The sequence below is a fragment of the Dendrobates tinctorius genome, unplaced genomic scaffold (genome assembly GCF_039654945.1).
Source record: "Dendrobates tinctorius isolate UK_male_01 unplaced genomic scaffold, ASM3965494v1 ptg000073l, whole genome shotgun sequence".
NCBI classification, from domain to species: Eukaryota; Metazoa; Chordata; class Amphibia; order Anura; family Dendrobatidae; genus Dendrobates; species Dendrobates tinctorius.
In genome coordinates, this window is record NW_027361741.1 from 4,750,934 (window position 1) to 4,812,358 (window position 61,425).

The following is a 61,425-nucleotide window of genomic DNA, read 5'->3' on the forward strand; positions in this document are numbered from 1 at the left end:
GTCAGATCCTCCTCTATTGTATAGCCTGCTGTGCGGTCAGATCCTCCTCCCCTCCATTGTATAGCCTACTGTGCTGTCAGATCCTCCCCCATTGTATAGCCTGCTGTGCTGTCAGATCCCCCTCCCCCATTGTATAGCCTGCTGTGCTGTCAGATCCTCCCCATTGTATAGCCTGCTGTGCTGTCAGATCCTCCTCCCCTCCATTGTATAGCCTACTGTGCTGTCAGATCCTCCCCCATTGTATAGCCTGCTGTGCTGTCAGATCCTCCCCTATTGTATAGCCTGCTGTGCTGTCAGATCCTCCCCATTGTATAGCCTGCTGTGCTGTCAGATCCTCCTCCCCTCCATTGTATAGCCTACTGTGCTGTCAGATCCTCCCCCATTGTATAGCCTGCTGTGCTGTCAGATCCTCCCCCATTGTATAGCCTGCTGTGCTGTCAGATCCTCCCCCATTGTATAGCCTGCTGTGCTGTCAGATCCTCCTCCCCTCCATTGTATAGCCTGCTGTGCTGTCAGATCCCCCTCCCCCATTGTATAGCCTGCTGTGCTGTCAGATCCTCCCCATGGTATAGCCTGCTGTGCTGTCAGATCCTCCCCATGGTATAGCCTGCTGTGCTGTCAGATCCTCCCCCATTGTATAGCCTGCTGTGCTGTCAGATCCCCCTCCCCCATTGTATAGCCTGCTGTGCTGTCAGATCCTCCCCTATTGTATAGCCTGCTGTGCTGTCAGATCCTCCCCTATTGTATAGCCTACTGTGCTGTCAGATCCTCCCCCATTGTATAGCCTGCTGTGCTGTCAGATCCTCCCCCATTGTATAGCCTGCTGTGCTGTCAGATCCTCCTCCCCTCCATTGTATAGCCTGCTGTGCTGTCAGATCCCCCTCCCCCATTGTATAGCCTGCTGTGCTGTCAGATCCTCCCCATGGTATAGCCTGCTGTGCTGTCAGATCCTCCCCCATTGTAAAGCCTGCTGTGCTGTCAGATCCTCCCCTATTGTATAGCCTGCTGTGCTGTCAGATCCTCCCCCATTGTATAGCCTGCTGTGCTGTCAGATCCTCCTCCCCTCCATTGTATAGCCTACTGTGCTGTCAGATCCTCCCCCATTGTATAGCCTGCTGTGCTGTCAGCTCCTCCCCTATTGTATAGCCTGCTGTGCTGTCAGATCCTCCTCCCCTCTATTGTATAGCCTGCTGTGCTGTCAGATCCTCCCCCATTGTATAGCCTGCTGTCAGATCCCCCTCCCCCATTGTATAGCCTGCTGTGCAGTCAGATCCTCCTCCCCTCCATTGTATAGCCTGCTGTCAGATCCCCCTCCCAAATTGTATAGCCTACTGTGCTGTCAGATCCCCCTCCCCCATTGTATAGCCTGCTGTGCAGTCAGATCCTCCCCCATTGTATAGCCTGCTGTGCTGTCAGATCCTCCTCCCCTCCATTGTATAGCCTGCTGTGATGTCAGATCCTGCCCCATTGTATAGCCTGCTGTGCTGTCAGATCCTCCTCCCCTCCATTGTATAGCCTGCTGTGATGTCAGATCCTCCTCCCCTCCATTGTATAGCCTGCTGTGCTGTCAGATCCTCCTCCCCTCCATTGTATAGCCTGCTGTGCAGTCAGATCCTCCCCCATTGTATAGCCTGCTGTGCTGTCAGATCCTCCTCCCCTCCATTGTATAGCCTGCTGTGATGTCAGATCCTCCCCCATTGTATAGCCTGCTGTGCAGTCAGATCCTCCTCCCCTCCATTGTATAGCCTGCTGTGCAGTCAGATCCTCCTCCCCTCCATTGTATAGCCTGCTGTGATGTCAGATCCTGCCCCATTGTATAGCCTGCTGTGCTGTCAGATCCCCCTCCCCCATTGTATAGCCTGCTGTGCTGTCAGATCCCCCTCTCCCATTGTATAGCCTGCTGTGCTGTCAGATCCTCCTCCCCTCCATTGTATAGCCTGCTGTGCAGTCAGATCCTCCCCCATTGTATAGCCTGCTGTGCTGTCAGATCCCCCTCCCCCATTGTATAGCCTGCTGTGCTGTCAGATCCTCCTCCCCTCCATTGTATAGCCTGCTGTGCTGTCAGAGTCCCCTCCCCCATTGTATAGCCTGCTGTGCTGTCAGATCCTCCCCCATTGTATAGCCTGCTGTGCTGTCAGATCCCCCTCCCCCATTGTATAGCCTGCTGTGCTGTTATATCCTCCCCCATTGTATAGCCTGCTGTGCTGTCAGATCCTCCTCCCCTCCATTGTATAGCCTGCTGTGCTGTCAGATCCTCCCCCATTGTATAGCCTGCTGTGCTGTCAGATTCTCCTCCCCTTCTGCATAGCCTACGGTGTGCTGACAGCCCAGAGCGCGCTGACTACAGACATCCGTAGCCTACTGTGCTGTCAGATCCCCCTCCCCCATTGTATAGCCTGCTGTCAGATCCTCCCCCATTGTATAGCCTGCTTTGCTGTCAGATCCTCCTCCCCTCCATTGTATAGCCTGCTGTGCTGTCAGATTCTCCCCCATTGTATAGCCTGCTGTGCTGTCAGATCCTCCCCCATTGTATAGCCTGCTGTGCTGTCAGATCCCCCTCCCCCATTGTATAGCCTGCTGTGCTGTCAGATCCTCCTCTATTGTATAGCCTGCTGTGCGGTCAGATCCTCCTCCCCTCCATTGTATAGCCTACTGTGCTGTCAGATCCTCCCCCATTGTATAGCCTGCTGTGCTGTCAGATCCCCCTCCCCCATTGTATAGCCTGCTGTGCTGTCAGATCCTCCCCATTGTATAGCCTGCTGTGCTGTCAGATCCTCCTCCCCTCCATTGTATAGCCTACTGTGCTGTCAGATCCTCCCCCATTGTATAGCCCGCTGTGATGTCAGATCCCCCTCCCCCATTGTATAGCCTGCTGTGCTGTCAGATCCTCCCCCATTGTATAGCCTGCTGTGCTGTCAGATCCTCCTCCCCTCCATTGTATAGCCTGCTGTGCTGTCAGATCCTCCCCCATTGTATAGCCTGCTGTGCTGTCAGATTCTCCTCCCCTTCTGCATAGCCTACGGTGTGCTGACAGCCCAGAGCGCGCTGACTACAGACATCCGTAGCCTACTGTGCTGTCAGATCCCCCTCCCCCATTGTATAGCCTGCTGTCAGATCCTCCCCCATTGTATAGCCTGCTTTGCTGTCAGATCCTCCTCCCCTCCATTGTATAGCCTGCTGTGCTGTCTGATTCTCCCCCATTGTATAGCCTGCTGTGCGGTCAGATCCTCCTCCCCTCCATTGTATAGCCTACTGTGCTGTCAGATCCTCCCCCATTGTATAGCCTGCTGTGCTGTCAGATCCCCCTCCCCCATTGTATAGCCTGCTGTGCTGTCAGATCCTCCCCATTGTATAGCCTGCTGTGCTGTCAGATCCTCCTCCCCTCCATTGTATAGCCTACTGTGCTGTCAGATCCTCCCCCATTGTATAGCCTGCTGTGCTGTCAGATCCTCCCCCATTGTATAGCCTGCTGTGCTGTCAGATCCTCCCCCATTGTATAGCCTGCTGTGCTGTCAGATCCTCCTCCCCTCCATTGTATAGCCTGCTGTGCTGTCAGATCCCCCTCCCCCATTGTATAGCCTGCTGTGCTGTCAGATCCCCCTCCCCCATTGTATAGCCTGCTGTGCTGTCAGATCCTCCCCCATTGTAAAGCCTGCTGTGCTGTCAGATCCTCCTCCCCCATTGTATAGCCTGCTGTGCTGTCAGATCCTCCCCCATTGTAAAGCCTGCTGTGCTGTCAGATCCTCCTCCCCCATTGTAAAGCCTGCTGTGCTGTCAGATCCTCCTCCCCCATTGTAAAGCCTGCTGTGCTGTCAGATCCTCCTCCCCCATTGTATAGCCTGCTGTGCTGTCAGATCCTCCCCATGGTATAGCCTGCTGTGCTGTCAGATCCTCCCCCATTGTATAGCCTGCTGTGCTGTCAGATCCCCCTCCCCCATTGTATAGCCTGCTGTGCTGTCAGATCCCCCTCCCCCATTGTATAGCCTGCTGTGCTGTCAGATCCTCCCCATGGTATAGCCTGCTGTGCTGTCAGATCCTCCCCCATTGTATAGCCTGCTGTGCTGTCAGATCCTCCCCCATTGTATAGCCTGCTGTGCTGTCAGATCCTCCTCCCCTCCATTGTATAGCCTACTGTGCTGTCAGATCCTCCCCCATTGTATAGCCTGCTGTGCTGTCAGATCCTCCCCTATTGTATAGCCTGCTGTGCTGTCAGATCCTCCCCTATTGTATAGCCTGCTGTGCTGTCAGATCCTCCTCCCCTCCATTGTATAGCCTGCTGTCAGATCCCCCTCCCCCATTGTATAGCCTGCTGTGATGTCAGATCCTCCTCCCCCATTGTATAGCCTGCTGTGATGTCAGATCCTGCCCCATTGTATAGCCTGCTGTGCTGTCAGATCCCCCTCCCCCATTGTATAGCCTGCTGTGCTGTCAGATCCTCCTCCCCCATTGTATAGCCTGCTGTGCTGTCAGATCCTCCCCCATTGTATAGCCTGCTGTGCTGTCAGATCCCCCTCTCCCATTGTATAGCCTGCTGTGCTGTCAGATCCCCCTCTCCCATTGTATAGCCTGCTGTGCTGTCAGATCCTCCTCCCCTCCATTGTATAGCCTACTGTGCTGTCAGATCCTCCCCCATTGTATAGCCTGCTGTGCTGTCAGATCCTCCCCTATTGTATAGCCTGCTGTGCTGTCAGATCCTCCCCTATTGTATAGCCTGCTGTGCTGTCAGATCCTCCTCCCCTCCATTGTATAGCCTGCTGTGCAGTCAGATCCTCCTCCCCTCCATTGTATAGCCTGCTGTCAGATCCCCCTCCCCCATTGTATAGCCTACTGTGCTGTCAGATCCCCCTCCCCCATTGTATAGCCTGCTGTGATGTCAGATCCTCCTCCCCCATTGTATAGCCTGCTGTGATGTCAGATCCTGCCCCATTGTATAGCCTGCTGTGCTGTCAGATCCCCCTCCCCCATTGTATAGCCTGCTGTGCTGTCAGATCCTCCTCCCCCATTGTATAGCCTGCTGTGCTGTCAGATCCTCCCCCATTGTATAGCCTGCTGTGCTGTCAGATCCCCCTCTCCCATTGTATAGCCTGCTGTGCTGTCAGATCCCCCTCTCCCATTGTATAGCCTGCTGTGCTGTCAGATCCCCCTCCCCACTGCATAGCCTACGGTGTGCTGACAGCCCAGAGTGCGCGGACTACAGACATCCGTCCTCACAGCCACACTGTCACGTGGCCTTACATAACATAAGAGACGCCCCATCACGTGACGCAGGACGGCAGGCTCTGGCAGAGGCCACTCTTCAGGCTGTAGTGAGCAGACCACGTGACTTCCGTACACAGCAGCGTCACTGCGCCGCCATCTCTGCCGTCTTGACTGCTGAACAGACGCAATGGCAGGAGTGGGACGGCTGTTTTGCTCCGTGTGGAGTAGGTGTGCGGCGCCAGAGTTCCGAGTCCCGTGTGCCGCCTATCACAAGAAGGTAGCGTACAATACACGGCTGTGTTACGTGTGTGAGGGGACGTCACCGCGGAGTGGCCGGGAGAGGGCAGGAGCTGCGTCCTGTCATTGTACCGTGCTGCTGGCGCTGCCTATGGAAGGGGGCTGTCAGGGGCGGATGCTGTTGTCCCTCCTGGGTTCTCGGTGCAGGACACCTGTGGGCAGGGCCGGTTTTAGACAATGTGCGGCTCTGGGCAAAAGTATAAAATGGCCCCCGAAATGCTCACATATTGCACATCACACAGAAGCATTTCCGTTGTATTTACATGCGCTGAGTTCAGGCCGCTAAATGAGTGAGATCGACATTATTGAGGTCATTCGACACTTGTTTCCCGGCCTCTTTCCACCGTCTGAGAAAGAATGATCCATTAGTGATTGTTCTGTCTCCATCAATCCGTCCCCTTACAGTATCATGTCATCAGCAGCATAAGATTTCAGAACAATGATTTATGTTCAGGCATAAACAATCCAATCTGCTTGTTTAGTATAATACACCCCATAGTTCTCCATGTATTAAATGTGCCCCATAGTCCTCCATATTGTAAAATGCACACCTCATAGTCCTCCATATAATATAATGTGCCCCATAGTCCTCCATATAGTATGACACACTCCCTATAGTCCTCCATTTATTAAAATACACTCCTCACTCTATATAGTATTATACACTTCCAGTAGTCCTCCATATAGTATAATACACTCCTCATAATCCTCCATATATTAAAATACACTGCTCAGTCCTTATATATATATATATTACACTGCTCAGTCCTCCATATAGTATAATACACTCCTCAAAGTCCTCCGTATATTAAAATACACTGCTCAGCCCTGTATATATAGTGCTCCATTTAATATAATGCCACCATAGTCATGTATGTAGTACAATTCACTTCCCATAGTATAATGCACCCCATAGTTCTTCATGTAGTATAATGTATTCCCCATAGTCCTCAATACAGTATAATGCAGCCCGCCATACGATATAATGCAGCCCCTCCATAGAATATATGGTAGCCCCCTCATAGCAGCCCCCTTGTATAATGAAGCCCCCCATACAATATAATGTAGCCCCTTCATAGAGTATGATGCAATCACGCCTCATAGAATATAATATAATACAGCCCCCATACCCCCATAGAATATAATGTAGCCCCCACAGAGTATAATACAGCCCATCTCCCCTTGAAAATATAATGTAAACCCTCATAGAATATAATGTAGCCTCTTCATAGAGTATGACGCAATCAGCCCCCCAAGAATATAATGTAGCCCCCCCCCCATAGAATATAATACAGCCTACCTCTCCATAGAATATAATGTAGCCCCATCAAAGAGTATGATTCAATCCTCCCGAGAATGGTTCAACAGTCTAGTACTCACTGATATATTAAAAAAAAAAAACCCACAATCCTCACCTCTCCTCGTGCCCCGTGCTGCTCCAGGCTTTGCTTCGGTCTCAGCGGCAGCATACAGTGGGTGCGCAATGAAGTGACGTCATCGCGCACCTGCAGTGTCAGAGGTGAATGATGGGAAAGGGAGCGCCGTCTGAAGCTCTCTCCTCCATCATTGCTTTGAAGGCTGCGGCGCCCGGGGGAGTCGGCGCTGCCAGCTGGCGGGCCCCATTGTGGCTGCGTGATGTGCCGCTACTAGTGGCATGCCACTGGCTGAGGGAGCGGGGGCCCTAGGCACCTAGGCAGCTGCCTGGTTTGTCTGCCGCTGACGTCGACCGGCCCTGCCTGTGGTGACTGTGCCAGAAAGTCATATTGTGTACAGTGTGTCCTCTCCCTGCCTGCTCCTGAGGTTAGAGGATTTCTCTGCCTAGGCTGCATTTGGTGGGACCAGAGAGTTGCTGTTTGGCTACGGTCACTCTACTGTTTCTTCTCTGAGAAAACCAGTCTGATGATGCTAATCAGACTCTGATCAGAATATGATCCATTTTTTTCAGAGCTAGAGGAAAAAAAATAGGTTCCCCAACTTCTCCATTTGGTCAGCTCGATCCGTATGTAAAATGTGCATATAATTCAGTTAATTTGTGCTATAAATAAATTCATTAAAAAAAGCCTCCTCTAAGATGGCACCACCTGCACAGTAGAAGCTATTGGCGATCGCCAATAGATGCTACTGTGCAGACGCCGGCGGTGCCATCTTGCTAGAGAAAAAAAACTGTCTCTTCAAAGATGGTGCCATCTTTGAGGAGACTTTTTTTTTTTATTTTGTTTACTGACTTTATTTTACATGCGGCTCATGCTGCAGCGCAAGCTCCTGCCTGCTGGAGGTGTTTTTAATTTTTTTTCAATATATAGAATGTTCATTATGTAAAATAGAGGCAGGTAAAAAGTCCCCTGCCTAAGTATTATTACAAACAATTGGAAAAGGCCCATATTCATATCAATCTATTAAAATTCTTGAAAGTACCAAAGGCATATATTCAACTATTACCACCAAGTAGAATAATATATCATATAGAGCCAGATCCATCAAATTCATTTATTTTTTTTTTTACACAAAGTATAAAGCACAAATATAACAACCTTTAAAGGGAATCTGTCATCCCATTTTTCAAGTATCAGCTGCCTGCACAGCCATCAGGGGCTTATCTACAGCATTCTGTAATGCTGTAGATAAGCCCTCGCTGTATCCTGAAAGATAAGAAAAATGAGTTAGATTATACTCACCCGGGGGTGGTCCGGGTCCGGTTTTGGAAGTATGGGAGGCGCCGGACTGCAACACATTTTTCTTATTTTTCAGGTTACATCGGGGGCTTATCTACAGCATTACAGAATGCTGTAGATAAGCCCCTGATGGCGGTGGCCGCAGCTGATACTCGAAAAATGGGGTGACAGATTCCCTTTAAAAAAAAAACAAACATAAAAACCATTGAAAGGACAGCGTGGATCCGTATTTACTAAGGCACATTAGTATTCCATAAATCATGGACGGCAAGGCATGTCCAATCATAAATGTAAGTCACTACATGAAAATTCAGTATAACAGGATATATACGGTATATTCAAATTCAGTATATCCAATAGATGTAGCTGACTACAACAAACTTCAATACGTTTATAAGGCTAAATATATAATAAGCCAGCCATGCTTAAATTGCCCCTAATAACAGCAATAAACCCTAGTCAATAGTAAACCATATGCCATAATATGTCAGACCACACTGTCCAGTACCTCAACGCATGTTTCGCGTGCAGCTTCATCAGTACTCCTGACTTGGAGTGCTTGTACCTAGAATATTGAGTCAGGCTTTGTGTGAATGCTGACACTTAATATGATGCCATGATGTAAGTTGTAGTCTTTATATATAGTTTGGCATGACCAGAAATCATATAAAGCCACGTGCTAACGTTCAGTATTTGGTCAGTATCTGTAAGCCAAAACCAGAAGTGGGTGATAAATACAGAAGTAGTGACGTGCTTCTATTATACTTTCCTCTGATTATTCCACCCCTGGTTTTGTCTTACAAATACTGACCCAAATACTGCAGGTGGGAACATGGCCTTACAGCTGTGTACACACATTTTGTTTGAAAAGTCACCCGAAAGAGCAAGTACTTTTTAGTTGGCTAATGATGACTGACGGGTGCATTATTTGCATTAAAAACACATCTGTGATTGCTCAGCCGCTGTGCCACTAAAAACTCAGCCTCTTGAAATGTTAGTACGGATGTAGCTGTTTTATCATAGGCCGTCCATTCAGTGTCTACAATAAAGCACTTTGTTACTTGGTAGCGTAACATTATGGAGTCGTGTATGATGTTAGTGCAGCAGAAGGCGCTAAATTGCATTTAATTTTGCTGTATTTGCAGGAATAGACCCAGCAACTATTGTAAATCTAAGTAGGTCCTGAAACCTTTCCTAGAACTGCGTAGTGGACCTCTGGGTGTCTTTAGTGTTAATATCCTGACAATTCTGTAACCCCTCCCCCCCCTATAATTGTGAACCTTTTTTTTTTGTATTTGAATTATAATTGTTCGTGTTTTGTTTTTTTTCTTGTGTACTTCAAGGCTGGCGTTCTAACATTTACTGCGCAACAAGTTGGCAAAGCTACTATGGTTCCAGTCAAGGGCAGTGAAAACTCCTTTGACCTTCATCCAATAACACGTTCTCTATTTGTGTGTTACAGGTTGTTGACCACTATGAGAACCCACGGAATGTTGGCTCTCTTGACAAGAACTCCAAGAATGTTGGAACGGGCCTCGTGGGTGCGCCAGCATGTGGAGATGTTATGAAACTGCAGGTTTGTATCTCGTGTGTACGTCATGTTACATAATACAGGCTAGGAAGCACTGCCAGCCGTAATTCAGCATTAAACGTTTCCTGCTGGCACCAGATTGTACTAGTTGTCCCTAAAGTGGGATTATATAATATGCCTAGGGTCACTTATGATTCTACTTATATATATTGTATAGTTTTTAGGCTGCACCTGTCTGCAATATTTGGGTTACTTTTCATTTTGTTGATCAGTACAATTTTGATGATGCCAAATGTATAACGTTAGTGTTTTCTACAATTTTACTTTTAAAACCTTTCTAATTTCGCCAATGGATCTGTGTGAGGGTTTGTTTTTAGCTGAATTAGTTGGGTTTAATTGGTGCATATTACTTTTCAACGTTGTTACTTGTCAGAAAAGAAATAACTTGTGTTCGTCATCTTGCAGATTGAAGTGGATGCACATGGGAAAATTGTTGATGCCAGATTCAAAACATTTGGCTGTGGTTCTGCAATTGCTTCCAGCTCTCTGGCAACAGAATGGGTGAAGGGCAAAACGGTAATTATTATTGGCTTATTTTATATTTTCCTTTTCTGTGTATCATTTTTAGGGGTGTCTACTTCCCTCCGTGCTTGGATAGTCACATTTATTTAGTGAACTTAATGAAGAAAAACAAATTTGCTAATGCAGAATGCTCTCGTCAGTAATATTGTATCATTTCATAGGTTGATGAGGCAATGACCATCAAAAATACCGATATTGCCAAAGAGCTCTGCCTTCCACCAGTGAAGCTACATTGTTCTAGTAAGTATTCAGTCACCTTTCCGGTGTGTGTGTGTGGGGGGGGGGTTACTGGGTGGCAGACAATGTACTGGCTTTTTTTTATCCAATATGCATTCTACTACTCTGTACTAACTGGCTGACTGGACTAAAATGGCAAGGCTTATTTCAGTTTTATCAAATGCTGTTTTTTCCATTCTCTCATTCCTCTCGATTTCAAGATTCCTTACTCATGCAATCAGGACTTACTGTTCACACACAGCATTTTTTGCTGCGTTTTTGTTCCCTGCAGCCAAAACCTGCTCTGTTGGCAGTAAAAATGCTATATTCAAAACGCCTTTTTTGCTTTACGCCATTGCCATTTTTATGGGGTTTTTTTTTTTTTTTTTACCCCCCCCCCTTTTTACAAGAGCCATTACTTATTATATTTCCATCAATATAGCTTTATGAGGGCTTTCGGGTCGAGTTGTACTTTTGAATGACACCAATGGTTGTACCATATAATATACCGTTAATAACAGCGATTGCAACACCAGGGTCGGTAAAAACCGACCCAAATCATGTTCTCTGGTGTCTCAGCTACCCCCGGTAGTTGGCGACGCGATGCCTGGACAACCACAGGTCTCATAGAGACCTCTATGTTTGTTCCAGGCAGATGGCTTTGAGCACCGCCAGGTGGCCAGTGCTCAAAGCACAGCAGTAAATCTGCTACATAAGGGCGATCTGCTCATCGCCCATATGTAGCAGAGCCGATCAGGTTGTGCATTCTTTTGAAGCATGCCAAAAGTAAAAAAAAAAAAAAAAAAAAATTTAAAAAACTTAAGTTCACATCACCCCCCTTTCGCCCCAATCAAAATAAAACAATAAAAAAATCCCACATACACATTAGGTATTGCCGCGTTCAGAATCGCCCGATCTATCAATAAAAAAAGCATTAACCCAATTGCTAAACGGCGTAGCGAGAAAAAAATTAAACGCCAGAATTACGTTTGTTTGGTCGCCTTGACATTGCATTAAAATGCAATAACGGGCGATCAAAAGAACGTATTTGCACAAAAGTGATATCATTAAAAACGTCAGCCCGGCATGCCAAAAATAAGCCCTCACCCGACTCCAGATGACGAAAAATGGAGACACTACAGGTCTCAGAAAATTGCGCATTTTTTTTTTTTTTTAAGCAACCTTTGGCGTGTTTTTTACCACTTAGATAAAAGAGAACCTCAACATGTTTGGTGTCTATGAACTCGTAATGACCTGGAGAATCATAATGGCAGGTTAGATTTAGTATCTAGTGAACCTAGCAAAAAAGCCAAGCAAAAAACAAGTGTGGGATTACACTTTTTTTTGCAATTTCACCGCGCTTGGAATTTTTTTCCCGTTTTCGAGTACCCGACATGGTAAAACCAATGGTGTCGTTTAAAAGTACAACTCGTCCCGCAAAAAATAAGCCCTAACAAGGCCAAAAATAAAAAAGTTATGGCTCTGGAAAGAAGGGAGCGGAAATCGAAAAAAGCTCCGGGAGTGAAGGGGTTAAACCTCAGCACCATTAAAAAGCGGTGCTGTGGTTTAAGTACCCATAACTACCGCCGTTAAGTCATATTGATGGTCATTAAGGGGTTAAGTGGTGAAAAAAATTGAAATTTGTATGAAAAACATTTTTTTGCATTTGTCGCCATTTTCCGAGACCTGTAGTCTGTTCCCTGAGCTGATGTTTTTATTAACATTTTAGGCTGGATGCAATGTTGTGATTGCCTTTCATTGAATTGTTACAGTGGCCAAAAAAACGTTATTCTGGCTTGGATTTTTTTTTCGCTTTACGCTGCTCACCAGTTGGATTAATTTATATAGTGATCTGACCATTTCTGAATGCAATAATACAAACATTTTATTTTAAATGGGGCAAAAAGGGGGTAGTTTGAACTTTTTGGTTTTTTTTTTTTTTACCTTATTTAACCTTTTTCTGACATCAGACGGAATAATCCGTCCATGTGACTTGGGCCTATTTGACCACTGACTATTACGTCTGCGCGATCACCCGCGCACACGGGTGGTGTGTGGGTGATCGCCGCCGGTTGTCAGCTGATTCTGACAGCTGACACTCGGCACTAATGATCGCAGAATTTCAGGAGTTAAACATGATGACACCATTCCGAGTGCCGGAAGAGGGCTGACAGGCCCTTCTGCCTTTGGATCGGAGACTCTGTAGCATGACGCGGGATCCCAATCGTTGCCATGGTGACTGGATGTCGTCTTGGCGACATCCGGGTCACCTGAACCGGGAAACATGCTGATCATGTGCAGTGCATGATCAGAGTTGCCAGTTTCTACAGCATGGGGATGCTGCTACATCTCCATGCTGTAGAAGCAATCAGCCTGCAAAAAATGATTGTCCCATAGTGGGACAAGTAAAAAAAGAAAAAAAAAAAGTAAAATAATTGTAAAAATATTTAATAAAAAGTTATAATAAAATCAAGATATTGTATCTACAAATATTTGAATGAAAAAAAAGCAATAAATGTACACATATTTGGTATTGCTGTGTCCGCAACGACCCGACCTATAAAACTGTCCCATTAGTTAACACCTTTAGTGAACACCGTAAAAAGAAAAAGGCAAAAAACAATGCTTCATCATACTTCTGAAGAAAAAGTGGAATAAAACGTGATCGAAAAGATAGATATAAATAAACATGGTACCGCTGAAAACTTCATCTTATCCCACTAAAAACAAGCTGCCGTACAGCTCCATCAGCGAAAAAATAGTTATAGCTCTCACAATAAAGGGCTGCAAAAATGTCTCCTTCCCCCATGACGGCACCAAGGAGAGAGGGGATCCGCCCATCAGGGACCGGAAACCTGCAGATAAAAAGGTGGTACCTCTCTCCCACATCAGTTGGTTTCCTGTTCTTGATGGGGAACCTACAGTCGACATGGGACATACCTGAAAATTGTTGTGGGATGCTGGGCCCGACCAGTCCGATCCAGGCAGTGGGGGTTCCCTGCCTCGGCTGGGGCGGTTGAATGAGGCGCCACCGCTGGGGTCAGCGGACCTTCAGGGTGCTCGGGGAGAGGCGGCGGAAGAAAGTGAAGGAGGCCGCCTCTCCATGGCCTCGCCGGCACTCCAGAGCAGCTAGAGCGCACGCGTGGGGCGGCGCACCCTTATGACGCACGCGGACGCCTCAAGACATTACTGGGAAACAGAGTGCATGCACAGAGCGCCGTAATGCATTGCATGACTGGGTAATCTGGGCGCAGGGCGTTCCTTTATGGGATGAAAGATGTGGGAGGTCCCTGACCCAGATTTAAGCCGGGAGACAGACCGTAAACAGTGCCTCCAAGGAGCTCTGCAGTCTTACTGGCATGAGTGACCAGGAGCTTTCAGAGGGACATCCTTTGCAGGGCCATTCTCCTCATCATGAGCAGCAAACGCAGCAGCAGAAAAAACGGATGGAAGGGGACCCTTCTCATCATAAACGCAGCAGCAGCGGCCACTCGGGCTCCCAGCACAGCATGGATTCCAGCATGGCCTCCAGTGCAAGAGAGAATCCTTCTTTGGAAATGGTTTCTCCTCCGAATCCGGTACCCTTCCTTCTTACAGGATGGTAAGGGAACTTTGTGAAAGTCCACTTTATAATTAGGGCCCTGTTTTCTTCTTTTTTAAGGGAAGAAATGTACAACCAAATCTAAACATAGGATATGTGCGCTCTGTACAGAAGAGTTACCCACTACGTGGGAAGAGAGACTGTGGCTCCTGTACAGAGCAGAAAATTTGAGGAGACAGAGGTTCGCCTTAGACCTTAGATCTCCGTTTAAAAGAGTCAGGTAGAAGACACCTTTAGATCCCTTCAGGAATCCGGAAAGAAATGGCGGAAAACCAGACACAGGTCCACTGAGCCGGGGTCTAGTAGTATGGAAAGCGAAGGAAATGACTCAGATTCATCCAGATCATCATCATGATCATCATCAACGTCCTTTGAGGGTAGAAATGGTTGCAGCTGTTTTCCGGTAGAGGAAATAGTCTCATTAAAGCGGTCAGATCTACTATGGGTCTGGTGGACCCCCAAGAAAACAATGCAGGACATTATGTTCGGTGGTTAGAGTAAAAAAAAAAGAGGAGGTCCTTCCCACTGAATGAGAAAATCCAAGCCTTAATTAAAGGAAATGGAAAACGCCAGAAAGGAAGGCCACCTTACCCCAAAAAGAAAATACCCGTTTGAGGACCCTGTTTGCTCGGTTTGGGAAAAGGCGCCAAAGCTAGATGTGGCTATTGCCAAAGCCTATAAAAATTTCTCTTCCTTTGAGGATATGGGATTGTTAAGAGCCCATGGATATAAAAGCAGATTCATTCCTGAAGGGTTCATGGAAGGCTGCTGGGGGTGGGCTAAAACCAGCAGTAGCCGCCACCTGTACTGCGGGGTCGCTAATGGTCTGGTTGGATCTGCTGGAATCACATTTAAGAGACAAACCCCTAGAGACACAATACTAAATTCCTTTCCCGTAATGAGGGGGGCTGCTGTTTTCCTTGCGGACACATCAGCGGACTTGGTCAGGCTAGCCGCCAGATCGGCATCCTCCAACGCAGCCAGGCGAGCTCACTGGCTTAAAGGGAAGGTGCCATCCAAAAAAATTTTTTTCAGCAATTGCAAAAATGTAAAGAATTAATGTTTACATTTTCTTAAATATTATCATTTGTTTTTAATTTTGCAAAATATGAAAAGTAACTTTAAAAAGTTTGGCATTTCCACTTGTTAACACTAGGGGGAGCAGCTACTGAAATCTGGCACAAAAACCTATGACATCTAGGAACACAGTAAGCAGCCATTTTGATGGGGCCTGCAAAGTTACTGACTGTCTTTGCATGTAAAGTCTGGATCAGAACGGCCATCAATCAGCCTGATCCAGACTTTGCAGGCAAAGACCCCATTCCCCTCCTCAGATCCTGTCCTGGCGATGTGTGAAAGCGAGGCGACAGGCGCAGTCCAGGGTGACGCTGGGAAGCAGGATGGGGGAAATGTAGCCATACAGTAACGATAAAAATGAGACCCCTCTCTTCAGCTGCCTCACCAGCCCTCCCCTGACTGCACCTATTACCCCTGAACCGTGTGCAGGTGCTCAGCTAGAGCCACCCTAGAATGGGTCCCCTTTTAGCAGATAATACTGCCATAGTGTTCTCACATAATACCGCCATATACTTCACACATAATGCCGCCATATAGTTCATACCACCATGTAGATCACACATAAAACCAGCAGGGTGACAGCAGCACAGAGTATTTCAGGAGAGCAGTATCACACGGGATAGGATTAGATACACGGCTCAGCAGGCAGCATCACACAGGAGAGGATTAGATACACGGCTCAGCAGTCAGTATCACACAGGATAGGATTAGATACACGGCTCAGCAGTCAGCATCACACAGGATAGGATTAGATACACGGCTCAGCAGTCAGCATCACACAGGATAGGATTAGATACACGGCTCAGCAGTCAGTATCACACAGGATAGGATTAGATACACGGCTCAGCAGTCAGCATCACACAGGATAGGATTAGATACACGGCTCAGCAGACAGTATCACAGGAGAGGATTAGATACACGGCTCAGCAGTCAGTATGACACGGGAGGATTAGATACACGGCTCAGCAGTCAGTATCACACAGGATAGGATTAGATACACGGCTCAGCAGACAGTATCACACAGGAGAGGATTAGATACACGGCTCAGCAGTCAGTATCACACAGGAGAGGATTAGATACACGGCTCAGCAGTCAGTATCACACAGGAGAGGATTAGATACACGGCTCAGCAGTCAGTATGACACAGGAGAGGATTAGATACACGGCTCAGCAGTCAGTATGACACAGGGGAGGATTAGATACACGGCTCAGCAGTCAGTATGACACGGGAGGATTAGATACACGGCTCAGCAGTCAGTATGACACGGGGAGGATTAGATACACGGCTCAGCAGACAGTATCACACAGGAGAGGATTAGATGCACGGCTCAGCAGTCAGTATGACACGGGAGGATTAGATACACGGCTCAGCAGACAGTATGACACAGGAGAGGATTAGATACACGGCTCAGCAGACAGTATCACACAGGAGAGGATTAGATACATGGCTCAGCAGTCAGTATCACACAGGATAGGATTAGATACACGGCTCAGCAGACAGTATCACACAGGAGAGGATTAGATACACGGCTCAGCAGTCAGTATCACACAGGATAGGATTAGATTCACTGCTCAGCAGGCAGTATCACACAAGACAGTATTACAGACTGGTGAAACTTCCAGCCCCCATACACTAGACTATGGGCTGTATAAGTCACTGTCCTCCTCAGACAGCCATAAAAGCTGTCATAAAAAGGAAGGTGTCAGATTACCGGAGATCACTGGGGCTGTGAGTGAGGAGGCGGAGACAGAGCAGAAGAACACAGTAGAGCAGGAAGCACAGGGCTGAGCCTGGAGTAGCAGGACAGAGGAGCATAGAGGAAAGTCACCCGCACTCACCACTCTCCATCCTCCGGCTCCAGTGAGCGCTTCTCTCCTCTGCTGACCACCTTCTCCATATCTTCAGCCTCTCCTCACAACACAGGACCTGTTATGCCACAAGTGGTCTTGTGTTAGAGGGTAAGTGGAGCTCAGCAGATAGCACTGGGCTACAGTAAAATGGCGCCCAGCCACACCTACAGCAGTGAATGACAGCCCACAGGGGTGTGCCCAGTTCTCTGCTAATGAGGCTGCATGGTGGGGTCGGGAGCCGACCGCAGTCTCCTATGTGCAGGGACGGCCATATTTGCAGACTGTATGAGTCCTCCACAGATCTGCAAATCAAGATGGCAGCGCCCAGTGGCTACATTAAAACATTATTACAAACAAACCATAAATCCTGGTTAGTACAACATTTGCTGAAACATGTTTTGTTACTTACTATTTTTTTGCAAATTATATAAAATTGCGGCACCTTCCCTTTAAAAGTTGGCCTTGGGATCTCCAGACAAAGTCGAAATTGTGTTCCATTCCCTGTGAGCGCGAGTTTTATTTCTCTTTCCCCCATGACGGCACCACGGAGAGAGAGGGATCCGCCCTCAGGGAAAGCAAACCTACAGGTGAAAAAGGCGGTACCTCTCTCCCATATCAGTTGGTTTCCTGTCCCTGATGGGGAGACCTACAGCACGTACCTGCAGAATCGACGTGGGATGCCGGGGACCGAACCAGTGCGGTAACAGGCAGTGTGGCTCCCTTCCTCGGCTGGGTCGGCGTTTTTTTTTTTTTTTTTGTTTTGTTTTTTTTTGCCGCCCCGAAGCATCACCATCGGGGCCGGCGGGCCTTGAGGGTGAGTGGGGAGAGGCAGTGAAGACGGGAAGGACCAAGCCTGCCGATCCCCAAAAAAAGAAGGGTTGCGAGCCTTCTCCAGGTATAGTGGCAGCAGTCACTACTGAGGAGCCCCCCCAAGCGAGGGGCTCAGAGCGGTCGGTGGAGGGTGGCGGCGGCCATCGGGAGCCGCGGGATACAGGGCCTCTGCAGGCGCCGGAGGGGGAGGAGGGTGCAGGATGCCGGGGCGCGAGCACAGCTCCTTTTGAGGAAGGCGCAGTGTGCATGTGCGGGCGGTCACTTCCGGCGGGGGCGCAGGCCACCACTCGGAAGGGAACAACGCGGCGCCGCGCTCCAGAGAAAGAAGAATAAGAAAAAAAAAAAAGGAAGCCCATATTTAAACTCCACTAAAGTGGCAGAGGGAATCACCATGGATGACAAGCTAGAGGAGACGCGGCGGCAGTCCCCGAAGCAGGGGCAGCGGCAATCGCAAGAGCAGTGCCAGCACTCAAAGCGCCAGCGCACCTTGTCCCAACCTCGTCCCAGCAGCGCAGCGGTCATTCAGGATCGCGGCGCAGCCAAAGCTCCACCATGGCGGCACAGCCAGAAGTGGATTCAGCGGTGGAAATAATCCCTACGCCCGAGACGGTATCTCTCGTTCCACAAGGAGGGTGAGTGATCTCCGTGAAAGTCCGTTCGCTAATATGCGGTTATTAATTTCTTGCAGGGGCGTAAATGCACAGCCAAATCTAAACACACGGTATGTGCTATATGCACGGAGGAGCTACCCTCTACGTGGGAGAAAAAGCGCTGCACGGAGTGCATAGAACAGACAATCCAGGAGGAATCCCCGAGGTTTGCTTCAGACCTCAAAACACTGATAAGGGCCCAGGTCGAAAACGCCCTTAAGGGTGTTACAACCTCAAAGAAAAAATGTAGATCCAGGCATAGGTCTCCAGAGTCCAGTGTTAGTGAGTCAGGAAGTGAACTATCTGACTCAAGTAATTCGTCATCCTCCCAGTCCTCCTCATCATCCTCAGAAGGGGGACGCAGCTGCTTCTCTATTGAGGAAACGGACGCCCTGGTAAAAGCCGTGAGGACAACTATGGGGCTGGTAGATGAACGCCCTAAGAAAACGGCCCAAGAGCTAATGCTCAGTGGGCTAGAACAAAAAAAAAACGGAGGGCTTTTCCGATAAATGAGAAAATCCATTCCCTAATTAAACGAGAATGGAAAAAGCCAGACAAGAAAGCCCTCCTAACACCCAAGAGGAAATACCCCTTTGACGACCCGGCCTGCTCCCTATGGAGTAAAGCACCTAAACTAGATGTTGCTGTTGCAAAAGCTTCTAAAAAATTTGCCCTGCCCTTTGAAGACATGGGCACCCTGAAGGAGCAAATGGATAAAAAAAGCAGAAGCTTTTTAAAAAAAAATTCTTGGGAAGCGGCAGGAGGGGGACTAAAGCCAGCCATAGCAGCCACATGCACGGCATGCGCCCTAATGGTCTGGTTGGATCACTTAGATTCCCAAATAAAAGAAAAAGTCTCAAGAGAAACAATGCAAAGATCAGTTTTGGTAATGAGAGGAGCAGCAGCTTTCCTGGCAGATGCGTCAGTAGACTCCACTAGGTTGGCAGCCAGAGCAGCCTCCTTCTCAAATGCCGCAAGACGCTCCTTATGGCTAAAATGCTGGCCGGGAGACTTGCAGACTAAAACTAAATTGTGCGCAATCCCGTGTGAGGGGGAATTTTTATTTGGCCCAGCACTAGATGACATTTTGGACAAGGCAGGGGACAAGAAAAAGTCCTTTCCCAGGTTCCCTAGTCAGTCATACAAACGGCCTTTTCGGAACAGAAGATTTATATGACGAAGACCTCCAAAAGGGAACAAGGAAGGATGGGAGGATAAAAGAAATAAAAACAAAGGATTCATGTTTTAAAAAGCCACAATGAAGGTGCTCCCCGGGTCGGGGGAAGATTGTCCTACTTTCTCCAGACCTGGGAAAAAATATCCGCAAGTGCGTGGATATTGAGCATAATAAAAGGTCTAAGATTAAAATTCAATTCCCTTCCAAACAATTCTTTTGTGATAACGCCTCAAAAGACACCACACGAACAGCTGGCTCTTCATCAAGAAATCACAAATGTAAGGGAGAAGGAGGTATTACAAGAAGTCCCTTAGGCCTCTTTCACACTTCAGTTTTTTGCATCAGTCAAAATCCGCCAAAAGGACGGATGGCGGATCCGTTTTAGTACTGATGACAACGGATGCCACCTGTCCGTTTTTTTGACGCACCCAGAAAATCAGTGTCTGGAGGATCCGCCAGAGAAAAAACACGTTGCAAGCTCCGTTTTGAAATGACGGACAGCAACTTTTGGCGGATCCTCAAAAAAAAAACGGATGCAACGGACGGCAATCCGTCACAATCCGCCATTAATGCAAGTCAATGGGGAAAAAAAACGGATCCTCAAAAGAAAATTGAGGATCCGTTTTTTTCAAAACCTGGCGGATTGTGACTGATTGTAAAAAAACTGAAGTGTGAAAGAGGCCTTACCAGCAAAGAGGGAAAGGCTTCTGCTTCCCTCTCTTCCTCCGCAGAAAACCAGACGGAACATACAGGGTAATCATAAATCTAAAAAGACTGAACAAGTTCCTGGAAATTCAGCATTTCGAAATGGAGACAATAAAATCTTGTGTAAAAATGCTTCCCCCATTGTGCTTCATTCCTGTACTAGACTTGAGAGACGCATATTACCATGTACCCATTCACAGAGACCACAGGAAATACCTCAGGGTGGCGGTGACGATCCAGGGGGAGAAAACATTATCAGTTCAGAGCTCTCCCTTTTGGGCTGGCTATTGCTCAGAGACTATTTACAAAGATAATGGCAGAAGTAATGGCCCACATAAGAGAACAAAACATTCTGATAGTCCCATACCTGGACGATCTCTTAGTAGAGTCTAGGATGGATGCTGAATTTTCCCAAGGACTTCCAGACTTGTACCAAGTCAGGTACAGGAGTACTTGGGCATAACACTAGACTCAACCAAACAGAAATGTTACCTTCCTCAGACAAAGATTTAAAAGATGACCGATGGTGTCACAAATGATTGCTTTTCTCAGGGTAGTGACTGGGAAAGCTATGTCTCTATTGGGATCAATGACAGCCTGCATGCCAGCGGTACAGTGGGCGCAAAGCCATTCTCGAAACCTACAGTGAGAAATATTAGACGCAGACGTTTCCCTACACGGGAATTTAGACAGGCAATTAAACATCTCGCCAAACACAGTACACTCCTTAACATGGTGGGCAGATCCAGTCAATCTGACCAAGGGGGTTCCTTGGGCATTACCAGCGACAAAGATCCTAACCACAGATGCAAGGCCCTGGGGGTGGGGTGCACATCTAGGCAGTCAGGTGGCGCAAGGGGCCTGGACTCAGGAAGAGAGTCAGCTTCCTCAAACATGACGGAGTTGCTGGCAGTAAAGCTAGCTCTCATTCATTTTCTGGATTCACTTCGCTCCCAACACATAAGGGTCTTCTCAGACAACCAGGTAGTGGTAGCATATCTAAACCACCAGGGGGGCACCAGTTCCCGAGCACTAATGGAGGTAACAAAATCCATCTTCCACCTAGCGGAACACAATCTAGAATCTCTGACAGCCCTCCACATAAAAGATTCGGAAAAGCGGACTTCCTAAGCAGAACACGCCTAAAACAAGGGGAGTGGGAACTAAACCAGTTTAGTCTTCAACCAGATTGTGAAACTCTGGGGCCGGCCAGTAATAGACTTATTTACGAACAGTCAGAACCAGAAGTTGGAAACCTTCTGCTCGATCGATCCCCGAGGGGGCCCAGTAGCTCTAGACGCCTTCACGATACCCTGGGATTATCATCTGGCGTACGCTTTCCTGCCAAGATCTCTCATTCCCTTAGTACTGAGGAAAATACGGGGGGAACAAAGCGATGGTAATTGTAATAGTGCCCTTCTGGCCTCGGAGAATATGGTTTTCCTGTCACAGACCCCTGGGTTCTACCAGAAACTCCAGACCTCCTATCCCAGGGACCAGTGTATCACCCCCATATAAAAAACTTACACATGACAGCTTGGCTTTTGAGAGGGAACTCCTAAGCAGTAGTGGCTTCTTGTCAAACTTGGTATCCACGCTACTACAAAGCAGAAAGCCAGTAACCACAAAAGCATATGGGAAAGTATGGAAAAAATTCATGTCAGTATCAGGCTCTGACCCAACGGGTAAAATCCCAATAGACAAAATTCTAGAATTCCTACAGAAGGGGTTGGAAAAGGGGCTAGGGGGCCTTAAAAGTACAAGTAGCGGCCTTGGGAGCTTTGTATAACCATGACTTAGCCAAAAATCGGTGGGTTATGATATTTATTAGAGCCTGAAGTAGATCCAGGCCGTACCCTCCCCGGATCTAAACCTAGGGCTAAACGCACTAATCAAATCTCCCTTCGAACCCTTAGTGGAGGCTCCCTTAAAAACATTGTCCCTCAAGACCTCCCTCCTCGTAGCCTTAACCTCTGCCCGCCGCATTAGTGATGTGCAAGCTTTATCTGCCGACTTACCCTTCACTCAACTACTGGATGATAGGCCAGGTCGGTTCTGAGAATTACCCTATCACCCCAAGGTTTCGTCACAGTTTCATAGGACCCAGGAGATCTCCTTACCCTCCTTCTGTCCCAATCCCAAAAACAAAGCCGAAGAGGTACTACACACTATAGATGTAAAAAGGTGCCTGGTCCAATACTTGACAACCACAAGAGAGTTTAGGAAGGATAGGGCTCTGTTTGTTTTCAGGGTCCACGGAAGGGGCAAAAAGCATCGAAAGCCACACTAGCGAGATGGATAAGAGAGGCCATTACCCTATCCTACTCCTCTTGCGGGGCGGCCATCCCAGAGGACGGAAGGACCCATTCAACCAGGGCAGTGGCGTCATCCTGGGCGGAGAAAGCCGGCGCTTCAATAGACCAGATATGTAGAGCTACCACTTGGTCTTCCCCCTCTACATTTTTCAGACATTACCGTCTAGACTTGACCTCCTCCTCAGATCTCACCTTTGGGAAAAGGGTTCTGAAGGCGGTGGTCCCTCCCTAGATGTACAATCTTTGTAATTCTCTCCGTTGTGCCGTCATGGGGGAAAGAGAAAATCTTAGTTACTTACTGATAACGGTATTTCTCTGATCCCATGACGGCACCCGTACATCCCCTCCCTTTCACACACCGGTGTGCACATTAGAGTGAGTTAGTTAGCTTTAGTAACTTAGCCACGCGGTGCCTATTAAGCTAAATTTGATTAATTTTGGATTTTTATATAACCAATTGAGTTGCAGCTGAAAGTTCTGAGTAATGCTCTGTAAACCAACTGATTTGGGAGAGAGGTACCGCCTTTTTCACCTGTAGGTTTCCTGTCCCTGAGGGCGGATCCCTCTCTTCGTGGTGCCGTCATGGAATCGGAGAAATACCGTTATCGGTAAGTAACTACGATTTTTGGACCCACGTTGGACGATATCCTGGATAAAGCAGGGTATAAAAAGATTCTTTCCTGTCCTCTCCAGGCAATCCTATAAACGGCCCTTTCCGAGTAGGAGATTTATTCAGAGGAAACCCCCAGGATAAAGTGGGAAAGATAGAAGGGGTAGAGGCAAGGGGTTCATGTTCAACAGGGGGCCCATCGACAATAAATAGCAATCCCAATGAGGATTTTCCCCAGGTGGGGGGAGGTTATCTTTCTTTCTCCCGACCTAAGAAAAAATAACCAACAGTGCATGGATTTTGAACTTGATAAATCGGGCCTAAAACTGGGTTTCCATTCTTCGTCAGGGAAAGCTACATGAGGTAGCAATACGTGTAGGGATGGTCTATGTAGCCCTACATTAAGCACCTGGTAAGTATGTTATTCCTTGACTCATACAGCATGTTAATCAAATATTTTTGGAGTGATACAAGGTGCTTACATAGGACAGCATGGCAAGCTGTGACTTTCTATACTCTTGGGCGATATCCTTTCTACCTTTCTATCTATTATGTTGACATGTTTGTATTTATATGCAAGATGTTTGTAGCTTTTTTTCTTCACATCTCAATGGTATAAAATTCTGTGACACACCCGTGGTGTCAATATGATCACTGCATCTCTAGATGAATTCATTGAGAGGTGTAATTTGTAAAATGGGGTCACTTATAGGGAGTTTTGTTGTTCTGGCACTCATGGCCTCTCCCAGTGAGTCATGGCACCTGCAAACCATAACAGCAAAATCTGGCGCTCCTTGCCTTCTGAGCTTTGCACTGTGCCTGAAAAATATTCCCGATTTACATATAGGGTGTTTGCGCCCTCAGGAAAAAATGAACTTCAGTTTGTTTAAAAAATGCTCTATTTGCCCTCAGAAAAATTAAAAACAGCATTTTTGTGAGGAAAATGTGATTTTTATTATTTTCATGGCTCAACGTTATAAACTTCTGTGAAGCACCTGGGGGTTTAAGGTGCTTACCATGCATCTAAACACATTCCTTGAGGGGTCTATTTTCCAAATTGGGGTCACTTGTGGGCATATCAAGGGCTCTTCTCCAAATGGGACATGACGTCTGCTAATGATTCTAGGAAATCTTACGTTCAAAAAGTCAAATGACGCGCCTTCCCTTTTGGGCTTTGCAGTGTGCTCAAACAGTGGTTTTATCCTTCTTATAGCGTGTCAGCGTACTCCAGAAGAAATTGCACAACAAATTGGTGCAATTTTTCCTGTTACCCTTATGAAAATGCAATATTTCGTGCTGAAAATATATTTGTGGGGAATTTTTTTTCTCCTTCGCCTCATTGGGGGACAAAGAGACTGTGGGTGTATGCTTCTGCCGCTAGGAGGCTGACACTAAGTGAAAAAAAGTTAGCTCCTCCTCCACAGTATACACCCTCACCCCTATTGCGGGCAGAAATCAGTTTTTTTTGCTTAGTGTCCATGGAGGCACACGTCTGATTTTTCTCCAGACTTTTTTCCTCTTTTTCCTATGAAGATGTGACAGGGGCAACGGATCCTATTGAAAAGGTTCGATTTCCCCAAACCAACAACGGGCGAGCACGTGAGAGTGTTGCCTCCACGTATCCTCTCCCGCGTTGTGGGACACAATGCCGGACTTAGCCCTGACCACCCCTAGGTATTGAAACCATGGGCTGTACAGAGGCACAAGACTAGTCCGTGCGGCCCCCACTGCTCCACCAATGCTTAGACTGCGGTGTTGCAAGGTGGCGGACGGTCCCTTTCCTCACCCCCTGAAGGGGCTAGATGGAGCTAGGGTGCCTGCACCGTCCTATTATATATATATATATTATTTTTTATTATTTTTTTTTTTATCAAAAAGTTTTTGTTCCAAAATTATGCTGATGTAAAGACATGTGGGAAATGTTATTTATTAACTATTTTGTGACATATCTCTGATTTTAAGGGCATGATAATTCAAAGTTTGAAAATTGCAACATTTTCCAAATTTTCTCCAAATTTCCGTTTTTTTCACAAACGCAAGTCATACCGAAGAAATTTTGCCACTATCTTGAAGTACGATATGTCATGAAAAAACAATCTCAGAATCACCGGGATCCCTTGAAGCATTCGAGAGTTATAACCTCATAAAGTGACAGTGGTCAGAATTTCAAAAATTGTCCCGGTCATTAACGTGCAAACCACCTTCGGGGGGTAAAGGCGTTAATAGTCCCCTTAGGCCTCTTTCACACTTCAGTCTTTTGATGTCAGTTGAAATCCGCCCTTTTAAAAAAAAAAAAAAAAACAGGTCCGTTCTTTTTTTTTTTTCCCCTCATAGACTTGCATTAGCGACTGATTGCAACGGATGGCTGTCCGTTTCATCCGTCATTTGACGGATCCATCGGAATTTCAGCGTCCATCATCTGGAGTAGACGTACTTTGTAACGTTTTGGTTTTTTTTTGGTCTGCGTTGAAAAGACAGATCGCGACGGATCCTGCGCCGTTCGTCTTTGGCTATAATGGAAGCCTGTGAGCACAGGATCTGTCGCTGTCCGTCAAAAAACAGAATCCAGTGACGGATTCCGTCTTTTGAAAATGAGCATGCCCGGAAGATTTTCTCTTGTCTTTATTTTATCTCCTACGGCTGCATTTTCCATTCTGGAATAAAAAACTTTTTTTCTTTCTTTTTCTTTCTCTCTTTTTCTTTCTCTCTTTTTCTTTCTCTCTTTTTCTTTCTCTTTTTCTTTCTCTCTTTTTCTTTCTCTTTTTCTTTCTCTTTCTTTCTTTTTCTTTCTCTCTTTTTCTTTCTTTCTCTCTTTTTCTTTCTCTCTCTTTCTTTCTCTCTCTTTCTTTCTCTCTTTCTTTCTCTCTCTTTCTTTCTTTCTCTCTTTCTTTCTCTCTTTTTCTTTCTCTCTTTTTCTTTCTCTCTTTTTCTTTCTCTCTTTTTCTTTCTCTCTTTTTCTTTCTCTCTTTTTCTTTCTCTCTTTTTCTTTCTCTCTTTTTCTTTCTCTCTTTTTCTTTCTCTCTTTTTCTTTCTCTCTTTTTCTTTCTCTCTTTTTCTTTCTCTCTTTTTCTTTCTCTCTTTTTCTTTCTCTCTTTTTCTTTCTCTCTTTTTCTTTCTCTCTTTTTCTTTCTCTCTTTTTCTTTCTCTCTTTTTCTTTCTCTTTCTTTCTCTTTCTTTTTCTTTCTTTCTCTTTCTTTCTCTTTCTTTCTCTTTCTTTCTCTTTCTTTCTCTTTCTTTCTCTTTCTTTCTCTTTCTTTCTCTTTCTTTCTCTTTCTTTCTCTTTCTTTCTCTTTCTTTCTCTTTCTTTCTCTTTCTTTCTCTTTCTTTCTCTTTCTTTCTTTCTCTTTCTTTCTTTCTCTTTCTTTCTTTCTCTTTCTTTCTTTCTTTCTCTTTCTTTCTTTCTCTTTCTTTCTTTCTCTTTCTTTCTCTTTCTTTCTCTTTCTTTCTCTTTCTTTCTCTTTCTTTCTCTTTCTTTCTCTTTCTTTCTTTCTCTTTCTTTCTCTTTCTTTCTCTTTCTTTCTCTCTTTTTCTTTCTTTCTCTTTCTTTCTCTTTCTTTCTCTTTCTTTCTCTTTCTTTCTCTTTCTTTCTCTTTCTTTCTCTTTCTTTCTCTTTCTTTCTCTTTCTTTCTCTTTCTTTCTCTTTCTTTCTCTTTCTTTCTCTTTCTTTCTCTTTCTTTCTTTCTCTTTCTTTCTTTCTCTTTCTTTCTTTCTCTTTCTTTCTTTCTTTCTCTTTCTTTCTTTCTCTTTCTTTCTCTTTCTTTCTCTTTCTTTCTCTTTCTTTCTCTTTCTTTCTCTTTCTTTCTCTTTCTTTCTTTCTCTTTCTTTCTCTTTCTTTCTCTTTCTTTCTCTTTCTTTCCTCTTTCTTTCTCTTTCTTTCTTTCTCTTTCTTTCTCTTTCTTTCTCTTTCTTTCTTTCTCTTTCTTTCTTTCTCTTTCTTTCTCTTTCTTTCTCTTTCTTTCTCTTTCTTTCTCTTTCTTTCTCTTTCTTTCTCTCTCTTTCTTTCTCTTTCTTTCTCTTTCTTTCTCTTTCTTTCTCTTTCTTTCTCTTTCTTTCTCTTTCTTTCTCTTTCTTTCTCTTTCTTTCTCTTTCTTTCTCTTTCTTTCTCTTTCTTTCTCTTTCTTTCTCTTTCTTTCTCTTTCTTTCTCTTTCTTTCTCTTTCTTTCTCTTTCTTTCTCTTTCTTTCTCTTTCTTTCTTTCTCTTTCTTTCTCTCTTTTCTGTGAAAGAGGCCTTAGGAGACTTGAAGCTGCGATTGTCCATTCACCTGTGCTATACATAACGGTAATAGCAGAAATCGTGTTCTTGGAACGCCGGCCAAGAGTGTTTACAGGAGTACCGTAATGACAGGCACAGGAGTTTTCTGCAGACCCTTGGCTGTCAAGATAACCCATCAGCCCCCAACGATCATGTGACAGAGGCGCCAATGGGTGGTATTAATGATGTGCTTCGGGACGGCATGTATTAAATCCTGCTGTCAGAGATTTTCAGATTGTGGCTGATAAAGGCACATGACAGCTGATTAAATCCGCTATCATGTGCTGTGAAAGATGTGGGCTCAGCATGTGAGCCCGCATCAAAGGCAGGGAAGTCATATGATGTAAATATAGGTCATATGTCATTAATGGGTTAATAAAGAGTTTTATTGACCAAAACATTGCTAAAAAATTCAGTTTTTCTTATTGCTTTCTATGGGTGGTATAAAAATGCTGCAAACAGTTTACAAAACAAGGGCGTGCATGAGATTTCTGAAATTTCTTAGCTTTGCTGGTACTGCAAAATACTGCATGTGAGCATAGCCTTAGTTTACTTTCAGTGGCTGAAAATTAAGGAAAATATATTAATGCATGCCAGAGAGTTAGTAGATTTACCTCAATGGACCCAAAATGTCTGTTATAAGACCCTATGTCGGCGAGACCGCTACGTCATCAGAGGTCATTCGCACACTGTGCTTGACAAGTGTGATCAACCTGTCAATCACTCTTCCAAGCGATGCTTCAAATTGCTTGGAAAAATGCAAGCATTCTGCAAGCTAAAAACTCTTGTTTTGCGGAAACACGCATGCGAATTCCGCATGCGTTTTACCCGCGGTGGGGAGTTGCGGAAATGCGGACAATTCCGGAGCATTCCTGCAATGTGGGCACATAGCCATAATGTAGAATAGGACAATTCTCCTCCTTTAAAGTGAATCTGTCAGCAGGACTTTGCTAAGGAAACTGCAGACATTGACAGTGTTAAACTGATTAAAAATGATATTTGGGGTGAAGAAATCCTTCTTGTGGTTCTTTTCAGTTAATGATATGCCCGTGCTCCAGGGCAGGACTGTATGCAGAGACTTATCTTCCTGCTGTAAGCCTGAGAAACCAAGGAAAGACCTGCCCACAGGGCGCCCTAAAGCAGTCTGTGTTCCTTTAACAGAAATTATAAAAAAAATAATTTTATGTACCTCCTATAGGATGTCATTCCTAATAATGACCTGTAGGTGGTACTCTATACTTCTTAACAAGCTCCTCACCCATTGCTCATAAGCACTGACCATGCTCGTTTTGCCAACTCTTCCCATTCACCTTCTGAAGGTTTGTAACCAACAAGTATTTTCTATGTGAGAGCTGCCATGTCAGCCTACCTTTCTCTCTCATATGATGCAATGTCCTTCTGATACCCTAACTAAGCTGTAACATATTTGTATCGTTCATAAACTTGCTCTCCCATTTATAATAAGTGAGCAGACAAGTGTATTAAGCCCCCCCGTCACACACAGCGATCTCACCAGTGAGATCGCTGTGTGCGACACTTATCAGCGATTGGCCTCCCTGCCGGGTATCGCTGATCGTGTTCGAATGGCCTGGACATTTTTTTGATCGTTGTTCTCCCGCTGGCCAGCACGCATCACTGCGTGTGGCAGGTGGGAGACCAGAGATCGAGCTGGAGCTGGTAACCAAGGTAAACATCGGGTTTCTAAGCGGCGCTTAGAATTCTGATGTGTACATTAGATACCAGCGCACTGGTGCAGCGAGCTGGTAACCAAGGTAAACATCGGGTTTCTAAGCGCCGCGCAGCGCTTAGAAACCCGATGTTTTCCTTGGTTACCAGCTCCCTGCACCAGCGCGCTGGTATCTTAACGTACACTGCTGGTAACTAAGCGGCGTGCGTCGCTTGTTATCCGCGTGTCGATGTCCTGATCTCTGCTGAGATCTGCTTGTTTGGCAGCTCACCAGCGATCATGTAGCGACACACCAGCGATCCTGACAAGCTCATATCATTGTCGGGATCGCTGGTGAGTCTCTGTGTGATGGGGCCCATAGAAGCAGGAAAAAAACAGATGGTGAGAGAGATGTCTGTCTCAATGTCACACCGATGCTGATTATTGCAGCAGATTTTGCTCCATCAAAAGCATGTTTCCTGGCAGGAAAAAATGCTGCTTAAAAATGTGCATTTTTGACGAGTTTTTTTTTTTCTTCTCACTTGAATGGTTGGAAGACGTTGCTAAACTGCATGGAAACAAAATAAGCATTTTCATGAGATTTCAGAAATCCCATTGATTTCACTAGTGCAATAAAACGCATTTTTTTCACGACAGAGACTCGCAGAAGAAACACGCTGTGGGGAAACAAAAAACCCAAACGTGTGAATAATCTATAAGTATGAAGTATCAATTACTAGATTGCAAATGAAAACTACCAACCTTACGTAATTTTGAGTCTAAAGGGGGGTTTTACACATGGCGATATCGCTATAACGTCACCGATTTTGTGACGTTATAGCGATATCGCTATGTGTGATACCTACGACCGGCTCCCCCGCTGTCTGTTGCTCATCGCGCGGCTCCATTTCTCGTCGTCCGCTTCCTTCTGGGCTTCCTGCTGGCGCCGACGAGTGACGCGTGGAGGCGGGCGGGAGGACGTCAGGATCGCTGTGTGTGAAAGGTGAGTATCGTCGCTGCTGCATCGCTGTGAGATCTGCCTGTGTGAAAGCTCACTAGCGATCATTTAGCGATGCACCAGCGATCCTGACCGGGTCGGATCGCTGGTGCATCGCTAAATGTAAAAGGGCCTTAAGGCCTGTTTCACACATCCGTTTTTTAGCTCAGTTGAAATGCGTCAAAATGGCGGAAAACTGATCTGTTGGCAGATTGAAACAAACGGGTGTCAGCGGACCGTTATTTTGGCGGATCCGGAAAAGGCAGAAATTTTGAGAGAGAGAGATTTTTTCAGCCGCCAGAACTGAGTTTAGGGTTAAATTTCCGGCTGAGTCAATTCCTCCAGGCATGCGCACTGTGAAATGCGGATCCGGCCGGCCAAAAACCGTTTCATTGTCCGGGCAAGTCGGCGGACGCCAAAGTTTTGGCGGATCCGTATAAAAACGGATCCAACGGATGACAATCCGTCAAGATCCGCCGGTAATGCAACTCAATGGGGAAAAAAAACGGATCCGCCAAAAGAAATGGCGGATCCATTTTTTTTTAGCAAAACGGCGGATTTTGACTACTGGTGACAGACGGATGTGTGAAAGAGTCCTTATATGGCTTAGTAATCGGGTAGTATGGTAGCTCACATTAAGTACACAAATGTCAGGGCCCACTCTTGCATTTGAGTATTACACACTGATTCAGGGCTTCTTCACACTGTTTTAAATGGAAAATAAGGCACAAAGTCACATGTATTTCACGGTGTTTTTTGCAAATCTCTTTGGACATTTCTCCTAGAGTCCTTCACCCCAGACGATTTTCCGTGTTTTTGTTTTCCTCCCTTTCTTGTAAGAGCCATAACTTGTTTTATTTTTCCGTCCACACAGCCGTATGAGGCCTTGTATTTTGCAGAACAAATTGTACTTTTGAATTACATACAGTGGGTACGGAAAGTATTCAGACCCCTTTAAATTTTTCACTCTTTGTTTCATGGCAGCCATTTGGTCAATTCAAAAAAGTTCATTTTTTTTTCTCACTAATGTACACTCTGCACCCCATCTTGACTGAAGAAAAAAACAAATATAGATATTTTTGTATTTTTGCAAGTTTATTAAAAAAGAAAAATTGAAATATCACATGGTCATAAGTATTCAGACTCTTTGCTCAGTATTGAGTAGAAGCACACTTTTGAGCTAGTATAGCCATGAGTGTTCTTGGGAATGATGCAACAAGTTTTTCACACCTGGGCTTGGGGATCTTCTGCCATTCTTCCTTGCAGATCCTCTCCAGTTCCGTCAGGTTGGATGGTGATTTTTGGTGGACAGCCATTTTCAGGTCTCTCCAGAGATGCTCAATTGGGTTTAGGTCAGGGCTCTGGCTGGGCCAGTCAAGAATGGTCACAGAGTTGTTGTGAAGCCACTCCTTTGTTGTTTTAGCTGTGTGCTTAGGGTCACTGTCTTGTTGGAAGGTGAACCTTCGGCCAAGTCTGAGGTCCAGAGCACTCTGGAAGAGGTTTTCATCCAGGATATCTCTGTACTTGGCTGCATTCATGTTTCCTTTAATTGCAACCAGTCGTCCTGTCCCTGCAGCTGAAAAACACCCCTATAGCATGATGCTGCCACCACCTTGTTTCACTGTTGGGATTGTATTGGGCTGGTGATGAGCAGTGTGTACCGCTTAGCATTATCACCAAAAGTTCTATCTTTCTCTTATCAGACCAGAGAATCTTATTTCTCATAGTCTGAGTCTATCATGTGTTTTTGTTAGCAAACTCTATGCAGGCTTTCATATTCCTGGCACTGAGGAGAGGCTTCTGCCGAGCCACTATGCCATAAAGGCCCAACTGGTGGAGGGCTGCAGAAATGGTTGTCTTTTTGAGGAACTTTCTCCCATTTCCCTACTGCATCTGTGGAGCTCAGCCACAGTGATCTGGGGGTTCTTCTTTACCTCTCTCACCAAGGCTCTTCTCCCACGATTGCTCAGTTTGGCTGGATGGCCAGGTCTAGGAAGACTTCTGGTGGTCCCAAACTTCTTCCATTTAAGGATTATGGAGGCCACTGTGCTCTTAAGAACCTTGAGTGCAACATAAATTCTTTTGTAACCTTGGCCACATCTGTGTCTTGCCACAATTCTGTCTCTGAGCTCCTCGGCCATTTCCTTTGACCTCATGATTCTCATTTGGTCTGACATGCACTGTGAGCTGTAAGGTCTTATATAGACAGGTGTGCCTTTCCAAATCAAGTCCTATCAGTTTAATTAAACACAGCTCGACTCCAAAAAAGGAGTACAACCATCTCAAGGAGGATCACAAGGAAATGGGACAGCATGTGACTTAAATATGAGTGTCTGAGCAAAGGGTCTGAATATTTATGATCATGTGATATTTCAGTTTTTCTTTTTTAATAAATTTGCAAAAAATTTCTGCTTTTTTTTTTTTTCAGTCAAGGTGGGGTGCAGAGTGTACATTAATAATAAAAAATGAACTTTTTTGAATTTACCAAATGGCTGCGATGAAACAGTGAAAAATTTAAAGGGGTCTGAATACTTTCCGTACCCACTGTAATTTTATCAAATGATGCACTGGAAAGCCGGGGAAAAAATTGCAAGTGTGTGGAAATTGAACAATTGTCATTTGGGTTTTTTATTTACCATGTTCACAGTATGGTAAAACAGACCAGACAATGTTTCTCCTGGTAAGTACAAGTATGCAGACACCAAATATGATTAGGGTTTTTTTATTATTGTTAATAATAATAATAATTAATAATATTATTTGAATGGTGGTGAAAAAAATAATTTGTGTGTGTATATGTATGTATGTATGTGTGTGTATATATATATATATATATATATATATATATATATATATATATATATATATATATATATATATATATATAGTACCGTATATACTCACGTATAAGCTGAGATTTTCAGCCCATTTTTTGGGGCTGAAAGTCGCCCTCTTGGCTTATACGCGAGTCGAGTCATATACGCCAGGGGGTGTCGGATCATACTTGGCCCCCCCGGCGCATATCTGCAGCCCCCCCGCTTCTCCCACGGTCTCCCTTCAGCCGTCACGTGGTACCGCTCATTAAAGTCATGAATATGTGCATATTCATGACTATAATGAGCGGTACCACGTGACCGCTGAAGGAAGGAAGAGTTGCCGGAGACCGCGCCAGGAGGAGGTAAGTATATGCAGTATTCACCTGTCCCCATTCCAGCGCTGCTTGCCGCTGTCTGCCACATCCTTGGTCAGTGATGTTCAGGCAGCAGAGGGCGTGATGACGTGGTTAGTGCGCGCCGCGCCCTCTGCCTGAAGAGTCACTGACAGAGGACCCGGCAGACAGCGGCGAGTAGTGATGGATCGGGGACAGGTGAATATCTCAGGTGCTGGGGGTGAGTGTCCATTTTTTTTTTTTTTTGTATTTGCAGCAGCAGCATATTGGGCATAATCTATGGAGCATCTTATGGGGCATTATCTATGGAACATCTTATGGGGGCATTATCTATGGAGCATTTTATGGGGGCATAATCTGTGTACAGTTCTGGTCTCCGGTGTATAAGAAAGACATAGCTGAACTGGAGCGGGTGCAGAGAAGAGCGACCAAGGTTATTAGGGAACTAGGGGGGGTCTGCAATACCAAGACAGGTTATTACACTTGGGGTTATTTAGTTTGGAGAATCGAAGGCTTAGGGGTGATCTTATTACAATGTATAAATATATGCGGGGACAATACCAAGACCTTTCTAATGATCTTTTTACTCTTAGACCTGTGACAGGGACAAGGGGGCATCCTCTACGTCTGGAGGAAAGAAGGTTTAAGCATACTCACAGACGCGGATTCTTTACTGTAAGAGCAGTGAGACTATGGAACTCTCTGCCATATGATGTTGTAATGAGTGATTCCCTACTAAAATTTAAGATGGGACTGGATGCCTTTCTTGAAAAGTATAATATTACAGGGTATATACACTAGTTTCCTTAATATTGCGTTGATCCAGGGAGCTAGTCTGATTGCCGTATGTGGAGTCGGGAAGGAATTTTTTTCCCCAATGTGAAGCTTACTGTTTGCCACATGGTTTTTTTTGCCTTCCTCTGGATCAACATGTTAGGGCAAGTTAGGATAGGATATGGGTTGAACTTGATGGACTTAAAGTCTCCCTTCAACCTTAATAACTATGTTACTATGTTATGGAGCATTTTATGGGGGCATAATCTATGGAGCATCTTATGGGGCATATTCGATGGAGCATGTTACGGGGGCATAATCTATGGAGCATTTTATGGAGCATCATATGGGGCATATATATCTATGGAGCATCTTATGGGCCCATTATTAACCTTTGTGCAGCATTATATGGGGCATATTTTGTATGGAGCATCTTATAAGGCCATCATGAACTGTACGGAGCATTATATGGGGCTCCTGATTCAATATGGATATTCAAAAACATTTAACCTACTGATATCTCAATTAATTTTACTTTTATTGGTATCTATTTTATTTTTGAAATGTACCTGTAGCTGCTGCATTTTCCATCCTATATGTAAACCGAATCAAAGAAAAACCCAAATTTTGGTCAAAAAATGTATATAAAAATTAAATAAGATATATGAATAATAAAAAAGTCATAAAACAGATATACGATTAAAATACCTTTATTGAGTAATAGTAAAACGAATACATATAAAAAAAAAAAAAAAAATGTGTGCTCAAAAGAATTTTATATACACCTATATAGGTTAATAAAGCACGGCGTTCCCCATTAATAAATAACTAGATTTTATCCCTCTATACATTGGCTCCTTAAAAAAGTGACATAAAATATATGGAGACCATATAGGCTCAAACAAGTGTCTGTGCATAGAACCATGTGGTGATGCAAAACAATCAACAAGGAGAGAAACCAATGTGATGGTATAAAGTGCAAAAAATGCAAATTCCAAAAATAAATAAAAGAGTGAGTGTAGGGGAAAGGAGGGAAGAATAGAGGGTATATACCTTGGAGGAACGCTGCTGGATGAGCTACACACGCCCGACGTACGTTTCGGAATGAATCCTTCGTCAGGGGATTTTCCATCCTAGGCTAATATGCGAGTCAATAAGTTTTCCCAGTTTTTTTGTGTCAAAATTAGGGTGGTCAGCTTATAATTGAATATATACGGTAATTGTTGCGTTTTTATTTTATATTTTTTTTGTTAAAGTTTACCAGTCAGATTTTTTTTTTCTTTAAACTTAAATATTGGCCTAACTAATTCTTGCAATGGGTTTACTTTAAAAAAAAAAAAAAATGTTTACAATTTGGTCTTTGTGGGCTATTTTCCTGTGCATATTTCTATCAGCCGAACATGTTAATTGAGAATCCATCAGTGAGCTTGGTCTGATAGTTTGTAATTATCTGGGGGGGTTTTGTGCACATTTATGATCTCAGACATCAAAATTGAGTTGTTTATGGTCATAAATCATCTGAGAAAAACTCAAAACGTGCAAGATAAGGCTTACAGACTCTCTGATAGAACAAGCTGACTGATGGATTCTTAGTTAACTCCTTCAGTAGCCAGAAAATTTGCAAGAAAACAGAGCCTCCAACTGTAACATAATGCAAAATTTTTCATGAAACACTGTTAGGCTGTGTGCACACGATGCAGATTTGCAGCGGTTCCGCAGCGGATTTTACCGCGCAGAAACGTTGCATTTCTGCATTGTGATGTACAGTAGCCTTAAAATCAATGTAAAAAAAAAGCTGTACAGACGCTGCGGATTTTTCCGCGCGGTTTTCCCACGGTACAAAATCCGCAGCATGTTACTACTTTTGTGCGGTTTTCCATCTCCCCTGTCACCAAATCCGCAGGGGGGAAAACCGCATGAAAAATGGAAGAAATCCGCAGGAAAAATGCAGGTCATTTGACCTGCGGATTTCTTCCATTCTGCGCGGAAAAATCCGCAGGGCCAAAAAGTATGTCTGCACTCAGCCTTACAGAAGTTATTAGCAATATTCACACATTTGGTTAAAAAAATACACAAGTGTTGGATCAGTCTTACTGATTTCCTGATTAAGATCTGTTTCATTTTTTTTTTTCCAGTGCTAGCAGAAGATGCAATCAGAGCTGCCTTGGCGGACTACAGACTGAAGCAAGACAAAGAGGAGGCAGCAGCCAGCGGCTAGTGTCTGTCCGCTCATCCAATGTGACGCTTTGTAATGCCGTTCTCCTAGGATATAGGGCATGCCTTTTACCATTAGAACAGCAGACTTGATGATACGCACAATAATACAGCAGCTTGTCCAACTGTGTGAATGTTCTCTCTGTAACTGTGATTTCTGTCTGTTTGCAAAACACACTCTTAGAATAAGTCTTGAGTATTGGTCTTGATTGTGACCCAAGTGTACTGATTCTGTTCAAAAACAGTAGTATACAATGTGTGTAAAACACGGCAACTACTTCTGAATATGTATCTTAAGACAGGTCCTCCTCCCTCACTTTTTAGTATGTACGGTAGTTTAATTTAATGTTACAAATGGTCACATTAAACCAGTATTAATATTTTTATGTTCTCGTGCTGCACACACTTCTCTATGTATGTGGAGTACATGAGAATGTAATATCTGTGTGTAAGAAGCGACTCAGTTCTATGTACATAACGTGTACATTAAAATAGCATGGGAGCGGGAACTATGAAAAGTGATGAAACTCTGGAGCGTTTGTTGTAGACCTATACTTAACAAAAAGAGCCTACCATGGAGTAGTCTCACAAATTGATGGCTTACCGTAGACCTTAAAGGAAGGCACAATGTTAAGCTGATCTGGATTACTTTTATTTTCTTAGATTCATAACGCTACACCAAACATCCCTGTGTGAACCTGACTTTAAGATAATTGAAAACACATTAACATTGCCATGTGATTTTCTACAGAAGATTTGCTTTCATCTGAAATACATCTTCCTTTCTTACTTTAGATTTAAAATGTCACAAGTGTTGTGGTCTGAGATTGTGTGAGGTTTGTTTTTCTTCGTTATTATTTTCAGAGACAGATATGGACTCTAAGGAAGCTGTTGATCCAAAGTGAAAACTGAAATATATATATAATTTTTTTTTTCTTGCAGATGAAAAGGGGCTTAATCCAAGCTTCGTAGTTTTATATGTAGTGTATAGTATAAGCAAGGAAACTTGGTCACCTGCTTTTCCTTACTGTATATATTTCATATTAAAAATAAAATGTTAAATCAATTTTTGGTTTGGAATTCTTTCAGCTGCTATGAAGGCTTTTATGAAGATGTGAACATAGCCCAATACATTGGTTCATAACAATTCATTAGTGGTTTTAAGCAAACATTTTTACATATGGAGAAGGGGGCAAAATTATCTACATATCTTCACCCATACTCTTCAAGTTTTCAATAGCATACATTTGTAAGTTGAATGCTGCTTTTTAGTACCACAAGTAAATGTGTGAATATTCTGTTTATTTTGTGTTATCCGATCATCCACCATATCAGGAATGCAAGAAGAAATTGAAGATAAGGCTAAAAGCTCTCTGCCCATCTCCATTCTCAAGTTAAGCTATGGTCAGGAGGTTCCCCTCCCTACAGTGTCAGACTGCGCCTGGGCTGTGGAACAGTTCTCTTGCCCCGATACTGATTGTTCCTTGTCTGTTCATGAACGGGATCTACAGAGGTCTAATGTGCTACTGCTGGGGAGACGTGTCCTGTCAGTACTGAGCCCTTCGCTGCCCATCGCATATTCCCTAGTCTACTGGAGCCCTCAGATTGCAGGATGAGAAGTTGGCATTTTGTGGTACATGATCACACAGCATGGAGCCATGGTGGCAATCCAAGGAGTCCTCTATGGTGGTCATGGAAGACTCCAAGAATAGAATTACTAACTAGAATGAAGGGCCCGTCACACTAAGCGATATCGCTAGCAATATCGCTATAACGTCACTGGTTTTGTGACGTAGCAGCGATATTGTTAGCGATATCGCTGTGTGTGATACCTCCGACCGGCTACCCCGCTGGTTATCGCTGATCGCACGAGAACGGCCTGGGCGGTTTCTCGTCGTCAGCTTCCTGCTGAGCTTCCAGCTGTGGCGACGCGTGGACACGGGCGGGAGGACGTCAGGATCGCCGCGTCTGACAGGTAAGTAACGACCCCCGACCCCTGTTATATCGCTGGTGAGATCTGCCTGTTTGGCAGCTCACTAGCGACCACTTAGCGATGCACCAGCGATCCTGACTGGGTCATATCGTCTGGATCACTGGTGCATCGCTAAGGCTGTGTGCACACGCTGCGGATTTTGCTGCGGTTCCGCAGCGGTTTTGGCCGCTGCGGACCCGCAGCAGTTTTTGCTGCGGTGTACAGTACCATGATTCACTATGGGAATAAAAAACCGCAATGCAGATGGTGCTGAATTTTCCGCGCTGATTATCTGCGGTTTTCAATCCGCAGAAAGAATTGACATGACAATTCTTTCTGCAGATTCCCCTGCGGTTTGCCATCTCCGTTGAGGAGATGAAAAACCGCAGTGCAATCCGCAGGTAAAACCGCAGGTATTTTGACCTGCGGATTTTACAAAATCCACGCTGATGAATCCGCACCTAATCCGCAGCGTGTGCACACAGCCTAAGTGTGACAGTACCTTGAGGGGCTAAAGCCTAGTCTGCCATGTCGGCTAATAGCCACAGACAGATTTTACACCTACTCTACCCAGGTAGCTGCTTTGATAGCTTTACACGTGCATTCAATCGAGGTCCCAAGTCAGAATCTGCCTGCATGTAAAGTCAAACCAACAATTTGTAAACAGAACGGTTACACTACTCAAGTTTGTTTGAATGTGGACTTGGGTAAGTGTGCAAATCCATTCATTTTTCTGCATTGCAGAAGGGTGCAATATCTCTGCTGTAAGAGCTAGCATGTAAAACAGGTGAGACTATGGTAGGCTGCCTCTTTTACTCAAGAACTGAAACGTTTGAACAGTAGCCTATCTGGGGGAAAAAAGTGTATATAAAATTTGGTGCTTTTTTGCATGCTTCTTGTGTTCGACAATTGGCGCTGTACATCTCAATACCAACCACTCAAGCGAGATGATACTTAGAGGTAACGTGCTCACCATACCCTATGTTGTTGTAACTAAATTTAATTCTTTTAATTATTACATTTTGGCTCTCAGTGAGCAGCATTCCAAGGAAGATGAACCATAACCATTGAATCCATAGGATTGAGTGAATATTGTGGTAATTCAACTCACGTGGTGGTATACGGAGGTAGACAATAGGAGCACAGTCTCTTTAAATCTTTGGTTCGTTTATTATGCCGCATAAACCAACAAGAAGGGAAAATAAACAGCCCTTCAGGCTAAAACAGGAAAACAACACAGTCCATACGTATGCGGCTAACATCCCGCTCTGGAGCAACGCAGGTTCAGTCTATATTCACGATACAAATGCTACTGGAGAATCCTCTATCCAGTCTTGCTGACCAAAGATTGCCTCTAGAGCCCAGGACTGTGACTCTTCCCCCATGTGACTAACCACATGATTGTGACCTCACACTGGTCCTGTTAGTACACAACGCATGCAGGTGGAGATGAAGTGAACATTCTCCCACCCGCCCTATGAATGTCCAAATAAAACCAGCCCATTACCCAACTTTAATTTTAATTCTCACAACCTCGTAGTGTGCTAGCTAAGTGCCAGAATTAGCACATCTTAGACATGCTCCTTTTCTGGGATGGCTGAGAGCTGATGTTTTTAGCTTGGGGGGGGGGGCAGTATCCATGGCCCTTTCCTAGGCTATTAATATCAGCCCACAGCTGTCTGCATAGCCTTTGCTTGTTATTAATTATAGGGGGACCCTACATCATTTTCTTTTTTAGGGTCCCCCATTTTAATAGCTAGTAAATGTAAAAGTATACAGTTGTGAGCTGATATTAATAGCCTGGGAAACTCCATGGGTATTACCCCCTTCCCAGGCTATAAACATCGGCCCCCAGCCGTCAGCTTTCCCTCTGATGGTTACGAAAATTATGTGGGAGTTCACGCCATTTTTTTCAGAAAAATAATTATTTCTAAACACTGTTTTTCGGTGATTACTTTGTATCTCCATTCATACTCCACCCACACACACACAAATGATACACCATTTGAAAGATAAACTTGCCCCCTTCAGCAAGAAAATAGCCACATATCCACGATTTGATAAAAAAATACAGTTTAAACATTAATTTTCATAAACCTGCAATAAGGAAAAATGACTTGCAGGTGGCACCACACTACCACAAAGCTGCTTACAGACATCACAAACAAATCCAAACATTTGCCTTGGGGGCTTTCCAGGTTGTCGATCTACTTGCCCAGCTGATTTCTGGCAAATTGGAGGATTGAACACTTCACTGTAGGTGAGTCACATATGCAAACACATTTGTAAACATGCACTGCCTATTGAATCGCACACTTGCTCCGGTCATACTCCATTCACAAAAACAAATGATACACCATTTGAAAGGTCAAATGACCTGCAGGTGGCAGCACACTACCCCAAAGCACACTACCGCAAAGCTGCTTACAAACATCACAAACAAATCCAAACATTTGCCTTGGGGTCTTTCCAGCTTGCCCAGCCTATTTCAGGCACATTGGAGGATTGCACACTTCACTGCAGGTGAGTCACATATGCAAACATTTGTAAACATGCACTGCTTTTTCGGTGATTACTTCGCCCCACACACACATGGTTAGTCACATATGCAAACACATTTGTAAACGTGCACTGCTTTTTCACTGATTACTTCGCCCCACACACACAAATGATACACCATTCGAAAGGTAAAATTGCCACATTCAGCAAGAAAAGAGCCAAACAAACCACACATTTACGATGCCATCACTAAATACAGTTTAAACATTCATTTTCATAAACCTGCAGAAAGAAACAATGACCTGCAGTTTATTTTAGCTGTGTGCTTAGAGTCATTGTCTTGTTGGAATGTGAACCTTCGACCAAGTCTGAGGTCCAGAGCACTCTGGAACAGGTTTTCATCCAGGATATTTCTGTACTTGGTCGCATTCATGTTTCCTTCAATTGCAACCAGTCGTCCTGTTACTGCAGTTCTACAGTTGGAAAACACCCCCATAGCATGATGATGCCACCACCATGTTTCACTGTTGGGATTGTATTGGGCAGGTGATGAGCAGTGCCTGGTTTTCTCCACACAAACCGCTTAAAATTATCACCAAAAAGTTCTATCTTCATCTCATCAGACCAGAGAATCTTATTTCTCATAGTCTGGGAGTCCTTCATGTGTTTTTTAGCAAACTATGAGGGATTTCATATGTCTTGCAATGAGGAGAGGCTTCCATCGGGCCACTCTGCCATAAAAGCCCGACTGGTGGAAGGCTGCAGTTATAGTTGACTTTGTGGAACTTTCTCCCATCTCCCTACTGCATCTCTGTAGCTCAGCCACAGTGATCTGGGGGTGGTTCTTTACCGCTCACCATGGCTCTTCTCCCACGATTGCTCAGATTGGCTGGACGGCCAGGTCTAGGAAGACTTCTGGTGGTCCCAAACTTCTTCCATTTAAGGATTACGGAGGCCACTGTGCTCTTAAGAACCTTGAGTGCAACATAAATTATTTTGTAACCTTGGCCAGATCTGTACCTTGCCACAATTCTGTCTCTGAGCTCCTTGGCCAGTTGCTTTGACCTCATGATTCTCATTTGGTCTGACATGCACTGTGAGCTGTAAGGTCTTATATAGACAGGTGTGTGCCTTCCCAAATCAAGTGCTATCAGTTTAATTAAACACAGCTCGACTCCAAAAAAGGAGTAAAAACCATCTCAAGGAGGATCACAAGGAAATGGGACAGCATGTGACTTAAATATGAGTGTCTGAGCAAAGGGTCTGAATATTTATAACCATGTACTATTTCAGTTTTTCTTTTTTAATAAATTGGTAAAAATTTCTAAAATTTCTTGGGTGTTTTCGTCAAGATGGGGTGTAGAGTGCACATTAATGAGAAAAAAAGTGAACGTTTTTGAATTTACCAAATGGCTGCAATGAAACAAAGAGAAAAATTTAAAGGGGTCTGAATACCTTCCGTACCCACTGTATATCTATTCTATTCTAACCTGTCACTCTGATTTTACTGTACGTGGCACATTCATTGCCGGCTTTTATTCTATCTATATATATAGTCAAGGAAATAATTATTTGATCCCTTGCTGATTTTGTAAGTTTGCCCACTGACAAAGAAATGAACAGTCTATAATTTTAAGGGTAGGTTAATTTTAATATTGAGAGATAGAATATCAAAAATAAAATCCATTAAATCACATTTTAGAAATTATATAAATTTATTTGCATTTTGCAGTGAGAAATAAGTATTTGATCCCCTACCAACCATTCAGTTCTGGCTCCTACTGACCAGTTAGACGCTCCTAATCAACTCGTTACCTGCATTAAAGACAGCTGTCTTAGGGTGGTTACATATTAGCATTTCAAGGCGCAGCGACGGTGTGTGCACGGCCGCCGCTAAGCCCCGCCCCTGCCGTGCCTCCTCCGGTAGCTCCGCCTACCGGCGCATGACGCTGCATGCGTCCTGCGTTCCCTATCTTTATCGCTGGGGACGCAGGCCGTGTGCAGTATGCATTTGGCGGCGCATGCGTCCTTTTGACGGTGCACCGACCAGCACAAAACGCAAGCTGTTGCAATTTGGTTGCACTCGGCACACCGTCAAAAGGAAGCATGCGCCGCCAAACGCATACTGCGTACGACCTGCGTCCCCAGCGATAAAGATAGGGGACACAGGATGCATGCAGCGTCATGCGCCGTAGGCAGAGCTACCGGAGGAGGTGCGGCAGGGGGCGGGGCTTAGCAGCGGCCGTGCGCAGGCCGTCGCTGCGCCCTGAAACACTAATGTGAAACCACCCTTACATAGTCACCTTTTTAAAAGACTCCTGTCCACAGACTCTAACTTCTACAACATGGGCAAGACCAAAGAGCTTTCTAAGGATGTCAGGGACAAGATCATAGACCTGTACATAGCTGGTGTGGGCTACAAAACTATATGTAAGGCGCTGGGTGAGAAGGAGACAACTGTTGGTGCAATAGTAAGAAAATGGAAGAAATACTGTCAATCGACATCGATCTGGGGCACCATGCAAAATCTCACCTCGTGAGGTATCCTTGATTATGAGGAAGGTGAGAGATCAGCCTAAAACTACACTGGGGGAACATTTTAATGATCTTGAGGCAACTGGGACCACAATCACCAAAAAAACCATTGGTAACACATTACGCCGTAATGGTTTAAAATCCTGCAGTGCCAGCAAGGTACTCCTGCTCAAGAAGGCACATGTGTAGGCCCGTATGAGGTATACCAATGAACACCTGGATGATTCTGTGAGTGATAGGGAGAAGGTGCTGTGGTCAGATGAGACAAAAATTGAGCTCTTTGGCATTAGCTCACCGTTTTTGGAGGCAGAGAAATGCTGCCTATTGCCCAAAGAACACCGTTCCCACTGTCAAGCATGGAGATGGAAACATTATGTTTTGGGGATGTTTCTCTGCTAAGGGCACATGACTATTTCACCACCTCAATGGGAGAATAGATGGAGCCATGTACCGTAAAATTATGAGTGACAACCTCCTTCCCTCCGCCAGGACATTAAAAATGGGTCGTGACTGGGTCTTCCAGCAAGACAATGGCACAAAACATACAGCCAAGGCAACAAAGGAGTGTCTCTAAAAGAAGCACATTGTAGTCATGGAGTGGCCTAGCCAGTCTCCAGACCTTAATCCCATAGAAAACTTAAGGAGGGAGTTGAAGTTCCGAGTTGCCAAGCGACAGCCTCAGAATCTTAAAGGGAATCCGTCACCCATTTTTTGTGATATGATGTAAAGATATTCAATTTAGTGTCACATAAGCATTATAGCAGTACTTTTGATACCCCCTGACTCCCCACCTTTGATGCATAAATACCATTTTTAGCTCTCCTGCGGTGTATGTAAATCTCCAGATTTGTTGGAATTTTTTTTTATCCATTTTCACAGATAAACGTTGTAAAATTCTGTGAAGATTCTGGGGGTTAAAAATGCTCACCACACATTTAGATAAATTCCTTGAGGAGTCTAGTTTCCAAAATGAGGTCACTTGTGGGGGGTTTTCACCTTTCTGACACACCAGGGGATCTACAAATATGACATGACACCCGCACACAATTAGGCCAGTTTCACATGTCCAGATAATTCCGTTACCGGAAAAATCGGTACCGGAGCTATCCGTGTCCGTGTGGACATGTGGTACCTCCGTGTGGCACACGTGTGGCAACCGTGTGCCGCATCAGGATCACACGAACGGCCACCGGGAAGAAGCGGCTACTGCAAGCGCTGTTCCCGGCGGCTTGTGCTGACCGTGGCTGTGATTGAATGAAAACCCGACGTGGGGTCCCCCTCATTTTCTGAACCAACCAGACGAAACTTACAGCTGGGAGCTGCAGACCTCAGCTGTCAGCTTCAGCAAGGTTGGTTGTGAAGAATAGAGGGGTTCCCACGCTGTTTTTTTAAATTATTTAAATAAATAATTTAAAAAACCGTTGTGGGGTCGCCTCTATTTTTGACAACCAACCTTGATGAAGCTGACAGCTGAGGGCTCAATGTCTCAATGACGTGTATATATATATATATATATATATATATATATCTGTATTCTATGTGTATATATCTATTCTTTCGTTTGTGTTTTAACCTGTCATTGGGCTCCATTATATGTCCATTTGCAAGCCGCCGACAAAATCTCGCCAGTCGAATGTCAAACGGATGTCACACGGACGCTCAGATGCAAGAAAATCGCATCCTCGTGGTGAGGAACAATCAGAGGACAAGGTATAATAGAAACAATTGCACCAATTTTGCATGTTTGACCCACTCTGGGTTTTGGCTTACAAATACTGATGTGAAATACTGACTAAATACTGATAGTGTGGCCGTAGTCTTACCCTGATTACAACTATAGTGGCGCACCTTTGTAGAAATCGCAGGAACTCGGGATGTTTTCACGGACAGGAGACAGATCAAGGGTTAACAGGATTTTATTAACAGCAAGGAAATCGTTTGTGCCTACTGCTATGGGGATGTATAACAACTCACTAAGGGTGAAAGACGGCTACGACCTAGGGCTGGCGCACTAAGGGAAATGATCAGAGATTTGTGTACCTTTGTTTGTTACGTATTGTGGTTAGTCATGTGCAGGATCTGTGTCTAGTAATTACTCTATGTAATGCTGTTTGTAATGTAAAGTAGTAATGCTGTTCGTAATGTTTTGTTTGTAATGCTGTTGTAACGCTGCTGTGATACCATAATTTCCCTCTGGATCAATAAAGTGCATGGTATCGTATATGCTCCACGCAGGGAGTAGCAGAGCACGGAGGGGTTGTAGTAGGAAAAGGACGGGAAAGGGAGTTTGGACGGGGTAGGACAGGGACGAACGAAAGTTCAGAAGAAAAAAAGGAAAACTTATCAGTCTGTAGTTCTCTTGTACGCGGTGTCTCGGTACTCCACAGTGGCACGTAATGTCCAGGAGATGTCTGTAGAGGACCGGGTTCCAATACACGGTGCAGGAGAACAGTCTCTGAAGGACGAATGGAGCTCTCGTACACAGGAACTCCACACGCTGTGCTATTCCAGTAGAAGTTACCACCGGAGTGAGGCTTCACTCTGCGGTGTATTGTCAACTTGGCTAAAGGGCTCTGGCCTAGTCACTTGCAGCTTAGAGTGGGACGAGAGTGTCACAGTATCTGGTCTGGTCTGCGAGTCCCCTCCTGGCACGGAGGATAGCAGGGGAGAGGCTGTCAGTTGACTACTTGCAGCGGACCTGTACACAGTTGTACCATCAGGTCGGCCTGTGCTCACATAGTGTTCCACCTTTACGCCTGTCACTGTGCCGAACTGCCTGCTTCGGTTTCCCGCCTGCACTCTGTCCCTTTTAACCCTGCTCCACCTACCTCAGTCACATGCCAGGGACGGTCCCTCTCAGGAAGTCTTCTCCCCGGCAACACGGGTGACAGTCCCAGCAGTTCCGGAACCGGAATGATAGAGGTACCCCCGATCTTGTTCTTCCTCCTACACGTTAATAGTGGATGTAGGAGAACCTCAGCAGATGACCTTGCTGTTAGTAATAAAAATTTCTATGCAAACACCATACTGATATTACAGCCATATGGTGACATATAGTGCTAGATACCAGACCTGCAGAACATATAGGAGATTACAGTTACAACTGGTGTTCTTTCTGATGGAATCGTTCACTTTTCCCGTCTTTTCCATCTGGCCCAAACCGACATGGCAACTTCTCCAGCCAGGACTCAGCTGCAGAGATTGCATCAAAGACACGTCTGATTTCTCACATTTCAGGCAGTATCTCCATTTATCCCCACCCTGCACAAACTCCTTATCCTGATAATGCCCTCTGTGTGGCTTTTTGACAGCCACAATAACCGGAGTGCCCTATAAAAATAAGTGCCCACGTAAGATTTAATAATATTCTGACTCTCCCCCCTGTACAACTCCCCTCTACACAGTATAATGCACCCACACAGCATACTGATCCCTTAGTAGCCCGCAAACTGTTTGATGGCTTCAACACTGTATTATGGCCCCCACACTGTATAAAGACCAAACATTAGCTCCCACACTTCATGGTGCCCCCTCACTGTAATCCCCACACTTTATGATGGCCCTATAAATAACCTCCACATAGTATAATGCATCCCATAGTCCTCTATATAGTATACTGGATTTCTCATAGGCCTCTTTAAAGTATAATATATTCCAGATAGTCCTCCATATAGTATAATGCATCCCATAGTCCTCCATATAGTATAATGCACTCCCCAAAGGCCTCCATATAGTATAATGCACTCCCGATAGGTCTCCACAGGGGCGTAACTACTGAGGTCGCAGGGGTCTCCGCTGCGACGGGGCCCCGGAGTTGTTAGGGGCCCGCCCAGTCCAGCAAAGAAGCAGCCGGCTTCATGTGGGACCTGGGCTTCGATCACATCCTGCGCCCCCTCCTCTAGCATGGACTCGGTTATATTCCTCCCCCTGAGCTCTGCAATCCACCCCCCAGTGTCTCACGTGATGGAGGATGAGACCTGCTGCCATCACTCAAAGCCGACACCTCAGTGACCAGTCACATGGAGCCCCGTGACTACAGAGTGCAGGGGGAAGGTGTGCACGATGGCTGTTCTGTGTGCACAGGACCTGTGATGAGGTCACAGGAGAGGAGGAGTCAGGGGTCACATGATCAGGAGCCTTCGAGGCTCCTTGTATGCAGGACCCTGCTGTGCTGGTTGTCATGGTGCTGGGAGAGGGTAAGTTTATGTGTGGGGTCAGGAGGGGTTTACAGTATGGATGTAGCAGTGCCGCTGTGTGTATGAGGTGTACGGAGCAGAGCTGTGTTTGTGTACGAGGTGTACAGACCAGAGCCGGGTGTGTAGGGAGCGGAGCTGTTTGTGTACGAGGTGTATGGAGCAGAGCCGTGTGTGTACGAGGTGTACGGTGCAGAGCCACGTGTGTACGAGGTGTACGGAGCGGAGCCGCGTGTACGAGGTGTACGGAGCAGAGCCACATGTGTACGAGGTGTACGGAGCAGAGCCACGTGTGTACGAGGTGTACGGAGCAGAGCCACGTGTGTACGAGGTGTACGGAGCAGAGCCACGTGTGTACGAGGTGTACGGAGCAGAGCCGCGCTTGTACGAGGTGTACGGAGCCGCGTGTGTATGAGGTGAACGGAGCGGAGCCGTGTGTACGAGGTGTACGGAGAGGAGCCGCATGTGTGCGAGATTTAGGGAGCGGAGCCACGTGTATACGAGGTGTATGGAGCGGAGCCACGTGTGTGCGAGGTGTACGGAGCAGAGCCACGTGTGTATGAGGTGTACGGAGAGGAGCCACATGTGTACAAGGTGTACTTAGCGGAGCCACATGTGTACGGAGCGGAGCCGTTTGTGTACGAGGTGTACGGAGCGGAGCCGCACTTGTACGAGGTGCACGGAGCGGAGCCGTCGCTTGTAGGAGGTGTACGGAGCCACGTGTGTATGATGTGTACGGAGCAGAGCCGTGTGTGTACAAGGTGTGCAGGGCGGAGCCGTGTGTATGAGGTGTACGGAGAGGAGCCGCATGTGGACGAGGTGTATGGAGCGGAACCGCATGTGTACGAGGTGTACGGAACCACTTGTGTACGAGGTGTACGGAGCGGAGCCGTGTGTACAAGGTATACAGGGTGGAGCCATGTGTACAAGGTGTACGGAGCGGAGCCGCATGTGTACGAGGTGTACAGAGCGGAGCCACGTGTGTACTTGGTGTACGGAGCGGAGCCGCACGTGTACGAGGTGTACCGAGCAGAGCCACGCGTGTACTTGGTGTACGGAACGGAGCCGCGTGTGTATTTGGTGTACTGAGCGGAGCCATGTGTGTACGGGATGTACGGAGCAGAGCCAAGTGTGTACGAGGCATACAAAGCAGACTTTTCCTGCGGACACAGGAGACACGGCGGAGCCCTGAGGAGCACTTTAAAACTCGCACATAACATTCCACCGGAAGTGATGTGCTGGAAGCTGACCGGAAATGAGGTAATTTCTTGAGGAGATTGTGACGGAACCATGGAGGAATGCTTCAGATCCATCACCATGTCCTCCTCCGACAGAGCGGACAGAGGGATCGCCTTGGAATCAGGGATGCCGGCCATGTGAGTGGATCATGATATGTCCTGCATCGGGAGGCTCAGGTGGGCATTACAATGGGAGCCGGAATGCTATAGTACCTTTATAGAATCTTTCTTTATTTCTTTCTCTCTCTGTTTCTTTCTCTGTTCTTTTCTTCTCTCTCTGTTTCTTTCTTTCTCTGTTCTTTCTCTCTCTGTTTCTTTCTCTCTCTCTGTTCTTTCTTTCCCTCTCCTTTTCTTTCTCCCTCTGTTCTTTCTTTCTCTAATCTTTCTTTTTTCTTTCTCTCTCTGTTTCTTTCTCTGTTCTTTTCTTCTCTCTCTGTTTCTTTCTTTCTCTGTTCTTTCTCTCTCTGTTTCTTTCTCTCTCTCTGTTCTTTCTTTCCCTCTCCTTTTCTTTCTCCCTCTGTTCTTTCTTTCTCTAATCTTTCTTTTTTCTTTCTCTCTCTCTCTGTTCTTTCTTTCCCCTCTTTATTTCTTTTTCTTTCCCCTCTTTCTTTCTTTCTTTTCTTTTTCTCTTTCTTTCTTTCTTTCTTTACTTCTTTCTTTCTCTCTCTCTGTTCTTTCTCTGCTCTTTCTTCCCCTCTTTCTTTCTTTCTCTCTCTGTTCTTTCTTTCTTTTTTCTCTTTCTTTCTTTCTCTCTCTGTTATTAATTTCCCCTCTTTCTTTCTCTATCGCTCTGTTCTTTCTTTCCCCTCTTTCTTTCTCTGTTCTTTCTTTCCCCTCTTTCTTTCTCTCTCTGTTCTTTCTTTCTATCTGTTCTCTCTCTGTTCTTTCTTTTTTCCCCTCTTTCTTTCTCTCTCTCTCTGTTCTTTTTTTCTGCCCCCTCTTTCTTTCTCTCTCTGTTCTTTCTGTCTCTTTCTTTCTTTTATTCTGTTCTTTCTTTCCCCTCTGTCTCTCTCTGTTCTTTCTTTCTTTCCCTCTCTCTGTTCTTTCTTTCCCTCTCTTTCTTTCTCTCTAATATTTCTTTTTTTTCATTCTCTCTCTGTTCTTTCTTTCTCTTGCTGTTCTTTCTTTCTCTCTCTTTCTTTCTTTCTTTATTTTTCTTTCTTTCTCTCTGTTCTTTCTTTCTCTTGCTGTTCTTTCTTTCTCTCTCTCTCTTTCTTTCTTTCTTTCTTTCTCTCTGTTCTTTCTTTACTTCTTTCTTTGTTTCTCTCTTCTTTCTTTCCCCTCTTTCTCTCTCTCTCTCTTCTTTCTTTCCCCTCTTTCTTTTGTTCTTTTGCTCTCCCTCTGTTCTTTCTCTCTGTTCTTTTTTTTCTTTCTTCTCTTTCTTTCATTCTCTCTGTTCTTTATTTCCCCTTTCTTTCTCTCTCTCTGTTCTTTCTTTCTTTCCCCTTTCTTTCTCTCGCTCTGTTCTTTCTTTCTCTGTTCTTTCTTTTTATCTGTTCTCTCTTCTTTGTTTTCCCCTCTTTCTTTCTCTTTCTGTTCTTTTTTCTGTCCCCTCTTTCTTTCTCTTTCTCTCTTTCTCTGTTCTTTCTTTCTTTCCCCTCTTTCTTTCGCTCTGTTCTTTCTTTCTTTCTTTCTTTCTTTCTTTCCCCTTTCTTTCTCTCTCTCTGTTCTTTCTTCTTTCTCTCTCTGTCCTTTCTTCTCTCTGTTCTTCCTCTCTCTGTTCTACCTTTCTCTATCGCTCTCCTTTCTTTCTCTGTCTGTTTTCTTTCTTTCTTTTCCTCAGTACCTGCCATCCTTTATTACACAGTGCACCCTCTTGTTATGTACAGCACGGTCCCTTACATATCGGATTATATAGACCATCCTGTCTTGCTAGATGTATAATTCAATGATGGCTGATAGAGCATCGGAAAGCTTCTTTTCTAATGGAGGAGCTGATGGACTGGTTGTCTGGTCACTGGCTGATCCATCAGCAGTCATTTTATATCTAACAAGAGATGGGTCTATGCAATTAGAGAGGGTGCTGTGAATAACAAAATAACAAGAATAAGCTATGTAAGAGACGGCACTGTACATAACAGCAGAGGAAGCTATATAATAAGGGATGGCACCATATACAGTTGTGGCCAAAAGTATTGACACCCCTGCAATTCTGTCAGATAATACTCAGTTTCTTCCTGAAAATAATTGCAAACACAAATTCTTTGGTATTATTATCTTCATTTAATTTGTCTTAAATGAAAAAACACAAAAAAATTGTCCTAAAGCCAAATTGGATATAATTCCACACCAAACATAAAAAAGAGGGTGGACAAAAGTATTGGCACTGTTCGAAAAATCATGTGATGCTTCTCTAATTTGTGTAATTAACATCACACTTGCAGCCAGTTGACATGGATTAAAGTTGACTCAACCTCTGTCCTGTGTCCTTGTGTGTACCATATTGAGCATGGAGAAAAGAAAGAAGACCAAAGAACTGTCTGAGGACTTGAGAAACCAAATTGTGAGGAAGCATGAGCAATCTCAAGGCTACAAGTCCATCTCCAAAGACCTGAATGTTCCTGTGTCTACCGTGCGCAGTGTCATCAAGAAGTTTAAAGCCCATGGCACTGTGGCTAACCTCCCTAGATGTGGACGGAAAAGAAAAATTGACAAGAGATTTCAACGCAAGATTGTGCGCATGTTGGATAAAGAACCTCGACTAACATCCAAACAAGTTCAAGCTGCCCTGCAGTCCGAGGGTACAACAGTGTCAACCCGTACTATCCGTCGGCGTCTGAATGAAAAAGGACTGTATGGTAGGAGCCCAGGAAGACCCCACTTCTTACCCCGAGACATAAAAAAGCCAGGCTGGAGTTTGCCAAAACTTACCTGAAAAAGCCTAAAACATTTTGGAAGAATGTCCTCTGGTCAGATGAGACAAAAGTAGAGCTTTTTGGGCAAAGGCATCAACATAGAGTTTACAGGAGAATAAAAGAGGCATTCAAAGAAAAGAATACGGTCCCTACAGTTAAACATGGAGGAGGTTTCCTGATGTTTTGGGGTTGCTTTGCTGCCTCAGGCACTGGACTGCTTGACCGTGTGCATGGCATTATGAGGTCTGAAGACTGCCAACAAATTTTGCAGCATAATGTAGGGCCCAGTGTGAGAAAGCTGGGTCTCCCTCAGAGGTCATGGGTCTTCCAGCAGGAAAATAACCCAAAACACACTTCAAAAAGCACTAGAAAATGGTTTGAGAGAAAGCACTGGAGACTTCTAAGGTGGCCAGCAATGAGTCCAGACCTGAATCCCATAGAACACCTGTGGAGAGATCTAGAAATGGCAGTTTGGAGAAGGCACCCTTCAAATATCAGGGACCTGGAGCAGTTTGCCAAAGAAGAATGGTCTAAAATTCCAGCAGAGCATTGTAAGAAACTCATTGATGGTTACCGGAAGCGGTTGGTCGCAGTTATTTTGGCTAAAGGTTGTGCAACCAAGTATTAGGCTGAGGGTGCCAATACTTTTGTCTGGCCCATTTTTGGAGTTTTGTGTGAAATGATCAATGTTTTGCTTTTTGCTTCATTCTCTTTTGTGTTTTTTCATTTAAGACAAATTAAATGAAGATAATAATACCAAAGAATTTGTGTTTGCAATCATTTTCAAGAAGAAACTGAGTATTATCTGACAGAATTGCAGGGGTGTAAATACTTTTGGCCAGAATTGTATAACTAGAGAGGATGGTACGCAATAAAGGACGGTGTGATACATAATAAAAAGAAACTATGTAACTAAGGACAGTGTTATACATAATAATTGAGTACACTATGTACTAAGGGACTGTGCTATACATAATAGGCTACATCCCTGTATCTGTGTGCAGTGTTGGTGTGCTGCCCACTTTTCCAGACGCATTGAGCATGTGCTATTCTGATACTCAAAATCGTATCAGAAAAGGACATTCTCTGAACCTAACGGATCTCATTCTTAGATCCGTGATTTTCATGTACAGTATGTGTGAATAAACCTATAAAACTCTACAAGCCCGTGTGCCATCCGATAAAGGAACCCGGAAGCACACGGATATTTCACACCAATGTGAGAATGTAGATTAAGGGATTTTACAGATGACATTATCACTCCACGTCACACAGTGCAGATACAGAATAATATTTACATCCATGCACTTACCACTGACGTCTCATCTGATTAGAGCCGTTTTCTCCTGTTTGTTCTCTATCTGGTCAGACCTTCATGTCGACATCTCCCAGCCATGACTTGTCTTGTCACGATGGTCTTCGCAGCCCTGAAAATAACAAGGTCACATACATTGTATACATACATGTGTCTCCCCCTTGAATACAGATATGTACCCCACCATTAATATACTATTAGCCTCGTACCATTAAAAATAAAAATTGATAAGCAGCACTGTTCCCCCATTAACTATAATCTCTGACTCCCAATAATATAAATTATTCAGTCTGTGACTCTCCCTAATTAACTGTAAAGCTATGTGCACAGGGAATACTCGTATATACAAGGTTTTACAGTACAGGAAAAGTAAATGAGATCCTTGAAATCTCACACGCTGCTTATTATTTCCTTGCAGATTTGCAGCAGATTAAAATCTGCATAATGTCAATTCTTGCAACGTATTTCTTCTGTACTAATGGGGAAAAATACATAGCAAAAGCATGGAAAAATGTGGAAAAAAATAAATGCATCTTACGTAACTTTCCTCCTGCCAACACATTAGGACATACAGCAGAATGTTCTCCTGCAAATCCTGAACGTGTGAGCATAGTCTTAGTCCCTGTTTTGTGTCCCCATCATTTGTTATAAGTACTTGTTAGCATCATAATGAATTTGGAAGTGGGAGAAGACACCATCAGTTACTGAGCATCCTCCGCCACCTCACAATTCATTACAAGGCCCTGACAGCATCTTCTCCCATCTTTCAGTTCATTATAAAGTGTCCTATGCACCTTATTGCCTCCTCTCCCACTCTCCCAATAAATTGTAAGTTCCCGATAGCATCACAATGAATTGTGAGATGGGGGAGGGCGCTATCAGTGGCTTAGCACTCTCCTCCACCACCCAATTCATTTTAAATCCATATCTAACATCTTCCTCCACCTCCTCCTGTTCGTAAGTCCATTATAGGTCCTCCTTCCTCCCATCCCAATCCCCCACACCCCTCATTGTCCTCCCCCCTCCATCTTTGCCATCTCCATCACCTCCATCATTGCCTTCTCCACCACCCCATCATTGCCCTCTCTACCACCTCCATCATTGCCCTCTCCACCACCTCCATCATTGCCCTCTCCACCACCTCAATTTTTGCCATCCCCATCACCTCCATCATTGCCATCTCTACCATCTCCATCATTACCCTGTCCACCACCTCCATCATTGTTCTATTCACCACCTCCATCATTGCTTTCTTCCTCACAATCCCCATCATTGCCATTTCCACCACCTTCATCATTGCCTTCATCTCCACCACCATCATTGCCTTCTCCCTCACCACCCTCTTCATTGCACTTTCCACAAACACCATCATTGCCCTTTCCATCACCTCTGTCATTGCTTTCTCCCTCACCACTCCCATCATTGCTCTTTCCACCACCTCTATCATTGCTTTCTCCCCCACCACCCCATCATTGCTCTTTCCATCACCATCCTTATTGCCTTCTCCCCCACCACTACCATCATTGCCCTTTCCACCACCTCTATCATTGCTTTCTTCCCCACCATTGCCCTTTGCACACCACCATAATTGCCTTCCCCCACCACCCCCCTCATTGCCCTTTCCACCACCTCCATCAATGCTTTCTCCCCCATCACCCCATCATTACCCTTTCTGCCACCTTCATCATTGCTTCCTCCCCCACCACCCCATCATTGCTCTTTCCGAAACCGCCATCATTGCTTCCTCCCCCACCACCCCCATCATTGCCCTTTCCACCACCTACATCATTGCTTCCTCCCCCACCACCCCCATCATTGCCCTTTCCACCACCTCCATCATTGCTTCCTCCCCTACCACCCCCATCATTATACTTTCCACCACCGTCGTTATTGCCTTCTCCCTCACCACCCCCATCATTGCTCTTTCCACCCACCTTTATCATTGCTTCCTCCCCCACCACCCCCATCATTGCCCTCTCCACACACATACACCCACACACACACACACACACAGCACTTCTCGCCTCTCTGCATGTTCCCCGGCATCTTCGTCACCGGCTGCTTTCTCTCTGGCACAGCCATGCGCTGAATCCTGACATCATCCAGCCGTGCTCCTGTATCAGACAGGAAGCGTGGGCGGGAAGCAGGACGGAACCCTGCAGCTGTGCTCCGCTGCTATTTTGTAGGTAGCGGAGCTGCAGAGATTGCTCCATGCTCATCGCATATGAGGGCAATCTGTCCATGGCCACTCGGGCCAGATTGCCCTCAGTGTTAGCCGCCCTGCAGGGGCCCCTCTCCACCTCCGGGCCCCGGTGCAGCTGCACCGGCTGTACATGCGGTGTGTTCGTCCCTGGTGAGAGAGACGGGGAATCCCCATCGAAGAATGAGATGACGATCCTGTAGAGTAGAGAGATGGGGGCGAAGATGTCACCTTTTTTGCAATGTCCAGGATTGATCCGGGAACAGCTAGTAAGGTGATCCTTTATAGTCCAGGTTTCACATTGTGCGTGCCTTGGAGACAATTGCTTCTTTAGTAGCAAAGTCGTGAACGCAACATATAATGTCATGTGGTAAGGCTGAGGATCCCTTTGGCTTTAAAGCACGGTGAGCTCTAGCTTCATTTTGTTAATGTTTGGAAGGTTTAGGATTCCATTGAAGATGGATTCCAAAATTTTTAGGAGGTCCTCTTTTCCCTCTTGTTTAGAAAGGCCCATCAATCGGATATTATTATGTTGTCCTATATTATCGAGGTCCTCTAAATGCCGATGATTTTCTACCTGGGTCTACAGGGATACCTATAGCAAAGTCAAATATTTACGTGTGTCGTCATGGGCTCCTAATGATTCTACAGGTTCCGCAATAAATTTAATATCCTGATGCAACACAGCGATCTCGGATCTGCATGTAGATTTCACTTTCGACATGAGGGCCCCAAAATCCTCCTTAGTGGGTATTTGTTGTAAATAGTCATGTATTTCCTCAGGAATAGAGGGTCTTAAAGGAGAATTAGTAATTGAAGAAGCGGAGCCAAGGTTACTGTTTCCTGACTCAGATTGCTTCATAAGGCCAAAGATGGATGGGGTAGCCCCAAGGTCTCTTGGGGAGTCAGTTCGGTTTTCAGAGGTAAAAGTGTCTCTGTTTATGCCCTTTGATGGGGGGCGGGGCCTTTGTAGTTTAGGAGGCTTATTGGAATCAAGAGATTTTGCTGCTATAGGGTTTCCGGTAGCTTCTGTTGAAGATAGACAGATTTCTGTCATAGGGAGTTTGTCCGATGATGGGTTAAATTCCAGAGCGGAGTTAAAAAAAAAAATTGCAGAGCTGAGGGAGAGAGTTTAAGGTAAGTATCTCTGTTTGAGGGTCCCCCTGCTGAGAAGCTAGAGCATATTTGGTGGAATTTTTTTGTACCCCCTTTTTCAATGATACATGGGATTGTTGGACCTGTAATATTTGCAGTGTAAGAAGACATCAAGGTTCCAAGATTGTCCTGAGAAAAGTTTGGTGGCGCACTAGAAGTGCATGCCAGTGCACAAACCCGTTTGGAGGAGCCCCTTGGAGTAAGTGATTCCCCACTTTGAGAGTTGTCAGTTCTACGGAGGAAGTGGTCTAAAGTCCCATAATTAGTTAATGAGGTCTGCAGAGATCCAGTTTTTTTCCCACATCTTTTTCCCAATTGTTCTGGGGTAGGAATAGTGCATGGCCCCTCTTATTTTTTTTGTTGCTGGGTGGTAGATTTAGTGTCATACATGTCTATTTTCTCTTGCTTGCAGATATTCCTGTGCTTTAGGGACTGTATAGTAGAGTAGGGTGTAGGTAGGTGAAGACCACTAAAGTGTTGTCACAGTTTGTGTAGATATAATACTTGGAAATAAAAATGTGGTTACACGAATAGGCCACTTGATGTCAGTAGAGAGCTAGAGAAGAGCCCTTTATAATAAGGAAAAGTTCTTGCCTTTTTAAAGGGAACCTGTCAGCTGTTTTGACTGCTATAAGATGTGGCCACTGCGTTTCAGGGCTTATCTACAGCATTCCATAATGCTGAAGATAAGCCCCTGATTTGACCTGCAAGATAACAAAAATAAGTTTTATTATACTCCCCGGGGGGTGGGGACCGGTCCCGTCGGATCGGTGTCCCATCTTCTTGCAATGCCACCCTCTTGCTTGCTTCATCGCGCCCGGCATTGCGCTCCTGCACAGGCGTGATTCTCTGCACTGTTGAGGGCAGAGCACAGTACTGCCATGCACAGGAGCTGGGAAAGGTCAGAGAGGCCCAGCGCCTGCGCACTGCAGTACTTTGCTCTGCCCTCAACAGGACAGATACATACACCTGCGCAGGAGCGCGATTCCGGGGAGCGATAAAGCAAGCAGGAGGGTGGCTTCGCAAGAAGATGGGAGGTGCCAGATCCGGGACACCCATCAGACCGGACCGCCCCTTCCCCCGGGTGAGTATAATAAAACTTATTTTTCTTATCTTTCAGGTCGGATTGGGGGCTTATCTACAGCATTTTAAAATGCTGTAGATAAGCCATGAAAGGCAGTGGCCGTTATACTTATATATAATACTTTTTTTCCACCATAATTTGCTAAATAAATCTTGCCAAATCAGACAAGGTGATTTTCTAGATTTGTTTTCTCATTTTGACTCTCATACTTGTGGTCTACCTATAATGTCAATTACAGGACTCGCTCATCTTTTTAAGTGGGAGAACTTGCACAATTGGTGGCTGACTGAATACTTTTTTTCCCCACTGTATACAGAGCCCCTAAGTGCTATAAGAGCAGAAACCCCCCTCATGTGACCAAATTTTGGAAATTACTCCCCTCTGGGAATTTATCTATAGGTGTAGTGACAATTTTGACTTTATGGGTGTTTTCCAGAAACAAGCAGCAGTGGATGTTGCTGAGTAAAATAGGTAAATCTGCCATTGTAGTGCCCATACATTGTAGTGCCCGTACATTGTAGTGCCCATACATTGTAGTGCCCATACATTGTAGTGCCCATACATTGTAGTGCCCATACATTGTAGTGCCCATACTTTGTTCCGAGCTTGTGCTTCTGGAGACATCGTCCCTGTAAATTATGTAGACTCTCATTGCTACACAAATGCCAAACGTGGATGTTAAATGTGGCTTAGGCACACTATAGGGCTCTGAAGGTAGAGGGACATTTGGATTTGGGAACACAGAATGAACTGGATTTCTGTTGGGGGGCGAGGAGCCATCACACTTTTCTGGAGCCTTTGAGCTACCAATATTGTGGAATCCCCCTATATTTCCATTGACAGATGATGGACCTGAGTGAGGCCTTGCTTTTTTGTGGTTTAAGTTGAGGCTTTTATTTGCAACATTTTACATAACGTTTTGGATCACATTCACATTTATCCTGTTCTCTATGCTGAGTATTTACATCAGGGTTTCCTTCTAAATCTCCGAATGACATGATTCAGATGAAACTCCTGAGAGATCTAATCACTAAAATGAGGCAGCAGAATTACTCTGGACTTTGTCTGGCCTCTGTTCATTGGTATCCTTCTTTTCAGATGTGCACAAATCTGTAGCAGCTTGTGTTTTTATGCATGCCAAAAAAGATGGACATTGCCAGATCATAGACCAGGCAGAGTCCACAGTGTCTCCATCTGCCTCATTATAGGGAATCTTCCATCTGGGGTTCCATCAGAATTATGTATTTCAGAGATGCTGAGCGCAGAACTCAGGATAAATATTTTTTATGTCGTTCCTCATATGGTAAAAGTGATAAGGCAGCTTTATTCTTCAGGTCAGTGTGATTATAGCGATACCAGATATATATCATTTTTTTCTAGGTTTTGGCTAGTGTCACATACTAAAACACGCTTTTTTGTTGTTGCAAAAAAATAGTTTTGCATCTCCATATTTTGAGAACTATATCTTTTTATATTTCTGCTGATAAAGTCATATAAGGGCTTGCTTTTTGCAGGATGAGTTGGTGTTTTTATTGGTACTATTTTTGAGCACATGACATTTTTTTTTTATCTTCTTCTATTCCCATTTTTGAGAGGCAGAAGGAACAAAAACCAGCAATTCAGGAATTGTTTTTTCTTTTTTTCATGCCGTTCACCATGTGGTAAAAGTGATAAGGCTGGTTTCACACTTGCGTTTTTTTGCGCTGCTTTTTAGTGCAAAAAAAGCATGCGTTTTTCCCCCTATACTTTAACATGGGTGCGCATATGTGCGCATACATATGCGCACGTACGCATTTGTATGCGCATGCTTTTTTTGCAGTGTGCGCTCGGGCGCACAAAATGCATCCCGTTGCATTTTTTGTGCGTCCGACTTGCCCCCCAAAAACGCATGCGCCCGCAATGCGTTTTTTTTACAGCAAAACACACATTAAAGTCTATGGGTGCGCATACGTGGGTGCGCAAAAAAAGCATGCGTTTTTTAAAAAAATGCACCAAAACCAGCAAAAAACGCACACAAACACATGATGCATTTTTTTTCATGCGTTTGTGTGCGCAAAAAACGCGCAGCAAAAAAACGCAAGTGTGAAAGTAGCCTTAGACAGCTTTATTCTTCGGATTATTACAATTACAGAGATATGACATATATATAATTTATTTTATGTGTTTCTGCAATTACTCAATAAAAACTATTTTATAGAAAAAAGAATAACTTTTGCAGTGCTATATTCTAAGAGCTTTAGCTTGTTTATTTCTCCACTGATAGAGCTGTGTAGTAGCTTGTTTTTTATTTTGCGGAGAAGATTACATTTTCATCTATGCCATTTTTAGTTTCATTCGACTTTTTGATTGCGTTTTATTCCACTTTTTGTTCGGCAATATGATGAAAAAGCATATTTTTTGTCACGCTTTTTATTTTTCTATGGTGTTCACTGATGGGGTCAACTAGAGTGACAGTTTTATAGATCAGGTCATTCTGGACTCGGTGATACCAAATATTATTATTATTTATTTATATAGCGCCATTAATTCCATGGTGCTGTACATGAGAAGGGAGGTTACATACAAAGTTATAGATATCGTTAACAGCAAACAAATTTACAATGACAGACTGGTACAGAAGGGAGAGGACCCTGTCCTTGTGTATTTACATTCTACAGGATAGTGGGGAAGAGACAGAAGGTCGGGGGTGCAGCAGCTCTGGTGGTGATGAGGCGGCAGCTCAGACAGTGGTGAGGCGGCAGAATGGTTATTGCAGGCTGTAAGCTTTCTTGAAGAGATGGGTTTTCAGGTTCCGTTTGAAGGTTCCGAGGGAGGTGGATAATCAGACGTGCTGAGGCATGGAATTCCAGAGGATAGGGGATATTCGGGGGAAATCTTGGAGGCGGTTGTGTGAGGGGCGAATAAGAGTGGCGGAGAGTGGGAGGACTTGGGAGGATCGAAGATTACGTGAGGGAAGATATTGGGAGATTAGTTCAGAGATATAGGGAGGGGAAAGGTTGTGGATGGCTTTGTAATCAGTGTTAGTAGTTTGAACTGGATTCGTTGGGGAATTGGGAGCCAATGGAGGGATTTGCAGAGGGGGGAGACAGGGGAGTAGCGAGAAGAGAGGTGGATTAGTCGGGCAGCAGAATTGAGGACAGACTGGAGTGGTGCAAGAGAGTTAGCAGGGAGGACACAGAGGAGAGTGTTGCAGTAGTCAAGGCGGGAGATGATGAGGGCATGTACAAGCGTTTTAGTAGATTGAGGACTGAGGAAGGGACGGATTCTGGAAATATTTTTGAGTTGGAGGCGACAGGAGGTGGCAAGAGATTGGACATGTGGTTTGAAGGACAGGGCAGAGTCGAGAGTTACTCCGAGGCAGCGGATTTCAGGTGCGGGCGAGAGCGTGATGCCGTTTACCATAATAGATAGATCAGGTAGGGAAGATAAGTGAGATGGAGGAAAGATAATGAGTTCAGTTTTGTCAACGTTGAGTTTTAGGAAACGAGAGGTGAAAAAGGAGGATATGGCTGATAGACACTCCGGGATTCAATGTGTACATTTTTTAATTTTGTTTTTATATAAATTTACCTATTTATTGCTAGAATTTTTTTTTTATTATTTTGTGATTTTTTTCAGATTTGTAAAACTTTTCTATTTGATCTTTCTATGGAACTTTAACTTTTATTACTCTGATTGCTGGTATAATGCATTGCATTGCAATGCATTATACCTGTCAGTGTGATGCTGACATAAACCTCTTAGACAAGGCTCCTGGCATGATGATCTTAGGTTGCCATAGCAACAACCGGACCCTCATGATCTTGTGGGGATGCCAATCGGATGGTAGAGGGAGCCCCTTCTCATTGCTCACTGCTATCACTTACGTTGAGCTACTGGCGGTGATGGTGCGGACTCAGCTCCTGTGCTCGCATGATCGCCATGACATAAGTTTACGTCATAGGTTGTGAAACCCTTGAAAACCATGACATAAACGTATGGCAAAGGGTGTGA

The 61,425-nt window shown here is 44.9% G+C and overlaps 1 protein-coding gene across 1 annotated transcript; it reads left to right on the forward strand.

The window, feature by feature from the left end:
• The first annotated feature begins 5,168 nt into the window (after nucleotides 1-5,168).
• ISCU (iron-sulfur cluster assembly enzyme) lies at nucleotides 5,169-37,452 on the forward strand. The gene is made up of 5 exons (XM_073582581.1): nucleotides 5,169-5,476; nucleotides 9,631-9,744; nucleotides 10,165-10,275; nucleotides 10,443-10,521; nucleotides 36,308-37,452. The coding sequence occupies exons 1-5, from the start codon at nucleotides 5,387-5,389 to the stop codon at nucleotides 36,388-36,390; spliced, it is 477 nt and encodes a 158-aa protein (XP_073438682.1). The 5' UTR covers nucleotides 5,169-5,386; the 3' UTR covers nucleotides 36,391-37,452.
• Nucleotides 37,453-61,425: the final 23,973 nt, after the last annotated feature.

Bases quoted from the DNA above. Each gene is read 5' to 3' on its own strand.
- ISCU (XM_073582581.1), top strand. From the start codon at position 5,387: ATGGCAGGAGTGGGACGGCTGTTTTGCTCCGTGTGGAGTAGGTGTGCG. The intron at 5,477-9,630 runs GTAGCGTACAAT...TGTGTGTTACAG, and splicing joins GTGCCGCCTATCACAAGAAG to GTTGTTGACCACTATGAGAA. The intron at 9,745-10,164 runs GTTTGTATCTCG...GTCATCTTGCAG, and splicing joins GAGATGTTATGAAACTGCAG to ATTGAAGTGGATGCACATGG.